Source organism: Pyrus communis, chromosome 12 (genome assembly GCF_041283825.1).
Source record: "Pyrus communis isolate YQ-2024b chromosome 12, ASM4128382v1, whole genome shotgun sequence".
Taxonomy (NCBI): Eukaryota; Viridiplantae; Streptophyta; class Magnoliopsida; order Rosales; family Rosaceae; genus Pyrus; species Pyrus communis.
The window spans coordinates 2,973,577-3,045,332 of record NC_142576.1 but is presented as its reverse complement, the minus strand read 5'-3'; the positions used below and the strand labels follow the sequence as shown (position 1 = coordinate 3,045,332).

The window sequence follows — 71,756 nt, the reverse complement described above, 5'->3', positions numbered from 1 at the left end:
TCATACCTAAATTGTAATTACTTAAAACGAATATACAGTACCATATCAAGGTCACGGAAGCAAGGACTTTAAAATGCCACAGTATTTAACAAATACTATGCATAGTTTATAAAAAATGAATATACGGCTAACCTGTACAACGCACCTATGAGTTGCTTCTAAAAAGAGATGCACAAAATTTGACAACAGCACCTATCCAAACAAAAAAAAAAAAAAAAAAAAAGAAGATAAAAATAAATAAATAAAAAAAAAACAAAACTAATTAAATAACAATTAGGCAAGAACCACAAAATGCAACCCAAAAAAATTGAACCAAATCCACAATCCAAAAGCAAATAAATCACAAACACAGTGACTAATTTATGCTAGTTATTGATTTGACATACTAATCTATGGTCATAATTCTGTCACTCAGAATGGTGAAGTCAGTCGCCTATCATAAAGGTTTGGAAAATATAAAGATTTTTGCTCTCATTTTTTTTTCGGTGTTATACCTGCTCTGCATACAAAAGTTAGTTCTGATATAGTTGTTATCATCTCTTCTATTTCTTTAGGATAAAAAGGTTATTTCATTCCAAAACCTTGAAAAACAACCTAAAAGCATCGGTATGACCTCCAGTGGAACTGGTACCTTTTGTAATTATGTAGTTGGTATATGATTTATCACCTCAGATTTTGTTTGTTGACATTATGCTCACTTAAGCTCCGAAGACATCCATCGGTCCCAAACCACATATTTCTAGGTACTTAAGGTTTTTAAACCCTGCAAATTGAAAATACAATGGAAAAATAATGAATCTTGGTAAAAACCAAACTCCAAACTGTTTTCGGAACTTCATCCTCTACACTATGACCAACAGCCTCTAAGATGAAAATTTAGAAGGCCAGGCAATATTGTTTCCACATTCTGCAAATATTATCAGTACAATTTAGCATGTTAGTTATATACTTTATCTAACATAATAATGCAACTATCATACCCAAGAAACGTAGAAATCCAAGTTATCTCTATAATTACATTCTCCAGTATTTCTCATCTAATTTTCAATCCAAAAAACACATTAAGGTCAGTTACATGACCTTTCAAATGCCACAACTATTTAACAACTACTATGCATAATTCTTGAAAGATGAGTACAAAATTAACCTCTTTTGATAAAAGAAGGAAGAAAAATGAAAGCTTAAGCCAAGGACTATAACTATGTTGAACTCAATTATATGCCCACTGAGAGGGAAACGCTTCCGTAAGTGAAAAAAACGTATTTATATAAAACAGGCCTGTAGCTTTAGCTTAAGGTCGTGCACCATCTAAAAGAGACTATTGTATCCATTCCAATTATAATCATGTGTACCATATCCCTCTACAATTCCCCGCCACCAATCAACCATAACTGGTTTCAAATTATACTCGTGTACCATATCCCTCTACAATCACCCTTGCTGAGTAATGATTCACATACTTCCTCATACTTGTTTATGGGTTCCTATCCAACAAAATTTCGGCTTAGTACCCAAAAACTGTATTAGCTCACGAACCCAGAGAGGTTTATCAAATTCAAAGCAAAACTCACATATATTCTGAAGATTCTAGAATTAAAGAGGAGCAAGGAGGTTCGGTTACGGAACCCAAAACGCCATTTTAATGAGTAAATGAATATCTAAACAGAGGTTAACAATTTTCAGCAATAAAAACCATGGCTTTCGATCAAAGTTGTATAAATTACAGAACTTTGGATAAGGACGTATAAAAAGCCCATATTCCAATCAAGAAAAATTAAAAAAATTGTATGTAAATTTAACCTTTACCTATAGATTGGCAGCAGCTAAAGCATACTGAATACAACGGGAGCCACCTGATCGATCATAACACCATCGCAAATATGAAAAACATAAACAATTAAGTCAGCAACATGATATGCCATCCCTTTCATACAAACACAGATTGCAATTCAAATATGTCACATTAATTACAAACAATTACGAATCGAGAAACAATTAAAGCATCATCATGAATCGCAGTGTAACATGAACACTCATCAATTAGAAAAGGCAGAACTACATGGCAATAAGCATACAGAGAGTAAACATACAGAGAGGAATTGCTTTAGATCCTTCCCAAAAGCAATCTTCCGCATGATAACAAAAGATCGGTTGATATCTGATCTAATTACAGACACAATCTGCAGAACCGACTTCTATGGAATTTGAACTTGTTAAATGTGGAGTGGACCTGAATGTAACAAATTGGTGTTTAGTAAATAATTCCAAACATATAAAATTTAGATCATCACACCCGAATGCAAACAGAACAATTAAATAAAGAATTGAAGGCATACACAATCTAATTAGAGAAATAAGTGAACTTTCGCATGCCAAAATCCGAAAGGCCAATAGAAATCTCCCATTACAGCACAGAAGATGTTGGAACCTAAATCTCAACCCTAGCTCAACCTTAACTATTGCACATAGAAGAGAGGGAAGGAGGAAGATAAGGAGCACAGCTCCAATATTTTTATATTGATTTCTTTTGTAAAATTCTGATCTGTTTACAAACCAAGGAGCTGGTGCTCTTATACACGAAGTGTGACTACTACCAGCTGACATTTCTAACAAATTCCCCTAATAACAAGTAAAACACTCAATTACACTCTTAATTAGAGCATAAACCTCAATTGCAAATTGGGTACATAACAATACTTCCCCCTTGAAAATTAGCCTTGTCCTCAAGGCTTAAAAAAGAAATTGTGGGGACTTGTTTGAACGCACCAGCACTCTCCTTCAGCTCTAGAAGCACCTCAGTTCCAGAAATGGCCATTACAATCCCGATATCAGCAAGCTTCAAAGTAGATGCACCATTCATTCCATCAACAGTTATAGCAGCAACCTCACCATCCTCTTTAAGCAACCTCACAATGTGCTTTGGTTCGACCCTTGAAAACAGAAGGCCATCATCTTGTCTCAGATGGGCTTTTGGATCACGTATAGTACTCATAAACTCTTTTCTTGTAAGGCTTCTTGAATGTACGTCTTCATCAGTACTAAACACGCCTATTTCACGGCATATTGCTTCTGCAATGTTCTGGTTATCTCCCGTGATTACCATAACAAGAATTCCAGCTGCTCGGCAGTCTTCCACTACTTTAAACATCCTTGAAATCTTCTGGTCAGTGATCGGAACTCCAGCATTCTCGAATTCAACAAACAATTTCTCAGGGTTTGTAGCAAATTGAGGGAAGATATATCCTTTGTCAATCTCCAATCCTTCCACCCCGACGATAGTCTCAAATGAGAAGGGTGACTCAATGGACAGGACACCAACAGGGACCACGACAAACACGTACCCAGGAACATTATTTGTAATTGCTGCAATATGGATTGATTCCAAAACTTTTTCAGCTCTTGAGCCATCAATGCCCTTGTCTCTTAAATTCACCAACACTAAATGGTTCTCTGTTCCAACAGAAACAATATCATAGCCCTTCTTGAACAAGCTCTCTGCAAGTTTTGAGAAATTACTAGGTGACTTGTGGGTTGTGGTTTTAACCATATCTGCATACTCAAAAGGAGAAATGTCCCCTGTATACAGAGTCTTGAAGTGGAAACACGCAGCAGAGTGTTCGCCATCACAATGCTTTCCTGAATTGTTGTGATTGTTGACATCCTGAAAAATGACTTCCAAGAAATTAAGGGTCTGTGCAATCAGTGACTTCCTCTGATTAAGCGGCAAGGCATCAGACAAATTGGCATTATCAACATAATATTGTTTCGTCTCTGCCAAACGCACCACCTCCTTGAAAAGCATTCCATGAATTAATAGAAATAAGATTGAAGCAGGTGGTAGTGCTATCCATCTGACCCCTACCTTCTCAATTGCCTTCGCAACATGATAGAACTCCACATTTTGAAAATGGGAAAGCTCATTCCATTTGTATTTAGAATTTGGGGTTGGCTTCTAGGGAATAGCAAAGGCAATTGGTGGTATACCTGTAGCATATTGGTGAAAAGTAGCAGACCTTCCTTGTAATTTACTTACAAAAAACTCAACAAAAAGCGTCCTCCAAATGAATCCCTTCAAAGAATGGTCTAGCCTACTCAGAAATGGACCAAGCGTCGGAGGAAGAATGGTAATTTGAAAGATACTCCCACAAGAATATATATCAGGAAAATGATGGTCAACCCAACTCAGAAACTTATCGCTGCTAGCAACTTGGATATAGTCTATAGGGGTTGATTCATCCCTAATCCGAACAATGTTCCACAAAGGCTTGAGCAGCTGCAACAAAGTGGCAGTCTGAAACTCAAAGTTTCCACGAATAATCAAGTCCAAGAACTTAGACAACATACGTTCTGCATAATCTTCTCCTAATTGCATCATATGTGGTTGCTTTTCCGAGAAGAGTTCTCTGCCCAAATTATCACATGGTTGTCCTCCATGGGTTTGCAACTCATCCATGAACTGCGAGACCATAATTGTTCCATCACCCCACCTCAACTTTGCAAGCTGGGACACATACTTCTCATGAGCATAATGGGATGACCCCAACACCGTAATAGAAGAACCTGCAGCAAGCCCACAAGGAAGATACATCAACTTATCTCTTATTGCCAATACTTCCCCACTCATTGATAACCATGAGGGACATGACTCTGGGTTTCCTCTCAAATCTCCTTCAACTTAGCCACATCTTTATCATCTTTATAGCTTGACATTGGCAAGATTTCTTTCCACGAACCCAGTATGAATGTCAAGACCTCGGTAAACCCATTCCTTGCAATCTCTAATCTGATGAGTTTAGTGTATTCATAAGCAATTGCAACATCCTCCACAATATCCCAAGCATCCAGGTTGCTACTCAAAGACATATTATCTGTATTCAGTCTCTTAGACATGTCCTCAAACAGTTCCAGTATAGCATGCAATTACACCAAACAAAAGCAATACCTCAGATCCAGTTTTTGTGGTATCGGGGAACGAGTGCTTAAGGATTGGCCACGGATCAATGGTCATCGTAGAAGCATGAATCACTGTCTTCGATGCCGGAAGAGAAAATGTGGTTGCAACAGAATCGTTCGACTGTGGCTCGACGGTCGAAGTTGCCAGTGCTCGTAACAACGGTGAAGATGAGAGCAGCGGTGGAGCTTGAATTGCCGCCGGAATAAGTTGCGCTTGGACTCCTCCAACACAAATTGGGCTCCGAGGTAGCTGGATAGGCTCAATCGCAGGAGAAACATAATGATAGGTGGCAAGAGGGGCAGAGATGCCTTCCGCGACGCTTCGAGAGTGCAGCTCGTTACGAAATTTGTCGAAATAGGCAGGAAGCTTGGTTGCAAAGGCCTTTTCGATAGCAGCGTCAATGAGAGAAGGTAACTAGGCCATCGTAGCCTCCAAGGAAGCAACACGATCTTCCAGGGAAGAGAAACGAGGGGCAGCGGATCCAAGAATCGATATGGGTGATACCATTGTTAAAACCCAAATCTCAACCCTAGCTCAACCTTAACTATTGCACATAGAAGGACGGGAAGGAGGAAGATACAAGGAGCAGAGCGCCAATACATGAAGCGTGACTACTGCCGGCTGGCATTTCTAACAAATCCCCCTAATGACAAGTAAAACACTCAATTACACTCTTAATTAGAGCATAAACCTCAATTACAAATTGGGTACATAACAGAAGACAAAACTTAAAAAATTTGAATTTCATGAAAATTTTGATAAGTAAAGAGATTGAAACTAAAACGAGAAAAAAAAAAAATTAAAATTGAACAAAACCCTAACCCAATTTAAGGCCCTTTTCGAAATCCCTCATACCTTAAAATTTAAATTTCAAAACTGAAAGAGGAAGGCAAGTTATGGGTATATTCAAGATTTCTTGGCAAATAAGCAGGAATTAAACAACCAATTTCAAATTGAGGACAAAAATCTTACCAGGCAAAGGAGCTATCTAGCTCGTTGACGTCGGAGTTGTAGAAGACGCACCAGAGGCAGTTGTGGGAACCGTGTTCACCCAGAAGTGGTTGCGGGAACGGGAACGGTCTAATATACATCGGATTAGAATAGAAGTAGAAATGTATGCAATCATTAGACAAAATTTACAGAGTCTTCTTCTAGTACGTTTACTAATTTATACCGTGTACAAAAACTAATCACATAAGATATGACTTGAACATATAATAATATTCAGATTTACGTTATAGAATTGAAAGAGAGTTAAAGTCTCCTTTTACGCAACAAACAATCCTTCTCTCTTTGTAAACCAATCCAACCAAACCTTTCTTATTTGTCTTAAACATATAAAACCAATACATTGTGTGATAGTAAAGATAAAAATGCTTTTTTTTTTTTTTTTTTTTTGTCCTTTTTTTTTTTATTTTTTTTTTTTTTTAATGAAATGATATGGGTTTGTCAATTCAAATTATATATAAGACTTTGTTGTCGGACTATATTATAGATGAATGATAATTTATCAAAGTTAATTGGTGTGGGTACTAAACACGGCGAAAGAACAGGATTTTTTTTTTAAATGAAGGTACAAAGTGTTCTTGGTGCTTGAAGATGATACGAGTGAAATCAATGCGCTAATCATTGGCAAATCAGGTGTAAAGGTTTTTGGCATGGCCTGTAAAGATTTGGTCTTCCATCAATCAGCAGATCAAAAATAGTTGCCAAGTGAGTTTCTCAAACTAAGAGGCCAGAGAAAAAAATTTCACCTCCGGTTTGGAAGAAAGAGAAATTCATTGAACTCAAACGATTTCCTCATCTACAACATTTTTGAAGACCTTAGCATCCAGCCAGCAACTCCACAGTCCATTAGTAGAGAAATTGCATTCTCTTCTATAACAGTTTCATCTTCCACTGCACCTATTGAGACAACTGGGGAATCACATAAAAGAAAAAGAGAACCAATTAGAAGAACGCTTTTTACAGATTCTGAAAAACGGTTATACTCTGTATAACATTATTTTTAGGGAGTTTTAACGAAAAGCCAGCGGTACTGTTCACTTTAATGAAAAACCACATTTTAACACTAAAAAGTCAATCCTGATATTATTTATTTTACTCTTGATTTTGTCTTTATTATTAAAACTCAAAGTTTTCAAGTCTTTTTCATTAGTTTTCCTTTATTTTTAACTACATCTCAAATTAATCTCAATCTAATCCAAATTTAATTTTCTGATCTTAACACAGTGAAACAGAAGAGATCTCTGAAGCAAATGTGCAAGATTTCGATCAAGTTCCGATTAAACTGTTGAAAAAAAAATCCTCCCCAACTAGCTCAAAAACAGACGTTGCTGCACAGAAAAAACAAAATTAGGTGACTTTGTTTTCTTACTGCTTCTTTCATACTATAAATCTATTCATGTATAAACCGTATTCCATGTGTATTAACATTTGCTTCTCTTTTTGTATTTTTTTTCCAATTATCCAAATTTTGTATCTGCAGTGACTGCTCCAAGGAAAAAAAAACTTTTGCTGCTCTACAGAGGATATTATCATCTGTTGTCCAAAACAGAACACTGTTGACTAATATTTTTTGTCTGTAAATAGTCCTTTGCTAACATGAATTCCCCATTTTTTGGTGTATAGAAACAATCTGCCGTTTTGAAACATTTTATCTTCCAATGGTGATACCAATCAGCATCTAGGGTAGTTATCAAAGGGGAATATCAGGATAACTACTTTTGTATGTGGATGACAGAATAGTTGATAATGCCTTCTATGTATGTTGTATAAATTCAGACAACTACGTAAAAATATTTGCTATATTTTCTATCCAATGTTTATTTCAATCTCTACATATTTATATGTTAATGACATAATCTATAGCTATATTTTCTTTTCGCTTCCGCAACAACGTGCGGGTAAAATTTATTAGTTATTTTTTGTACTAAAACGTGGTGGAAAAGTACTATTCATTAATAGTGTCGTTCCGGTTTCGTCCCTCATTTTCTTCATGGTTTTCCGGCTTTAGTGGGATTGTGCTGTTAAGTGGCGATTTTGCCCTTCTAAATGCGTGTTGCGCGTGCGTGCTCCCCGCGTCCTCATCGTGCGCCTTTTCGTTGGATTTTCTTCCTCCTATACTGTTATACACGTGTTGCTCATCGTGGAAGGGAAGAAATGGACCCGGCTTCTCTGCCCTTCCAATTTCCATACACTCCCATCCCCTCCTATTTTGTGCGGTCACGTTTAAGCTACGTCAACATTTTGTATTGATTTTTTTATAGAGATAATAAGACAAAAAACAATAGTGATATAAAATGTTGACATGACTTAACTGTGACCTCACAAATAGGAGGGGATGAAAGTGCATGGGAACTGGAGGGCAGAGAAGCCAGGTCCCTTACATGGAAAAGCAGGCTCTTCCAGTTGCTTCCACAAATTTGTCAAGCTCTCTCTCAAGCTCCGAATCTCTGACCTCCGCAAGAAGGTATGTCTCTCCCCCTCTCTCATTTTTTTTTTTTTTTCAATTCGAATTTTCTTTGAATCAATGTTGGATCTGTTGCCGGGAAGAAATTTTAAACCTAGAAAAGCTTGATTTTCAGGAAATTGGTAATCCGAAAGCTTAGGTTTCCTGGTGAGTTCTCCGACATATTTGTTTCGAGTTCTCTTTTTTTTGTTGAAATTTTTGTGATTTTAATTTTAAAAATTTGGGTTTTTTTATTTGAACCAGGTACAACTTCTTTCATTTTCTTTTGTTTCCGGGAAAATTTAGGGCTCCAAAGTGTGTAGAATTGTAGAAGTTAAAACGTGTCTCAATCTTGATGTTGGTCTGTATACAATGAAATTGAATTTTGATTTTGTGTTTTGGCATACCCTTACTGAAATTTTGTGATTTGGGATTTGTAGAAGTTAGTGGCGATTCAAAACTGTTAACTGGGATGAGAATTAAAGTGATTTGAAATCGGAGAGCAAGGAATTGCAGGTGGGTAGTGATAAATGATAATGGTGAAGATACTATGATGATAACACAAATTCACTATTTTGCACAGGTGGTGTTCTGGTTTTTCAATTTGATAAATGATGATAAATGTTGACGTGATTTAGCCGTGACCACAGAAATAGGAGGGGATGGGAAGAGTATGGGATGGGGAGGGCAGACAATCTAGGTCCCTAAATGTACAACTCTGCACTGTATACTGGTTGACAAAAGGTGAGCAATCATTATTTAATGATTTTAATTAATAAACCTTTAGTATTGCCCATTGAAAATTTGTTAATTGTTTTAATGCATATGATATAACGTTTCTGCTTTCTGTAATAAACACTATCTAGGATCTGATTATCATCTTTAGACATTGCTTGATTTTGTATTGTCAAATGATATATATTTTCATACCCACTGTGTCTATAGTATATGGATTTCTTTTTATAATATTCAGAGCCTTCTATTCTTTGTATTAGATTTTTGTATACATAAACAATTTTTTAAAAGTGTTAATTAAAATGGTTAATTGATAGTTACTATTTACCTATGCATATTCTTTCTTAGTATTTACTATCCACATGCATATCATGTTATACTAAATCTAAATGTAATGTTCACTGTTATTCACTTATTCACCGGATATTTAACAATATTTTTTTCCTTGCATTTTTTTCTCACGCTTAATTGTCAAGCAACAAGCAATATAAACTTATATAAATTTTGTTTTTTCATTGTTAATCTACTAATGCTAGGGATAATTTGAGTTGAGCTTTTACATTCTTTTGAACATTTTTCATATTTAACTTGCAGGGTCAGTGTCATTGTACAATTTTCCACAATTGTTTGTTCTGTCCTTCTCCCTTTTGTGTAATTTTAGTCAATTGAACTACTCTTTTTAGCTTAAGATTGAACTGAAGTGCTAAGAACTTAGTTAAATAAAAAATTAATTTGGTTTGATGACATTTTGGTGTTTGGTGTTGAATGCATGATTATTAGTTCCACAATCATTGGATACATGATCTTTCATATGTTTTTTTACCATAATATATCATAGTTCCGCATCCACATGTGGATCACACTTTCTATTTACAACTATACGATCGGGACAATGATTGTCTGTCCTCCCACTTTCGGTGCCTTACCGTGCCTTTATGTTTGTGTGGTCACAGTTGCCACATCAATATTTTATATTACCATTTATTTTTGTCTTATTATCTCTATAAAAAATAATATAAAATATTAACGTGATTTAATCATGATCACATAAAACAGAAGTAAAAAAATAGACAATCCTTGTTCATGCGATCGCAGGGACAAATTTTGGAACAGTGGACCACAAGGACTAATCAATTCGAGTCCAGCTGGCTTAGTGAGTACCAAACGAAGGATATTAATCCAATCAAGTCCCATTAAGTCGAATCAGTCCAGCGCTGCAAATCATATTCATGCCAGTCTATGGCCCACCAAACGCACCCCTCTCTCTTCTCTCTATCTCTCTCTGTGCGCAATGCCACACCTTTATTGCACATCACCTTCTCTGGTTGTTAGTTATTAATGTTTAATAATTAAGATCTTTTTAATTTTTAGATTTTAATCGTAACTCATAACATTAATGTACATATTTTTGATTTGGTTGGAGCAGAAGCAATTTGCTTAGCTTTACACCTGCCCCAAGTTTCGTTTCTGATACATTTTGCTTTCCGTACAAATTTCTCCAGCAACAAATAATTTTGCTACGTGTACGAATCAGATTTTGGCTACTTGCATGCAGGATGGGGTCTGATCATGGTCGTCAATAATTTGCGAGCTCCCCACAAGCTTTGAACAGTTAGAGATTTAGCGGCAGTCCATGCAAATATACGCGAATCACCTTAAGAGTCTGTTTGTAATTGCTTTTTTAATCTCATGTGAGCATGGGGTGTTTATAAAAAAAAATAAAAAATTGGAGAGGTTAGAGCATCTCTAGCAGGGCCTAACTAAATGAAGTTCTTTGCTATTTTAACTAAAAATTGCAGAAAAAAAAAATCTATTAAGCTACCTAATTGACTGTCTAAATATATTTAGACAATTTTATTTTTATCTTGAAAAATGGTGAGTTTTAAAATCTCTTATATAAAGCCAGACCCTCATTTTGGGGTCACGGCCTCGACAAAAATAAATAGGACCAGAATGCTCCTCAACCAAAAAAAATCAAAAGCAACAAAGAAGAATGCATAAAATAATACAAGGGTAATTTTGTAAATTTACTTTTTAATAATTTTGTCATAGGACAAGTGGGTGGGCAATCTGACAGAGGTAGGAGCAATTAAGTATGAACGGTCATTGTTGAATATATCACTGTGAACTGATCTTTGTCAGCTCATCAAAACAGTTATAAAGGATTGGATGATGTAATAGTTAGTTGAAATAGTAAAGTGAGTTCATTGAGTTTAATACAAAAACTTCATTCATTTATTTCTCACATTTCTCTTCTCTATTTAAAACTTCATTTCTTGATTTTATAATTGTTCATCTCTGATACTTCTCTAATGTAGTTAACACATATCACCAAAATATACGAACATAACATCTTAAGAGGTGTGTAATGTCGATTATAAAAAAAAGTTTTTCGCACGCAGATAATAATGTGATTAAATTAGTTATGAAATCATTGTTTGTTTTGACAAACGATATTATCTACACTATAAGGAGAGGTTGGACTTAACCTCACAATGGACTACCAATATTGTGATTCAATCAATTGTTTATTAAATATTATTTTCTCTATTCTTAATGTAAATTCTATAGAAATCGATTTTATTATGTAAATTCAATTACTTTAATTGGTTTACAAGGGGTTTATTTGATATAAGATTATTCTTTTATTATGTGAATGATTACTTTCTTCTCCGGGCTTTGGCTAACACGTGGCTAAAACAGTGGGCCTAGATACAAGCTCTCAACTCTCAAGCACTGCAACTTCAATGACTCACATGTGTGCAGTCCAAGTTCTCTGAGTGATTACGTTGGAAGTTTGGTGTGAATTTGTTGCCGGAGGTTCTCGCTCATTGTGCCCTTGTGTTAGTCCACACAAATCCAACAAGATTTTTTTTCGCATTGTTTTAGTGAGGATTCTAAAAATTCGTAAATTGTATTCGTTTATCATACATTGTACAATCAGTTTTTGTCAAATTTTAAATAAAAATTTTAAATCGTATTCTGTTTGTGTTTAATTTTAAATAAAAATATTTAAAATAATTTTTAATCGCATGATGTACGATAAACGAACATAATTCACAAATCTCTGAATCCTCACAAAAAGAATCGGACGATAATCCAGATTCCACACAAATAGTCATGATACATAATTAAAATTTTCTCTACCTTCTGAACACAAAAAAAAAAAAAAAGCCGAGCCCTGTTGCCGTGTAGCACTTGCAATAGGAAAGTCTGCTGAGAAAGTCAGTCATTGTCTTCATCAAATTGAGGTCGAAGAATTAAGGTTTTAGATCTGCAAAGATCCTAACTTAATCAGACTCTCCGAAATTAATCAGAGAAATGGAAGCTCAAGCAAAAGAAGGAGACTCTCTAGAGAAGCGGCCCGGCATCGTCTTCCTTGGTTCCCCCGGCGTCGGCAAACGCTCTCTTATTTCTCGTAATTAATAAAGCTAATGGAAATGATTGAGGCAATAATAATAATTAGACATGTAATTAATTTTTCCTATATTTTGTTTGGTATGTCTTAGCTGTATATGCTCATGATTAATTTGTTCGAGGAAAAAACAAATCTCATATTTAATTTGTGTAGTATGATTGTGGTGGGTACGTTAGTACTATAAAATATGATATTTGTCAAAACGGTGTTTTGTCTTTTTCGTCTTCCTAATAATTATTGAAATCGTTGTTAAAATTTTTTTTTTTGAAGTTTTAAAAGTATTTTCTACGAGAAGTTAATATGTTTTTTTTTAAAAAGTATTTTAAGTGTTTTTTTTTTCAGAATTTACTTGTATTTTCATCAAAAAGCTTTCAGCAATTTTAGAAATACTTCCAAACGATCTCCTATATTAAGATTCGTATTTTTTATCTTGAGTCTTGATATATATATATATATATATATATATATTTTTTTTATTTTTTTTTATTTATAAATATATATAAATTCTAAGAGAAGATGCAAGTCCTATATACGTTCAAATCACCCCAAAGGAGGATGGAAACTTTTGCACTTCGTATTTGGATAAAATATATAATGCATATCTTTTGATACGCTTATCAGTTCGGGGTGCTAGTGTAACTTTATGCTCCTGATACATTTAATCATCTCATTGATTAATTGTATTTTAATGTTTTATTTCTCTTTTTCTTCCTATTTTTATTGTATTAATTACATTTAAATTTTCATTTTCATTTTCATTTTATTCATCATAATATATTTTGATTAGATTTAGGTAAACTAATTTTTTTAATATAATATATTCCCGTGCAATTTGTATGTTCTTCATTCAGGTACATTAATTCATTTGATGGGGTAACACTGGGGAGACTAAATTTATGGATAATGCTTGGGAGACCAAATTTTTTAAACCAAATTGCAAACCAAATTTTTTAAACTAAATTTATAGACTCTGTGTCACCTCATATTTTGGCACAATATTTTATAATATTAGCATAAAAATCGATATTAAATTGTAAGATAATAGAGAGTCCATGCGTTTCACTTTTGAGAGACTCCCCCCTAGTGTTTCTCAACTATAAATTTGCATGGTTTGGTGACTCCAATTGCTACCTGTTGTCTGCGTTTGTTTTGGCATTTAATTTCTTCTAAGTGAAGCAAAGTTCAGAGAGAGAGAGAGAGAGAGAGAGAGAGAGAGAATAATGGAGATCAGACCGCACAATGAAGATGAAGTGTACAAGGCATCACGGACCGGGAGTGTAGAATCCTTAAACAGGTTGATCAAAAATGACCCAGACATTCTATGGAGAATATCCCTGCAGACCGGCAAAACCGGAACCCCCTTACATGTGTCGGCTTTGCATGGCCACACTGAGTTTACCGAAGCCCTTTGCACAAAAAATCCCAAACTTGCAGAGCGGATGGACGCCGATGGACGCACGCCCCTGCACTTGGCTTCTGCTGACGGCCACAAGGAGACTGTCGAAGCTTTGTTATCTGTGTATGCTGATGCGTGCTTGCGTTGCGATGAAAAGGGAAGAATCCCTCTTCACTATGCAGCCATGAATGGAGAAGTTAAGGTGCTGCAGAAGTTGATTGATAAAAATCCTGAGTCCATGTATGTCAAAGTTGAAAACAGATCGAAGGAAACAGTTTTGCACTTGTGTATTATACACAACCAGTTAGAGTGCTTGAAACTGTTGGTTGAAAGAGACGACAGCAATGGCGAGTTCCTCAACTCAAGAGCTGGCTGCTGTGATGGTAGTGTGACCATCATGCACTTAGCTTTGATGCTAAGGCAAATTAAGGTACGTATATATAGGTTTCTATACTGGATATTCTTAGTTTTTTACTATATTAATTAAATATGTTCATGTGTAAATTTTCTTTTGTTTGTTCCCCTTTATATATAGTTTATGGCATTAATCTCAGTTATTATTATGAAGTTTTTGGTTTTTTAGTTTTCAACATTTAATGCATTAAGCTTTTTTTGTCCCAATTTAGTACTTAAGTCATAATTAATTCTGAGATATTTTTATACATTCTTTAAATTTTTTGTTAGAATTTACGTTGATGCATCTACGTAGACAATAATTAGACACCGGCAGGGCCCACCCACGTGAATATTAAAAAAACTAAAATATTAAAAAATTAAAAACAGAGTTATCTGGAATCGCATATGAGGAGGTATTGCAGAGCTCTATCTCCCTCCCTTCGACTGCACATGGGCGGCGGTGGAATGAATCCACTCCCTTTTTGTGCTGCATATGGGTTTCCCTTCCCCAGATCTGCAACCCACTCCCTTCCCTTACCTCCCGTTCAACTGGAATAAAAGAAAGAATCCCGTCCATCTGCATCTCAAGAAATTGTAGAAGTATTAGCAGCAGCACCGCTGCCGGTCATCGGTTCGGCGTCTTCCGCCGTCACCAACTCCGAATCCGAAGACAACCCATTGTCGCTGCTGCCTAATCCGGATACTCCAGTTGGCTGGCCAGCCTACGGAAAGTTCAGTCTCGAATGGCTTAGGAACCTCGTGTTTGTTTTTTAATTGGGCATCTAGAAATCTGGACCCGACCCAGGTGCCCGTGTTTCCCGTAGTGGTTGTCGATAGCTTGGTCGTCTGCCCATCCAAAATCCCCCCCAAAGATGCCAAACGTTGATCAGTTAGGCCTGGAATCTACCGTGGTGGTCGTCGGAGACCTTCGTTAACCTCCTTTTTCTTTTAAATGATCTTCACCCTTTTAGGTTTTTAGTATTTTAGTTTTTAAAATTTTTAATTTTTTTAGTTTTTTTAAATTTTAATTTTAATTTTTTAAAACGTTTTGACACGTGACGTCCATTTATTGTCTATGCAGCTGCAATATCATTAGGAGGTTCTGATGAAAAACTTAACGAATATATAAAAGTGTTCCAAAATTAATTATGACTTTAAGTACCAAACGTAAAAATTTGATATATCAAATGTTAAAAATTAAGAATTTTCAAAGTAGGAAAGTGAGATTAATCCTAGTTTATATGTGATTTCCCTTGTTTGTTCCCCATAGTATCATAATTTCCATCATATTAATGAGAAATTTTTTAGTGTAACCGAAACACGCATAATACACCATGTGTTTTTATATAAGTGATGAGAAATTATATTTTTTAAGTTATTAACTTTTTAACACACTTATTCCACTATTTATATAGTGACATATGGTATACCACTCCGTGTTCCAGTCACATTAACAAATCTCCCCATATTAATGAAGTGTATATATTATTTACAGACTATACGTTACCTGCTTTCCGTTGATACTATAAGAGCAGAAGCAGTTGGTGTGAATGGGATGTCTCTGACCATGTCAGATATCTTAGAGTACAGCAGCGTTGCAAGAGAGGACTTTAGCAGAAGCTTAGAAATTCAACAAATTTTGATGGACGCAGGATTAATCAGAAGAGAAAATAATGAAAATGACAATCCTAACTCAGCTGTTGCCGCTGCCGCTGTTGTTGTATCACCAAATCCAAGAAGGGTAGAGAAGAAAAAGAAGCTTCACAAACGAGTAGCACCATCGGAAAAGGGATCAAAGCCAGCAAGGTGGTTCTTGACAAAATTGATGAAATGGTTAAGATATCCGGATGATTGGGTGAAGGACACACGTGGCTTGCTGATGGTTGTGGCTACGGTGATCTCGACCATGACTTTTGAAGCCGTAGTCAACCCACCTGGTGGTGTATGGGAACATAATGATACAAACACTACCTTTAATAATATAACAGTTTGCAGTGAAGAGAGTGTATGTAGAGTTGGAACTGCAGTGTTCGGCTACGGTAATGATCCCGATGATTACTTCCGCACTTTCATAGCATTCAATACCATCACGTTCCTTGCTTCTTTGAGTGTCACCCTTTTGCTCGTTAGTGGATTTCCTCTCCACAATCGGTTGTGCACGTGGCTCTTATCGATGTCCATGTGCGTCACGCTCGCATTCTTGGCACTCACCTATCTAATTGTGCTGTACGTGATGGTCCCTAATTACCGTTGTTTCGTTTCATCAAGCTTGTACCGGATATTCTTTATTCTTTGGATTACGTTGCTGGTCATAGGCAGCGTACTTCAGACTATCCGGTTTCTTATGTGGGTGATGAAGCGGTTGCGACCCATGTACTTCAGGTCAACATCAGGTCTCAAGAACATGGTCACCACTGGCTCCTTTTCACGTAAAGATCCAACGTGTTTTGAAGAGAATGATGTGCCTACAGTTGTGTGATTACTCTGCCGCGGTGTGTTTGCTTGAAACGATAATTATCTGGGTCATACACCCTTTATGCATGTAGCAATTAGGGTTTAAGGTAATGAACTAGGTCAATGACGCTTTCTGGATCCGGGTTGGTAATTCAAGAGTGTTGCTTAGCTATGATAAGTAATCCATCTGCTATGTAAATTAGAAGTGTTTGTTGTCTTTAATTTGATGCTGGACGCTAGCTACTTTTTTATTATTATTCATTTATGTCATTTGTTATCACATTAGCAAACTAACAACTGTTCTCATTCTCTCTGCTAGTAGTTTGTTATTAGTTAATACAGTATAAATGGCTTCCCCCACCCCCCCCCCCCCGGCGGCTGCCCCCAAAAAAAAAAAAACAGCATAAATAGCTAAACATTGTCTCAGGATTTGTTTGTAAGTGAGTGCTTTTAAAATGATTAAAAGTGCTTTTAGAGAAAAAATTTTGAGTTCCAAAAGTAATTGAAGTGCTTCATGTGCTTCTTCCAAAAAACACTTCATGCGTTTTTCCAAAATTCACTTGCATTTTTATTAAGGATTAATTTCTAAAACATTTTCATTAAAAACACCTTCAGTTATTTTAAAAACACTTACAAACAAACGCTTTCACAAATATTCGCTTTTAAAGGACACTACTCGACTCAACTAACAAGACATTCCTACTCACCTTCCGAAATTAGAATCTTAACATATATAAAATAACTCATTAAACTCACATAAAATAAAGGTAATACACACACGTTAAACTACATATAATTTGTCTACGAATATAAATAACTTCTTACGTGTAACAATTTCTATGTTAATTTCAATAACTTAGGTTAAAAAGTCGGTTGCAGCCTTGCAGGCTAATTGTTCACAAAAAAGTGGTACATGAAAGTAACATGGTAAGGAAAGGTCCCCCATTGCACAGTGTTAGATTCTAAGCAACCACTAAGGTTAGCCAATTGCTAACGACATGCAGGTAGTCTCTGTGTTGTCGGTTTGGAGAAATTTTTAATTGTGACGGGAATACAAATGGTACATCACGTGTTTTAATAGAAGTGGTAGAAAATTTTACTTTTCAAGTTATTAACTTTTAGCAAATATATTACACCATTTGTATAATGACATGCGGTGTACCACTCCGTGTATCAGTCACACCGAAAAATCTCTTGTCGGTTTGAGTCTCCTCTCTCTCTCTCTCTGTGGTTAGGTGAAGGGGACAACACAGAAGCTTATGACATGGTGAATTAGGTCATGAAAAACCAACATTAATCCCACCAAAATTTGGATGCAAGTCCAAAAGGTTAACAACTACTGAGCAGTGCGATTTAGCCACTAAAAGTATGAGAGAGGGACACGCAATCGCTAATCAACTTTTAAGCATCCCATAACTTCGCACGCATCAAGATCTTATGATTCTTCACTTTCTTTATGTTTTGCTTTTGGCTTCCGAATATCACATGGGAAAGTGATGGTCCCCTCTCGTTGTACATTCCTCTCTGCAATTATGTCGGTTGGAGAGCTGGTGCCATCACCCTCTACATTGGGTAAGACACTCGCATGAAATGAGGACGTTAAGATATTGATGTCCCAAATTCGTCACGTAATGGTTTATTTCATATAAGTCATTATTTAAACGATTTAGATTAAAGAATTCCACAAAGAAATGTAGCAATACATTGAAGTTATGTTCTCTAGGTCACTTGATAACTAACGGTTTATGGTCATCCATCCTTAAATTTGATATTAAGGATTGAGATTAAAACATTAAACGCACATTCATTTATTATCCACCATGAATAACCCAAGGATAACTAACCATACATTCTTTTTAATCACTTGAGGACCTATTCAACATTTCTACAATAAGTGATGCCATGGAGATCATATTCTGCAGACAATATCTAAAGTCCACAATACAAGTAAGTCTACCTCTACTCGAGAAATGATTTTGATTTGTTCTACAAAATATAGTTTTCTTAGCATTTTCCTTCTAGACTACATCAATGTTTAATAGAATCTTTACTCTATAGAGAGTTAGGTAGGGGGCAACCAAAATGGAACCCACCAAGACTTGTTGATTTGATCACTTTTATCTACTAAAAAAGCCACATTCAACTGCAAATCCCATTGACTCATTTATCGTGTAGAGTGGCATTCATAACTCATAAATCATCACTAAAACTTTGACGAAAAGAATGATGAACTTCATGATTGGCAATTGATGAGTATATAGCAGAAAACATCTTCAACTTTCCTCACATAAAAGACAGTTAAGGAGAGAAAAAAAAAAGACAAAATAAATGGTGTCAAATTAGGGTTTAGATTGAACATTGTTTGTGAGACATATGGGAAGCAAATTAAAGGTGTTTTTGCAGAGGGATTAATGGAGGTGAGGAGAGATAAGTGTGCATGAACAGAGAGGTAAAGAATGGCCAGTCCAACTTCAACTACCAGGCTCAGGGGTTCCTCGGAATGGCTTCAAAGTCTCTCTCTCTCTCTGCAATACCTTCATTGCACACCACCCATTCTGCTACGCCCACCCAAAGAACATTTTCTTTTTCCTTTTCTTTTCCAAATAAGTGAACAAAAAGAAGATGATTTATAAACAGAAAGTTAGATTGCTGCTTTGATGATTTTTGGGTTGAGAGAGAAAAATGGGATAAATTTTCTCTCAGATTCTCCTCCTCATGATTTTTTTCATCATATCTTTTCTCCTATCATTACACAATGCAGAGGAGGACTACTTGAATGTTCATGGCCTACAACACCACCTGCATTTCATGGAGGACAATGCCAAGCTCCCCAAAACCTACATAATCACAAAGGTTCCAGGGAATATGAAGTGAATGCAGCTTCAGTTATCTAAAATTTCAGAGCTTTACTTGGTTTGAACAGCTTCCACAAGTGAACGCCGTCGGTTGGTGACAGTAGAAACGTTTCTCCTTCTCCTTCTCCAATTCCCTACAGCGAGGAGGACGCTCCTAGTCCAGCTCCTGCTCCTGCTCCGGCGCCTCACATCCACGCGGGTTCGCATCATCTACATCGCTTGCGCTCGATCCCAAAGCCTCAAAACATTCACAGAGAAGATAGAGGGGGAATCACGAGGATACTTGTGGCTGTTCTTGTTTCAACAAGAGCTGCAGTAGTTATCTGTGTGTTCGAAATTATTTGGGGTTGCAAAAAGCACATAAAGCATAAGAAGAAACCCACGAGAGTGATTTCTGTAGAAAATGATTTTCCCTTATTTTATTCATTCCTAGAATTACATGATATATAGAACACATTTGATACAATAATTAATTACAATTGAAATCACCAAGTCAACCCTATGCAATCATTCTAAATTTAACGCAATCAAGAGGATTGGGGAGAGATATGTGGAGATGATGGAATCTCGCTAACACCCCCCCCCCCCCGCGGCAAACTGGACGGCCTCGGTTGTACAAGTTTGGAGCAAAGAAAGGTGTGACGCGGCTTGTGCAGCGCTTTAGTAAGAACATCAGCTGGCTGATCGATGGATGGCACAAAGAATACGCGATGACTACCAACAACAACCTTTTCACGGACGAAGTGGTAGTCAAGTTCAATGTGACGAGTGCGAGCATGGAAGACGGGGTTGGCAGCCATGTAGGTGGCGTTGAGATTGTCGCAGTAAAGATGAACGGGAAACTGTATAGAGACACCTAGCTCATAGAGAAGATAGGATAACTATGTTGTTTCTGCACAAGAGTGAGAAAGGGACCTGTACTCGGACTCGGCATTGGATCTAGCAATAGTGGGTTGTTTCTTTGAGCACCATGAGACAAGGTTCGAACCCAAGTAAATTAAGTAACCACTTGTAGAGCGGCGTGTATCAGGGCACCCCGCCCAATCGGCATCGGAATAAGCACAAAGGCGTGCGGTTCGTAATTGAGGTGTAAATACAAGACCATGATCGAGAGTCCCTTTGATGTACCGAAGAATACGCTTGGCGGCAACAAGATGAGGAGCACGAGGGGCACTCATAAACTGAGAAATTGTATTCACCGCATAAGCAATGTCGGGACGTGTCAAGGTGAGATATTGAAGGCAGCCAACAAGTTCGCGAAACTCCGTGGGAGAAGAGAGGAGAGGACCATCAGTATTGGACAAAACCACCTTTGCAGCGATGGGTGTAGTGACGGGCTTGCAATGTTCAAGATTGTGCTTTTGTAACAAATCATGAGCATATTTTAATTGATTGATGTGTAGGGAATCACCATGAGTAAGAACCTACAATCCCAAAAAATATTGAAGTGGACTAAGATCTTTGATGTCGAAACCACTGCCCAATGCATCAATAAAACGTTGTAGCAAAACATTATCACTACCAGTGAGAACAATGTCATCAACATATAGGAGCAAAAATATGGTGTGATGACCAAACCGATAAATGAAGAGGGATGGATCAGCAACACTTTGTGTGAAACCGGCAGTGATGAGGAAGGAGCTAATGCGATGGAACCATGCTCGGGGCGCTTGTTTGAGACCGTAGAGAGATTTGTATAACTTGCATACATAATGGGGACAATCAGGGTCAACGAAACCGGGAGGTTGAGTCATGTAAACATCTTCTTGGAGGAACCCGTGAAGAAATGCATTTTTGACATCGAGTTGGCGTAGTGGCCAACCATGAGAAATGGCAACACTTAGAACCGTTCGAATGGTGGTAGGTTTTACAACAGGGCTAAAGGTCTCCCCATAATCAACTCCGGGCTGTTGATGAAAACCCTTGGTGACTAAATGAGCTTTATAACCCTCAATAGATCCATCAGGCTTTCGTTTTATCCGGAACACCCACTTAGAAACAACTGTGTTATGATGAGGTGAAGGAGGAACGAGAGACCATGTATTATTTTTAAGTAGAGCATTAATCTTTTCGGACATTGCAGAACGCCACTCATGACTCTTGGAGGCTTGAGAGAAGCAGGTGGGCTCAAGGTCAGAGAGTGTTGTGATAAGGGCTTTGGGCAGAGGATAGCGTACGGTGCCATCGATGGGATGCTTGGGCTTGGTGATGCCAAGTCGGAGACGTGTTACCATTGGATGCATAGATGGGGCAGTGGTGACATGTGTTTCGTGGGCCATGGGACTAGCATGGGAAGGCACCATGGGATCTGCATGGGTTGCATGCGGTGAGACAATGGACGGTGCAGTTGGTGCATCATCACATGATGCTTGCGGTGGAAGTGGTGTTGTCGGTGAAGGGGGCAAGATATTTGAAGTCTGTGGAGCTGCAATAGAGGCAGCAGCTGGGGCCTGCGAGTTGGGTGGTGAGCTCGGCAGATCACTGGGGGGAGAAGTAACCTGCGGAGGAGAAGAAAACAATGGTATATGAGGGCTCGGCAGCGGGGGCTGCGGAGGTGCGATAGGTTGAATGTCCAACAAAACTGTTGGAGATTCATGAGTGACATGCAAATTAGTAAAAGGAAAATAATCTTCTTGAAAAATTACATGACGGGAGATATAGACACGACCGGTGGAAGGGTGGAGACACCTATAACCTTTATGACTCGGACTGTAACCAATGAAGACATATTCTAAAGAACGAGGGGAAAGTTTGTGGGATGTATAAGGACTGAGGTTAGGAAAGCATGAACAACCGAAGACACAGAGATGAGAGTAAGAGGGAGAGCGATGGAAGAGTTTGGCATATGGGGATTCCCAATTTAGGAGGGGTGTAGGAAGAAGGTTAATGAGATGAACCGCGGTGAGAACTGCTTCAGTCCAATAGGAAGATGGTAAATGAGCAGTATGAAGAAGAGTGCGAATCATGTCTGCAATATGGCGATGTTTGCATTCGGCGACGCCATTTTGTTGAGGGGTGTGAGGACATGAGAACCGTTGTTGGATACCCAAGGTGGTACAAAAATTGGCGAAGGCATTGTTCACATATTCGGTACCATTGTCACTTTGTAAGATTTTAATACTAGAGTTGAAGAGATTCTGTGCCATGGCAACAAATGTTTGAAAGTGTGTAAACACTTCCGATTTACGGCACATGGGATAAATCCAAGAGTAACGCGAAAAATCATCCGTAAAAAGAACATAATACCGAAAACCACTAATAGATGGCACAGGAGACATCCAAACATCGGAGTGAATGAGTTGAAAAGAAAATGAGACTGAAATAATACGGTTCGAAAACGGTAGTTGAGTGGATTTGCTTATAGCACAATCCGTACATAATGTCTTATTAAATTTTATTTCTTTGCCTAACAATGGTCCTAGGTGGGAAAGAACAGAAGACGACGAGTGACCGAGACGACGATGCCAAGTAGAGGAGTGAAGAGTGGAAAGAGCGTGAGGAGCAAGGGGTTGACAGATGGAGGAAAGTTTAAGAGGATACAAGCCATCTTCACATGGGCCCTGCAATAATAGTGCACCGATGAGCAAATCATAAATTTGATAGAAATCTGGGGTAAAAAGGAAAAATACAAGATTATCTTTGGTGAAATGAGCAACGGAAAGTAAATTTTTGCGAATGGCGGGAATGCGAAAAACATCACGAAGAGTGAATTTAGAAGAGCCCAAAGAAAATGGAAGAGTACCGGTGTGGGTAACATTCATGGAATCTCCATTACCCATAAATACATGTTGATTACCATGGCAGGGATACGGGTTTTGAAGAGATGTGCCGGGACTCGTCATGTGATGAGTGGCGCCGGTATCAGGATACCAAACGGGATCGGCCGTAGTAGCGGATTGGGCCATATGTGCACCAGCAAATGGAGGGAATTGGGCAGGGCCAGTGTACCTGTGCGGGCAGTGGGCCTAGTTATGTTGATTGGTGTTGCAATTGGGACACCAGGTTGGAGGAGGGCCTAACAAGCCGTGAGTTGAAGCAGACTAAGGAGGGGGGCGTGGAAGCCATGGTTGCTGACCTTGCGTCGGGGGAAGAGGAAAGCCATGATTATTGTTATATCGGCGGTTAGAGATCCGATTGTTGCGGTAATTACCACCACGTCCAGTATGATTTCGATGGAAACCCTTTGGATTATGAGGCTTATGTCCAGGGAATTGTTGAGGTGGGGCTGTGTTTTGAGGAGCCGATGGTGGGGGGTGGTTATTAAAGAGAGCATGGGAGGATGGAGATGATGCAGTGAAGTTGGGGTCTTGGGCTTCAAATGCGAGAATGCGAGAGCGAAGTTCAGTGAAGGTTGGGAGGGAAGAACTTTGAAGAATGGCGGTTCGAAGCATGAGATATTCGGGACCAAGGCCTCGAAGAGTGAGAGTGACTAAATACTCAGGATCCACGGGTTTGTTGATTGCAGCCAAGGAGTCAGCAATGTGTTTGACTTGGAGCAAGTATTCATTAAGGGATTTGGTCCCTTTTGTGATGTCGAGGAGTTGAAATTGGAGGGATGCGGAGCTAGCAATAGAAGTTTGGGAAAAGTGGTGATGAAGACATTCCCAGATGGCCTGGGCTGTCTCACAACCAATGGTAAGAGAAATAATTGGCTTGGTCAGTGTAGTAGTTATGTAACTGACCACAAGTTGGTCTTGTTGAATCCATGTGAGCAAAGCCGGATTAGGTATAGGAACAGTAGCAGCAGGAGCATCGGTGGGGGAAGGAGGGGTGGGGGGCACGGCAAGAATGGTAGCTGGAGGTTTTGGGTAAGAGCCATCAACGAACTTGTAAAGTCCTTGGCCAATAAGGAATGGTTTCATCTGGCGAAGCCATTCAGGATAATTGTCTTCATCTAATTTCAGGAAGGTAGCAATACTAGGGCCAGAAGAAGGAATAGAGGTAGCCATGGGAGAAGAGGCAGGGATCGGCTAGGATTTTTCAAGAAGAAGGAGCCTAGACCTAGGTGATACCATGTAGAAAATGATTTTCCCTTATTTTATTCATTCCCAGAATTACATGATATATAGAACACATTTGATACAATAATTAATTACAATTGAAATCACCAAGTCAACCCTATACAATCATTCTAAATTTAACGCAATCAAAAGGATTGGGGAGAGATATGTGGAGATGATGGAATGATATGTGGAGATGATGGAATCTCGCTAACAATTTCAGTTGTCGGCAAAAAGGGAGGAGCTAAATCAGCAAGCAAGGTGAGGTTAAATCGTGCCACTACTGCTACTGGTCTCATTTATCTTGAATCGTTAGCGATGGATTTAGAGCAGCAACATCAGCAGATTTCTTGTTCCAAAGAAACTTGTGAAACTGTAATTTCATCACAGAATCATACATTGCTTGAGAGGGAAGAAACAAATCAAGAAATGATAAAATCGGAATTCAATGATGCTACTAGTAGTTCTTCCACTAGGGAAATTATGTCCATTCATGAGGATATGATTGCAGAGTCAGTGAAATATGACTCTGATTGTGCTAATTCCGCAACCGGTGACAAAATTACTCTCGTTAATTCTTATTCTTCCGATGATGAATCTATCCATTCTTTCGGAGATTCGAATTCATCAAATGTCCGCCTTTCGAATGCTTCAGCTGGTAGCCTAGATGAGTCATCAGACATTCTCTCCACAAATGTGTCAAATATAGAACCAACCAACAACCCTAAACCAAAAATCAATTCCGGCTCTTGAATTGCAGTCTCCGAGAAATGGAGAGCGGCGGAGCGCGAAATTCTGAACGCACCGCGATCTTCCAATTGCGAAAGAATGTCACTTTCCCCTCCAGCACCACCTCCTCCACCCCCACCACCAATCAAACACTTTCCTCATTTCCATTCTTCTCCTAGTTCAGCTAGAATTGCGTCTAAAGCCTTCTACATTCCGAAATCTGTCACCGCCAAGAAAATCAGATTCTTCTTGTGAATCAAACCAAACCCAAGAAGGGGGATTTTCTGCTTCGCCTCAAAACTCCTCTAGGGCTTCAAAACATATATACTTACCTATATATCTTCTTGTTTAAAATAACATTTGATTCAAGGTTTATTTATATATTATATAATAAATTCAATTAATTTGATATGATATACTTAAATCCCTTTTGGTGCTAAATTCTTGCTCGCTACTAGACTAGCGCTTAGCGTTTTTAGAACCTTGTATTATCGAAGGGAGCTACAAGTCCTAACTTGGTCTTGGCCCTTAGGCAAGTAATGGTATTTCCAGTTTATCTACGTATACACTCGTAGAAGAATTGGGGCCATGTTGAACTTGACGATGCCTTGAGGAGGCCCGTAGTGAAACAATTGTTTCGAGGCGAACAATCATAAAAGTCCAAGAGCTGAGCCTTTGGTCTCATCGTGTCTTTAGGCCTCATATCTTCTTTAATTAAAGGAGAAATTAGGTTTACATCCCTTCTTTTGGTATTACATTGATTAAAATTTTATTTCTTTTTAATTTTTGATCAAGGTCTTTGGGTATTAATAATATCATTAATTATTTCAATAATAAAATATTTTACCTAAAAATATTCATTTAGTTCTAAAAGTGTTACAATTAGTATATTTATATTTATGGCTAAATTTTTCATCATATATTTTTATTTTTAGTTTGTACCCATTTTTAATTTGCAAACCATTTTTTATTTGTACCAATTTTTTTTCAGTATTAATTTGTACCCATATATTAATTTCTTTTTGTGCCCATATTTTTTAAAGTTTTATTTGTATTTGTGCCCATGTGTTTACCGTCATGTGACATCGTATAATTAAATCAATGATAGAAAAATTACATATGGTATATTTATTTTTTATGGCCAAAATTTCTATCATATATTTATATTTTTAGTTTGTACCTACTTTTAATTTGCAACCTTTTTTTTTTTTTTTTAATTTGTAGTATTTTATTTTTAGTTTTAATTTGTACCCATGTATTAATTTCTTTTTGCGCCCATATTTTTTAAAATTTCATTTGTACTCATAATTTTTTAATCTTTTATGTGTACCCTAATTTATTTATAATGTACCCATTCTTCTTTATTAATGTACCACTTTGTTATACGTGAAATGTACCAATTTTTTTAACACTATGGCTACATTCTTTTTACCATTTATTATTTCTTATTGTTACATAGTTTTTATCCATTTATTCAATTAAAATGTTTGAATTTTTTATTGTAGCCATTTCTAATAGTATTATAATGAGAGATTTTAAATTTATAGGATTATAAATCTTATAAAATATCAAACAATTAATGTCAAAACTATAAAAATATAAATATTAATAGTAATATAATGAGGTGTACAAAGTCAAGGGACTTTGATCAAACTTTGAATACCATTAAGATTTTAGTCAAAGAGTGTTAGAGACTAAGGACCGCATCCAAAGTATTCCTCAATTAAAATAGCCATTCATAAGCACCATCGCATCATAAGTTCATAACCATTAAAATTTTCATTTTTCTTGCAGCAGTTGAGATGTTTCTAATGCCTTGTCTTGCAGATTCATCTCTTCCATTGTCAAGCGATGAGTCATGACTTCAACAGCAAAGTACATTTAAGCCGCTTCAATTTCCGACCAAAACTAAACTACATTGATCAGTTTTTTCTTTTTTTTTTCTTTCTGTTTTTTACTTGATTGTTCATTGTTCCTTTCCATGTTCGCAACAAAGTGGTACATGAAGTAACATGGTAAGGTAAGGTCCACCCTTGCACAGTGTTTATTAAATTCTAAGCAACCACTAAGGTTAGCCACATCACGTAGTCTCTATGTTGTCGGTTTGAGTCCTCTCTCTCTCAGGTTAGGTGAAGGTGACAACACAGAAGCTAATGCGCATAGTGAATTAGGTCATGAAAACCAACATTAATCCCACCAAAATTTGGATGCAAGTTCAAAAAGGTTAAGAACTAGTGAGCAGTACGATTTAGCCACTAGTGCTTTTTTGTACCAGATTATCTCGAAGTGTAACAGATTTAGAGATTATCCTGAACATGTGCTACACTCACCATGAAGGTGGTACAAATGATGGACCAACACTCACTGATTTTTATTTGAAAGACCAAGCTCCAATTGTCGAATCAAGGACTATTTTTCTAATTTTCTCTTTCATACAATACAAAACAACTATTATATCATTCTCTCTCTAAAATTCATTTTCTCTACCTTTCTCTATTATTTCAATAAAATAATAGATAGCAAGTTCAATATCAATTTATTCATCTATCCTTTTAATATAATATTCATTGTGTCCAAAAATAAAAAAAATAAAAAAAATAAAAAAATAAAAAAAAAAAGTACTCAATCCCCCTAAAGGTACATTTACAAGTCAGTTCACAAGGAATTGAATCCCCTCCTGAGCAAATGGTGGGGATCCTCATGACCACACAACACGGGCCGTTAGATTTTGATCCAACCACTACAAACAGGGGGCCCCTCTAAACTTATAATAATTATAGCCGTTGGATCAAAATCCGACGGCCTGTGTTGTGTGGTCATAAGGATCCCCACCATTTTCTCAGGAGGGGATCCAATTCCAGTTCACAAAATCGAGCTGTTCCCTTAGACATTTTTGTCAACCACCTGTCAGTTCGTACATTGGATCATCGTCTTTTGCATTTGGGATGACACTTAGAGCAGTTCCACCCCTAAAAAAATGCGGCAGCACCTATCCCATTTAATCCACTCAGTGAACAGTGATAGACCCCAATGAACAGTAATAGGCCAAATGCATCTCCACCCCTAAAAAAATGCGATGGCACCCAACCCATTTAAAATATTTTAAATTTTTTATAAAAGAATAAATAAATAAAATATTTTAATTTTGGATAGGATTTTTAACCAATCTCGTCACGCCACATGTCATTATCTGAACGTACTATTTTGTGAATAGATTTTCGCTAAGATTTTCAACCAATCTCGACACGCCACGTGTCACTATCTGTTTACAATAATTTAGCCAAGATTACGATAAGATTTTCAACCAATCTTGTCACGCCATGTGTCATTATTCGAACGTACTATTTTGTGGATAGATTTCCGATAAGATTTTCAACCAATCCCGACTCGCCACATGTCACTTCCTGTTTATAATAATTTAGCCAAGATTTCGATAAGATTTTCAACCAATCACGTAATGCCACGTGGCATTGTCCAGAACCTCATCATTTCTTTTTTTGTCCATATAAACCCTACATCCCTACATCCATCCTTTCTTTTTTTATGAAAAGTCAATTAATATTTATACCTAGAATTCCCTAATTAGTAGTAATAAACATTGAAAATGTCAAGAAAACAAAAACAAAAATACAAGATATCTAATTATATTATGAGTTAACTTCAATTTACTACTCTGCACTTTTTTTATTTTCAATATTTTCTAATCAATTTTTTTTTTTTAGTACTAAAGTGAATTTTGGAACAGTTTTATACATCGGTTAAGTTTTTTTGTTAGTTGTTAACCTATAATGTGACATCCATGTGATAATGTCTGGGCTTCACGTATCAATCTGTGTCTAGTGGATATTAAAATATTGAAAATTAAAAAAAACAAAAAGAATAAAAAAACAAAAAGAAAAAGAATTGATAACCCATAATATACGAAGAGGGAGGGAGACCTGAGGTTGGGGAGTTGGAAATCCAATCAATTTCTCTTTCCTTCCGATTAATCCCTCCGTCTTTATCTTTCCTTCTGCAGCTCAATCAATTTCTTGACTTGAAAATTCAATACGAAGTCAGTATACTTAGCGCATCACCGCAACTTGAGGAGTTTGACTTAGTTCAAACTCCTTATTCTTATCCTTTCAGCCATTCCTAGTTTATAGGACTTGTTTTTGAATCTCTATTGTAATCTGAAGCTGCGCATGTAATCTGTTTGTGTTTTTGTTTTTCAAAAGCTCCTTGTATCTAGGGTTTTCAAACCCAAACTGTAATCATGAAACTACTATAAATACATGCATCCCACGATTGTTTGGGTATGCATTTGAAGTGAAACACTGAGTTAGTAAGTTTTGCAGTTCTTCCTTTCTTGTTTCTGTTTTTAGAGAGAGAGTCGTTTTCTGCTTGGTTGATGGGAAAGTTGAGGGGAGTGACAGAAAATGGGAGGAATGAAATTGAAAATGGTCTTTATTAGGTGGGTGTTTCGGGAAAAATGTGGATAAAGTCAGGTATCCGAAATTTGTGATTTTGAATTTTGGGTTTCAAGATTTGAGGCAGCTTGTTCTATCTTTTAGAGAGAGAGGAGAAAGCAAGATTTGTTTAATGTCCACGGGATGCTCTGCAGGCTTAGGTCGCCGCCGTCAAATCTGGAAATGGGTCCGCTTGGGGTAGGGTGGCGAGGGAAGAGGTGGGTCGTCGTAAATCCCTAATTGCTCGAAGATTTCAGAGAGCTTGGAATGGTCGGGGACGATCTCGCTTCTGAGGCGGTCGAGCATGGAGCAAAACTCGGGGCGGAGGGCATCGTCTCTCGGATCGACGAACGATTCTGTAGTGCTGCATGAAGACGACCTCCTCACCACCACCTCCCAACTTGAAGAGAAATTTTATTAATTTTTTAGTTTTTTAATTGACAAGTGGTGTGTAATTATTGTCCACATGAGCGTTAACGACTGTTTTATATTTTAACATAAAATTTAACAGATGTATGAAAATGTCTCAGAATTATCAATTTAGGCTGAGACAAAAAAAAAAAAAAGGTATGAAATCTTTGAAAACCAAGAAATTTCATAATAAACTGAGATTAACTCTTATATTATTGATAGAGTATAAAAATTTGGGAAAATATATGAATAGAAAACCTCCAGGTTTGCATAATCAAGTAATCAAGCAAAGAAAATTGTGACGAGAAATTTTATTAATTTTTTAGTTTTTTAATTGACACGTGACGTCTAGTTACTGTTTACATAGGTGTCACGTCAAAAGTTAACAGTCGTTTTAACAAAAAACTTAACATATGTATGAAAATGTCCAAAATTATCACTTTAAGTACATATGTATGAAAATATTCCAAAATTATCACTTTAAGTACCATACTAAGATGAAAAAACTTGAGATTTGAAATGTTGAAAACCAAAAAAAATTTAGATTAGTAAACTAAACTTAACCCTTATATCATTTAAAGAGTATAAAAATTTGGGGAAAATATGTACAGGAAACCTCCAGGTTTGCATAATCAAGCCGAAGAAAATTGTTATAATATGGGGAAAAAATGGATTAAAAAATAATCGGCCCACGCATGATTGCACTAGATTAAAAGCCATTAAAAACGACAGGAACTTCAAAGTTTGTTCTTAGAGCAGTTCCAGCGTTCAAAGGCTCCTTAGAAAATAGGCAACTCAATCCTATTTATGAACAATGACTGTCTGTAGTGAACAGTAAATATTCAAGTGTATCTCCACCCAAAATTAAATAACCCAAGCAATTCGTATTAAAATATTAGTATTTTTTTATTTTATAAAATAATAAAATGTATTTTTATTTTTATTTTTAAATAGGATTTTTTATCGATCTCGTCACACCAAGTGTTATTATTCTTAAAGTATAATTTTTGTAGATAGATTTTCGACAAAATTTTTAACTAATCACGTCACACGTCACTCTACATATCACTAACTGTTTAGAATCCTTGAGAATAGATTTTGATAAGATTTTTAACCAATCACAACGTGCCACATGACATTATCTACAACCACATTCTTTTTTTTTTTCCCTCCATATAACCCAACATCCATCGTAAGAAATCACACACCAAAATCAAAATCTCTCTGAATCCTTCTTCATAGTATATAAATCTTGAGTCCTTACAGTATCTTCTTTAAGGATATTGTGGGAAATTGATGAGCAAGGGAAATAATTATTTGAGCAAGGGGAAGAAATGTTCAATCTCCAGGAGGGATAAAATGAGGTGGAAGAAATGGAAGAGGATGAGGATGAAGAATGTAGAAAGAGAGATGAAGAAGCAAGAAGCGAATAAGCCTCACATTCCCGTTGTGTCATGCAAGTTGTGGCTGAGAACTCCAAGCGCAAGCGTTCAATAGAATGAGGCAATAACGAGGTAATGGTCTCTTGGACGATCATTTTGTCCGTAACAATGCATACCTTGAGCGTACCTTAGACATCGTTTTAGAATGCAACGACATTTATTTAACAAAATCATTATTGATGTTTGCAACCATGATTCATACTTTGTGCAAAAGAAAGATGCTTTTAGTGTTATGGGTCTCCTTGCTGAGCAAAAAATTATAACTACCTTGTAGATGATGAAGTTCTTGAGTACCTTTTATCTAATTGTTCAGTTCCTAAACGACAAGTTAGAGTGATTGTTGAGATCTTTGGGGTTTTTATTGGGGGAGGTGGCAATGGGGAGTTGGGGAGGGGTAGAAATTGGGGGTGGTTATGGTTTGGAGAGATGGGGTGGTTGGAATTTTCTCTGAAATTTTATTTTTGACTTTGTGTTCATTTTCATTTTGGATGTAGAAGGAGAATTGTTGGGGACATTCGGAATTTCAAGATAAAAAAAGATAAGTTTGCTATAGAAAGAAGATAAGTGGGTCTGAATAGAATTTCCCTAAATATACCCAGAACTCACTAATTAGTAATATTTAACAAATGTCACACACATTATAATTAATTTCAGACACAAGATCTAATTATATTATAGAAAGAGTATCAAAATCTGGAGAAAATGGGAACATAAGCTTCGACGTTTGCATAAGAGAGTGTTTGTACCCGATTTTGCGCCATCGATTCGAGCAATTGAGACCGTTGAGTGTGCAAAATTTTGAACCATTGGATTGGAATGTTATTGTTAAGAGATAATATTATGATTTTTAATTATAATAATGATATTTTAATATGAATTATCTTGACAATTTCTTATATGGGATAATAGGATGCAAATTATATCTCCAAACAAGAAATGCAGTTCAAATGGGCTAGGGATTCTTCATTCTTGTCATTGGATTGGAGCAGCATGGGGTTGATCGGAAATGTTAGGATGCATGGCCTTCATGCATGCATACGTAAACTGCAAATGGGATGAACTTCAGTGGCAAATTGGATAGGCATATGCAATGTATAGGCATGTGGGCATTGAGAAAAGCAAGGTGATTGTTTTGGAAGTGAAAAGAACCGTGTGGGACTATCCAACCAATTCAGTGATGGGATTAAAGATAAGTCAAAGTTGGAATGATATGGGATTAAGGATGCAGAGTCCCCTTTTACCATAAGAAAAGGATGCAGAGTCCCCTTTTGTTGTCCAGATACGCATGTGGTGATCATTTTTTTTCTCAGAATATTCCATTACAGAGTTCAGGTGCAATTGACATACTTTGCTTGTCATCCAGGCCGAGCCAAGCAAGTACATCAGCTCTATAAATACAAAGCGACACGTAACGTGAAAAAGTCCCTCCAAATCAACACACAAATCTGTTCTCCGCAAGTCGTAGCAGCCTTGTCTTCAGGTTCTAGAACCTGAAGGCCGATATGTGTTCCTTCCTTGACCGCAATCACAAGATTTATAAGTCATCAGTGCACCCAATGCCACAACAACATTCATTAACTCCTGGCTGAGTTTGGCTGATGAGTTGACACGCCCCACATTCAATTGAAGAACGTAGTTAGCTTATTGGCTATTCAACTTGTGTACCATGTAGAATAAGTAGTTTTTAGGGTCAGCGTCAAAGAAAATTGTCATAATACGGGGAAAAATAAAAGATTAACTGAATCTGCTCATGCATGATTGCTCAATAAAAACAACAGGTAACTTCAAAGCTTGTTTTTAGTACCATTAGCTTGGGCTATCATGAACCAAATCATGTTGGACGACTTCAGGGCAGACGGCTACCTTTATTGTTTTCCATACAAATTTCTTCGCAAAAACAATTTTGCTACGTGTACGTATCAGATCTAGCCACTTGCACGCAGGATGGGGACTGGCCTTGGTCGTCGATTATTTGCTAGCTCCAGGCAAGCTTCAACGGTTAGAATCATTCCATGCAGACATACGCGAATCACCTTAGTGTCTTTTTGTAATTGCTTTTATATTTAACCTTGTAAGAGTGTTTTTGATACACTTGCATTTTGTTCGCTATTACAAATAATCGATCGCTCTCTGGAAATTTTTCTAAGTGAAGCAAAGATCAGAAAGAGAGAAAAAAAAAACCATGGAGATCACACGGCATGAAGATGAAGTGTACGAGGCATCACGAACTGGGGATGTGGAATATTTAAACAGATTGATTGAAAAGGACCCAGAAATTCTAAGGAGAATATCCCTGCAGACGGGAAAAACCGGAACCCCCTTGCATGTTTCGGCTTTGCTAGGCCACGCTGAGTTTACCAAAGCCCTCTGCACTAAAAATCCCAAACTTGCAGAGCGGGTGGACGCCGATGGACGCACGCCTCTGCACTTGGCTTATGCTGAGGGCCACAAAGAGACTATCGAAGCTTTGTTATCTATGTATGCTGATGCGTGCTTGCGGTGCGATGAAAAGGGAAGAATCCCTCGTCACTATGCAGCCATGAATGGAGAAGTTGAGGTGCTCCAGAAGATGATTGATAAGAATCCTGAGTCCATTTATGTCAAAGTTGAAAACAGATCGAAAGAAAGAGTTTTGCACCTGTGTATTATACACAACCAGTTAGAGTGCTTGAAACTGTTAGTTGAAAGAGACGACAGCAATGGTGAGTTCCTCAACTCAAGAGCTGGCTGTGATGGTGGTATGACCATACTACACTTAGCTTTGATGCTACGGCAAATTAAGGTACGTACATATATTTCCATTTTCTATACTGGATATTCTTAGTTTTTAACTATATTAATTCATACTAGAATATGCCCACACTGTACGAACAATATCATTTTTTTTTTATTATGAAGTGTAACTAGTTTTTAAAATTTAAAAACAAAAAAATCAGTTACAGAAATTGGAATAATGATGGGCAGTTTTTTATTTTTATTTTATTTTATTTTAAAGTTTTGTTTTTGAACAAATTTTATTTTTAAGTTTTAAATACAGCATGTTATATTGAGGGGTATATTCAACTGGGAATTTGAGATATTTCAATAAATTATAAATCCAAGAATTTTTAGAGAGTTTAATTAATTTGTAGAGATTTCATGTAAAATTTTAATTCAATTCCCTCAAAATCACATGGGAAGATGTGAGATTTGTGGATACTTAAAATACACTACGAAATCTCTCTAATTCCCTCTAATTACTCAACTTTTTCAAATTCTTTAAAATCAAATTTTAATTGAATACACTTGGAATGTTATAAACTTCTTTAAAATCTTAATTGAATACATCCAAATTTCTAAGGGTTTTAATAAACTATTTTAAAATCATGATTGAATACATATTGAATTTTAAAGAATCATTTAAAATCCTAATTGAATACCTCTAGATTCATTAAACGAATTAAAATCCCTCAAAATCCCAATCGAACACACGCTGTGATGTTCCTGTAAAAAACAAGCAACATTTATGCTTAAGTAATTACTAAATTGCCCATATTTTTAATTTTTGGTTAATCTTAGTCTACTACCTTGAAGTTTCTTGATTTTTAACATTTGGTATGTCAAGTTTTTTTATCCCAAAATGCGTGGCAGAGCCACATGAAGGCGAGGATTGGCCAAGGCCCATCCTGGAATTTGGTCTTACGTTGTCCACTTAATATAACAATGGTAAGTACTAGCAACGGTGCCCGCGCGTTGCTGCGGGATTGGAAATGTATTCAAACTTATGCAAATTCGTTCACTTCATAAGCAATGTTTGAGTGAAGAACCGAGCATTACAAATAAAAAGTCGAATGAAAATTTAACTTGACAAAGAGACCTCAATGATCTGGCTCAATTCATCATTCAAGACTTGGTCAAACTATGATTCGCTCACTCTATCCCTAAACAAAAGAAAACCAAACCAAGTTCAGCAAGAATTATGCACGATCTTTGTGAAACTATATAATGAATGATACAATATTGTTAAACAAATATGGACTGGACCTGATCTTAAAATTCATTTAAAAGAGAAGTGGCAAATACAGTTCACTTGAGATGCTAACTTAATGTTTCATCATTCAAATGATATTGCTTTTGAACCAAAGTATGTGGAAAAAAGAGTGGAAACCTGATTAGCAATTACCACTTTCGGCGGTACCGCGCTGCTAAGTTTTACTCTTCAAATCTCCAACAAATAAGCTCCTCTGTAATTTCTACCTGAGCACTAAAATAAAAAAAATTGGTACATAGACGAAGAGTTAAGACTACCTACCATAAATCAATTGAGAACTACAATAATGTATCAATCCGCATGTATAACCTATGTGTCCATCGCCATAGGTTTAATAAAAATACCATTATTTTAAAATCATGGATGATTCAATTTTAACCTTAAAATCGAGACCATCTCCAGTTCTTGACAAATCAAATTTCAATAAATAGCCACACATGTGAAATAAACAAAAAGAAACAGATCTCAGAGAATAATAGCTTACCATCAACAAATATCTTGCTACTGTCTTTGGAGGTTTGGAGGCTTTTTTTTTATGTTCGTATACTATTAAAAACAAAAAACATATGTTAGTAAAAAGCATATAGCATTGACAACTGATTTGAAAAACAAACTGAAACATGAAGAAAAAAAAAAAAAATGGAGTGCGTTCTAAAGCTTTTATTTCTCCTGTCATACGAAATTGATAGTGTATCAGATCTTAGTGTTTTTCCCTGATATAAGATGTACTGTTATTCACTAAGACAAAGATCCAACCTTGACAACCATTAAATAGTGCCTGACCATTTTGTTATCATGGGTAATCTCTATCAGAAACATTCTATTCATCTTTCTATTTCAACACAATTTTAACACGTATTGGTCTATAATGTGATTTGTTTTCTTTTCAGTGGACATCTGATTAGAGTGTTCCTTCTTTTTTTATTTCACATATAATATAGGGATTGATCATGATATCTAGCAACTGATAATATATGCATGCTCTAACCCAAAAATAAAATAAGAACATAGAGTGTTGTGAGCTGCAGAGCCACCATACTACTGCGCAAGATGCTCTGGTACAGATCCATTTGAGCTGCACCAATCGTGCTCTCAGGATGACACAACAATAATTATTCAAAGATTAGAAACAAATTATATAAGGTTTATTATTTACTTTAATAATTTTATTTTCATCTTTGACTGAATTATTTTCCCTAGATTACCAGTGACAACTGCCTATTTTGTAGAGAAACGGATTTTCTACTTGTCTTGACATTGTTCCGACTTTTAATTAGAGAAAACTCAAAGACAAACAGAGACATGCTTAGTTTCGTTCACAAAACTATCCAGAGGGGTGATAAGAGAAACTTTGCAAGTTAATTCACACATGGTTTCTAGTTCACATAACTAAAAATTATTGTACACAACCAAGAACATTAAAAGAGATTAGCTTCTTAAACCGGTTGTATTTTTATATTTTCATTTTCATGTACCAGTAAGGAAACGATAATATATTCCAAAATTAGCAGGTTACAGAGAAATATAAATATTGTGTTCAAGGAATTAATATGATTGCAAATGTAATAGTTCCATATATAGTGAGGTTGGAGAAATGATGGAAGACGCACTGAGATTTGAGGTCCATAGGTTGAGAAGAGTCCATGGCACTGATCCATATATGGATATTTTGCACAGATCTACAGTTCAAGTTTTTAAACAAAGAATCAATTTATCAGCAATTGCGACATTCATTATTTGCCAAAAAGTTATTGATTCACATATAAACAAATGAGAGCAATTGAAAAATAAAGGCTTACCATAGCCTGGCTGAATCCGAGTTCGAAATGACTGCGGATTTGAAAATTGTATTAAACATTGTGTTTGAAAGATGTAAAAATGGTATCAAAAAACATTAATATTATTGAGAACATAGGGGTTAGAAAACACAATCACACAGTTGGTATTTGGCAGCGAAACTTAAAAACCAAAAATGCACTTAAAACATCCTAGAGAGAACAGAATTGTAAGCAAAACGTAGAATATTGAAAGAATATTGTGATAGTCACGAAATAAGTTTATAGGTTTGCTAATATTGATTTATTAGGTTTCAAGTTTGTCTCAATTTATCATTTTCTGTTAAACTGAAAGTGTAAACGTTTAGGTACTCACCAAGAAAAAAACAATTGATTGATGCTAAATACAAAACCGGCTGACCTTGAAATATAAACCAGAGAAACTAATTGAAATAATCAAAACCCAAATTCAATTTCAAAGGTATATAAGAGTCATGCAAAGGTGTGGCAGATGACTACAGACCATAGTGAAGCTACTTTTATAGTTATTTACTTCCTTACATGATAATCAAGGTCTAGCTAAGCTTCTATACCTTTTTAGTAGGAATTAACTCTACTTCCAAGGCATCCACCCGACAAATAATAGCATTCGGCAATTCCAAAGGGAGTCCTCCCACAAAATCCTTAAAACAACTCAATCAAAATGAATGTAGACTGAAAGTCAAAAGTAAAATCAAAATGAATGTAGAATCAAAATAAAACACTGGATTTAACATTATAGAGTCTAAAAACTGAAAGGGTTAAAATAGTCCAACTTCGAACTGGTTACCTGAGTATAGGTTGAGCAGTGAAATTTGTGAAGTGTAAGATTGTGAATTTAGGACAATAAATTGTATACCAGTATACCACTCAAATAGAAGGAGATCGAAAGTAAAAAAAAAAAAAAAAAAAAAAAAAACAGTCAGTAACAAAAACTGACCCAGCAAAATTGTTAATGTATTAAAAACTAAATATTTCAACAAATTATATACCCTCAGCAAAACCCCAAAATAAGAACACCAGCGTTTGCTGAAAGCAAAAAAAGAACGAAATCAGACAGCCACACACAGCATCCGAGCACATAAACAAAACCCCCTAAATTATAAAAAGAAAATTTAAACACAAAATCCATTTGTAAATCGAAAACAACCAAAAAAAAAAAAAATTTAAATCAGACACACTAAGAACGACGAAAAACTCATCAGGCGACTCTAGGTTATGTGGGTAAGAAATGGATTTCGATCAAATTAAGAAAAAAGGCAAAAACTTCTAGGAGCTCAACGATTTCCAAGGAAAAGTAAATTAATTTCTAACAGAAAATAGAAAAAATAAAGTACATGCATAAAATCAAACATATCAACTTCCACACTAATCGAAAGCACAATTAATTGCATGAATATTAAATTAAAAATGCAAATAATGAGATTGAATGTGCGAACCTGAACAAAACAACGAAATTGACGGCGGCGTGAGCATGGCTGAGATGGCTGAGATCACAGGCGGTAATTCCATAGAACTACATGCTGACCTTGCCGGGTTCTATCGGCCTGCCGATCTGGAGAAAGATGGCAACGCTAAACAGCAAGTAAAACGACAATGCGGGAGAGAAAAAAACCTAGATTCCAAAATACCCAAAAGGTGAGAATGGCGTGAGAAGCGAAATTGGGAAGAAGTCGAACTGAAAGGGCCATCGATGATGGACGCGTGGGCTAGAAGGGAAACGTCGTCCATTCGCTGTGACGGAATCGAACCACACAGATAAAGGATGATCAACGCGTGGCAACCAGGGGCATAGCAGATATTTAAATGTGCAAAGCAGCAGCAAAACGGCTAAGCAAACAAAAAATCAGGGGATTTCTGCTCTTTTACTATTGCTGAACAGTGCTGGAACCCAACTGGGTTTTAGTATATATAATAATAATGTGGTGTAATGGTTAAGAAGAGTTTGGTTATACATGAGGTCCCTTCTTCGAAACTTGCTGACGCTAATGATTTTTCAAACTCCCAATAATAGATGTCCATAGCCAACAACCTTTTATCCTTCTTCTGTTTTTTTAAAACTCCCAATAATATGTTCACAGCCAAAAACCTTCTGTCTTTTTATCAGTTCATATAAAATAAGGTTTATACATTCGAGAGTAAGATCCAGTTATGTTGAAAGAAATATCTTATAATATTTTTAAGCTAGTCATAACCTTAAATTTTTACGTTATGTTGAAAGAAATATCTTACAATATTTTTGAGCTAGTCATAACCTTAATTTTTACTTGAATCTAATATATGAAATCTTTTTTTACCAAATCTTGTAAACATGCTCTATTTTTATAACATAACCATCTCAATACTAAATTTTATCTAAATTTTAAGGCTCTGACTTTAACTAAAAAGCTAGAAAAATTAACTTTTAATTGTTCTCCAATTAACTATATTACTATATGTTTTTTTTTTTTAATTTCTTTCATTTAGCTTAAAGGCCCCTCCTAACATAAATTTCTAGCTTTGTCATTGTCACAATGATATCTGAAATCATAATTTTAGGACACTTTCATACATCTATTAAGGTTAGTGTTAAATCAGCCATTAATTGGTGACATAGTGCATACGTGGACAATGACTGAGCACTACGTGTCAAAATGGAGCCCCTCCCCTCATGAGAATCATAGCCACACATCCCTTAATCAACAAACCAAACCTCCAATTTCTCTGATACAAAACCTAACCATGCTGCTGATAGAGCTTCGATAAAAGCTCAAACCTTCACGCTTTGGTTTTAAGAAGACAAAACCTAGAAACTTCAAAGCCAGCCCCAGATTTGCTAAAATCGTCATTGCTCCGGTGGTTCAGGAACTTGGCGTTATCCAATAGCCTAGCAACGACTGCCATGGAAATGCAACGATGTTGTTCCGGGCATCGCGCACACTACCGACCACCGATCTCACTGCGATCCTGTTCATCTTCGCCAGTCCAAGAGGGTTATAGATCGTGCAGGTTTTAGAGAGGGAGGGTTGGGTGAGCGCAGAGGAAAGAATGGAGGGAAGGTTGGTTGGGATTGGGGGAGGTAGAAGACGATGGGATTTTTCAAAATTTTCTATTTTTAAAATTTTTAATTTTCACGTGGGCTCTATTGACACGTGGCCTAGTCATTGTCCACATGATATCACGTCACTAGTTAATAATTGATTTAACAACAACCTTAACGGATTTATGAAAGTATTCCTAAATGATAACTTCATGTACCATTTTGAGTTCAATTAATAGGTAATGGTAATTTTATACATATCTTCATGTGTATATTTTCTTTTGTTTGTTCCTCTTTTTATATACTTTATGAGAATAATTTCAGTTTACTACTTTAAAGTTTTTTTTTGTTTTCAACATTTGATACATTAAGTATTTTTCGTCTCAACTTGATACCTAAAATCATAATTCGAGAAAACTTTAACATATCCATTAAGTTTTCATAAAAATCTCCATTAACTGATAATGCAGCATTCATGTGAATAATGACTGAGCACTACATGTCAATATATCACATGTGGATATTAAATAAATTAAAAAAAAAAAAAAAAAAACTAAGTTATCTGATAAACATTGAGGAGGAATCGCAAATGAGCAAATTTGAGCATCTATCTCCCTCCGTTCGACTGCACATGGGGTAGCGGTAGAATGAATCCACTCATTTTTGTGCTGCATATGGGTTTCCGTTCCCCAGATCTGCAACCTACTCCCTTCCCTTACCTCCCCTTCAACTGGAATAAAAGAGAATTTCGTCCATCTGCATCTCAAAAAGTTGCAAGACGTATTAGCAGCAGAACTGTTGCCAGTCATCGATTCGGCATCTTCCGCCATCACCAACTTTGAATCCGAAGACAACCCATCGTAGCCAAAGCCTAATCTGAAAACCCCAGTTGGCTGGCCGGCCGATGGAAAGCTTAGTCTCGAATGGGTTAGGAACCTCAGGTTCGTTTTTTATTGGGCATCTAGAAATCTGGACCCGACCCAATTGCCCGACGTGTTTCCCGTAAAGGTTGTCGATAGCGTGGTCCTCTGCACATCCAAGATCCTTCACAAAGAGGCAAACGTCGATCAGCTAGGCTTGGAATCTACCATGGTGGTCGTCGGAGACCTTCATGGTCAGCTGCACGACCTCCTTTTTCTTTTAAATGATCTTCACCCTCTTACAATTTTCAATGGTTGGGCTAAAAGTCAAATTTTTTAACCCGAAAAATTTAGCTTTTAACCCAGAAACAGTTTTTCTGCTCTAACCATTTTAACGTAAACTTTTAGCCCAGGATTATTAAAGAATTAACTTTGGTTATTTTTTTTTTGTTAAATTAATTTTTTTTTTTAAATTAAATACGTAGATTATCGTAAATTAATTTTATGAATATTTTAATCTAAAAAAATTTAAATTCCGATAAATATTGAGTGAAGTCCACTCCGATTTTTGGGCTAAATTTTGGGGGGAATTTGACATTGGTTTAGCATTTAGCCCAAAATTTCTTCTTGGGTTGGAGTGGGTTTGGGGGAAAATTTTGATGGGTAATTTAGCTTTTAGCACACCATTGGAGTTGGTCTTAGGTTTTTAGGTTAGATAATGGAAATCAATTTTTTTTAAAATCAAAATGATAATTGAATAATTAATTAAGTATCGATTAACGTGTTTGTTTCTTATTGATGACATATTATTTGGTTTAAAAAAATTTGTCTCCTTAGCATTATTCTTTTAGGTTTGTACGATTTTAGTATTTAAATTTTTTTGTTTTTTGATAAATTTTTTAAATATCTATATGGGCCTATATGGACATGTGACATCCAATCAATTTTCACATAGAGGTCATGTCATCAGTTAACGGAACTTTTGACGAAAAACTTCACAAATCTATAAAAGTATTCCAGAATTATGACTTTAATTAAGTACCAAACTGAGACGAAAAAATATTAGATGCATCAAATATTGAAAATCAAGAAAATTCAAAGTAGTAACTTTCTCTTGTTTGTTTCCCTAGCAGCATAATTTGCACCATATTAATAAAGTGTATATATTATTTACAGACTATACGTTACCTGCTTTCCGTTGATGCTATAAGAGCAGAAGCAACTGGTGTACATGGAATGTCTCTGACCATGTTAGATATCTTAGAGTACAGCAGCGTTGCAAGAGAGGACTTTAGCAGAAGCTTAGAAATTCAACAGATTTTGATGGATGCAGGAGTAATCAGGAGAGAAAATAATGAAAATGATAATCCTAACTCAGCTGTTGCCGCTGCCGCTGGTGTTGGATCACCAAATCCAAGAAGGGTAGAGAAGAAAAAGAAGCTTCACAAACAAGTAGCACCATCGGAAAAGGGATCAAAGCCAGCAAGGTGGTTCTTGACAAAATTGATGAAATGGTTGAGATATCCGCATGATTGGGTGAAGGACACACGTGGCTTGCTGATGGTTGTGGCTACGGTGATCTCGACCATGACTTTTCAAGCCTTAGTCAACCCACCAGGTGGTGTTTGGGAAATTAATAATACAAACACTAGCGTTCATAATATAACAGTTTGCAGTGAAGGTGAAGTATGTATAGCTGGAACTGCAGTGTTAGGCTACATTTGGTGTGGGTACTTCATCAAGTTCATAAGATACAATACCATCTCGTTCATTGCTTCTTTGAGTGTGACCCTTTTACTCGTTAGTGGATTTCCTCTCCACAATCGGTTGTGCACGTGGCTCTTATCGATGTCCATGTGCGTCACTCTCACATTCATGGCACTCAGTTACCTAAATGTGCTGCTCATGATCGTCCCTGAGAACCCTATTTTCTCATCATCTAGAGGAATTTCCGAGACATCCATTTATCTTTGGATTGCGTTGCTGGCCGTAGTCGGTGTAATGCACAGTATTCGGTTTCTTATTTGGGTGATGAAATGGTTGCGGCCCATGTACTTCAGGTCAACATCAGGTCTCAAGAACATGATCACTATTGTCTCCTTTTCACGTAACGATCCAACGCGTTTTGAAGAGAAAGATGCGCCTGCAGTTGTGTGATTACTCTATCGCATTGTGTTTGCTTGATAAAATAATTAACAAGGGCATAATCCTGCATGCATGTAGCAACTAGGGGTTAGGGTAATGAACTAGGTCAATGACGCTTTCTGGATCCGGGTTGGTAACTCAAGAATGTTGCTTAGTTATGATAAATAATCCATCTCCTACGCAAATTAGAAGTGTTTGTTGTCTTTAATTTGATGTTGGACGGTAGCTACTTTTTTATTCTTATTTTATGTCATTTGTTATCACATTAGCAAACTAACAACTGTTCTCATTCTCTCTGCTAGTAGTTTGTTATTAGTTAATACAGTATAAATGGCTTCCCCACCCCCCCCCCCCCAAAAAAAAAAAAAAAAAGACGGTATAAACAACTAAACATAGACTCATGATTCGTTTGGAATTGCTTTTAAAGAAAAAATTTTGAGTTCCAAAACCAAAAGTAATTGAAGTGCTTCATGTGTTTCTTCCAATAAGCACTTCATGCGCTTTTCCAAAAGTCACTTGCGTTTTTACAAAAGATTAGTTTCTAAAACATTTTTACTAAAACGCTTTCAATCATTTTAAAAGTACTTACAAACAAGCACTTTCACAAATATTCTCTTCTCTTGTATGGTCACTGAAATTCAAGTAAGATCACCTAAAAATTTTCATAACATATCACATTGATTGCATAATAACATGTAGTATACTTACTCATCAGATTGTTTCATTAAACAACTTCCTACTACTTAATTAAGAAAATCAATAATATCATCAACGGAAACTACAAGCCCTAATTAACGTGGTCTTGCTCCTTAGCCAAGCAATAGTACTTCTAGTTCTAGTTTCTCTACCTAGTACACACTGGTAGAAGAATTTGGGGCCATGATGAACTTGAGAATGACTCCAGGCCGGCCCTTAGTGAAATAGAATTGAAACTAGAAAAAATGCCAGTGTTCCGCCGCGAGTTTTGAAATCGTAACCCACAATTTAACATACCCATTTCTAAATTATTCAGAAATCAATTAGAGAAAACTTCAAGTAGAAGAAAAATGAGTTCTCAATCAAAGAAAACTTCAATTTCATGCAAGTTTTTTTGTTCTAATTTCAGGGCTTAACAATGCAAGATTGAAATTTGCATTTGGTTCAAAGAAGTAAGATAAACTGATAAGCAAAATGAACTAAAAAAATAGAATCTATTCCAATTTGATTATCTGTTCAGGTTCAAAAAGACAACGTATAATATTTTTAAGCATCCAAACATCAATTAAAACTAAACAATTAAAAGCAATAACACTAAAGCATTTCATTGAAGCCATAGATAACATATTTGGTACTTTGTACCTAAAATGGAACCTATATGCTCTGAAGTTTGCATAAGTGCTGGAAATTTACAATATATAAAGAGACAATCTCAGAATAAAACGCATTTGAAGGAAAAGTAATAAGAAAAGAAAATAGTGTTTTTTACGTATGATCCATGTGAGGAGTAGAATTTCAGGTCACAATTGACAACCCAAGAGCTCTGTAAATCAAATGGATAGGAAAAGATAAAAAATAAAAAAAAGTGAATTACAGTTTCTCAAATCAGAAAGTAAGATTTATTTGAAAGGATTCAGACTAATTTTGGATATAGATAAACAATGGCATATTAAAAACCAAAATGATAAGGCATTCAACATTCAACATTCAACATCCACGTAAAAAAAATTATATGCATGTTATCCATCAATGTTTTGGTAACAAATTCCCAAATTACTCTATCTACCAAGTACTTGCAGATCTATAGTTACAGATGTTCGCTTTTATGATATTCAACCCAATACACATTATTGGCAAAACCATATTGTATAGATCTTTTGAGCACCCAAGCCAATGACAATAACATTGAAGGCAACTATAAAAATTGTACATTGTATAAAGAGGCAATCTCATAATCAGAATGCGTTTAAAAGCAAAGTAATAAGAAAAAAATAGTTGTTTTTGCCTAACTCCATGTGAGGATCAAATTTTCAGTCACAATTCACAACCCAGGAGCCCTATAAATCAAATTTACAAGAAAAGATAAAATAAGAAAGGTAAACTACAGTTCTCAAGTCAAAAAGTAACATTTATTTGAATAGAATATTATGGAAATGGATAAACAAACAATGACATTAAAAACCAAATTGATAAGGCATTCAACAATCAACACAACCCACGAACCCAAAAACGCCAAACCAGCAATCATGAATCTTTACAAATCATACAACCTTTTTATAAATAAATAAAAATGTCAAAATCAATATTTTATGGCAACATTTTTTCATCAGTCAATCAATACACACACAACACAGAATCACATACTCAACGAAAATTCAAACCCATAAATCTGAAATTAGCAATGTTATTTCTTACCTCCCAAAAATAATCCAAATCTTAGTGGTTACATTCATTAGTCAAGCACTTAACCACTCAGGCACATCGACTACAACTTGGGAATGCTACGCAAATCTTAGGCAGCTTGAATCATTTAATTTGAGTTGGAAGCAGCCCTGTTACCTGCTCTGCTAGTTGAGGAGTGTCACCAAATTCGGCACTATCATCAGCATCAACACATTTCACACATTCCCGCTTCCAAAACATTTCATGAAATCGAAAACCAAATGAGATTATGTAGCATAAAAGATTGACGGGAAAATAGATTAAGAAAAGCAATTAATATTAAATATAGAGGATGAATGATGTTGTCCAATAAATAAGACAGCTGTATATATTTCTCGACCATAAGAAAACATCAAATTAATAGAGGCATTAATCATAAGTATGCCATTCATTGTTGTCGGTCTAAACTTGATGACATATTGTAAAGTCCTCTTACATACAGATTAATGAAATATTAATTTATTTCCATGAGTTATTTGATTTTGCAAATTCAAAATAATTGAAGAATACAGAATATTACTAAACCCCATCACAACATCCCATTAGTGAAAAATCAAAGACAAAAGTAAATTACAATTCTAGCAAATATATATGATAGCTATACTGCAAAAAACAAAAGGAACTTCAATGAAAAACAAAAGCAGCATAACAAAATCACCTTTGACAAACACTCGATCAAATAAGGTCAAACCGAATCAAAATCTTCAAAACTAAAAAACCGTGACTGCAAAAAACAAGAACAAAATCTAAACCGAAATAAATTCAAAAACACACAACACTTCGAAAATCTATATCGGAACACATAAAATTCAGAGAGATAAACTTGAGAGAAACACTTACCTTCGAAGAGAATTTGAATGATTTGAATAAAAATTATGGCGAGAGATAATTGAGGGAGATGGCGAAATATAAATCGGAACATATAAACTTCAAAGAGAAAGAAAAACAACAGAGAAACGAAAATATATTTTGAATGATTCGAATCACCGCCAATCACTATTTAACAGAATACGTAACTCCGTTTCTAATGAAAAAACCGCACATAATGTCATCTTACGCGGATTTAAAAAATGTCATTTCTTGAAATGTTTAAAAAGTATTGTCTCAATATATAATTAAGTATTGAAAGTATACTCTAAGTGTAATTTTTCCTAGACATATGAGTACAAATTTAAATTAACAAGAAAAGTTGTAAAGATTAAAAAATAGGTGCAAATTAAAAATACAAATATATGATACAAAAATTTAACCATGTAAATATACCAAAGTGTAACGTTTTGGAAATGTTTAATAATTTTTAATTATAAAAATTAAATTTGCTAACATGTAAATCTAATGTTATTCAAATTATGACACGATAAAAACTAATGGATCTTGATCAAAAGTTGAAAAAGAATAAGGTTTCAATTACTAAATTAGACAAATGATATATTGAAACCTAATCTCTCTTTCCTTTTTTTTTTTTTGGTAGGTTCTTTATCACATATGGTCTCTAAAATTGGACATTTTAATCAAAATGTTACTTGAAACAAAAATTTCATCAATTTGGTCTTTGAAAGGAAACCAAAAGATCAGATTGATTGTTCTGTCAAATTTTTCGTTATGTATTAATGTGACACACGAATGGATCTTACATGTCCAATCATATCAAGCAACGTGGATTAATAATAAAAACCAAACTTTTATAAATATTTAAAAACTAAAATTAACAAAATTATCATTCTCTTAGTGTAGATAATATCGTTAAAAAAAAATAAAAATAAAAACTATGGTTTAGGGTACCCTCTCCTTTTAAGTGACTGACAATTAAACATTAGGGTTTTTTTTTTTTTATCTTCACTGCCGATCCAGGAAGGCTCTTGAGAGTCACCGGATCAAATTACGGTAAAGTGAAGCCGAAAAGCCATACAGGGAAGGAGATTGCCAGCAAGATTGATGTTGCAACGACGAACCGCGGCAATAGGATAGCCGGAATAGCTAACGGACGATAAGAGAAGGGAGGACACATGAGATAGAGTGCCCGCACTGCAGCATTACAGTGTCCATGGAAGCATGAAGAAGTGAAATTTACAACAAAATCAAATCTTCTAAATAGAGTTGCGCGCTGTCTCTATCTCTGTCGTTGCTCTTTCTTCAATCCGACAACAACATCGTCGATGCTTCCACTTTCAGAGATCTTTCACGAAAGAACTAAAATAATTAATGATGGACAAATTCAGTGATCTAAGATCAAAGTAAAGAGTTATATCGATTTTAAAATATTATTTTACCTAAAAAAAACTTTATCAGCGCATGTTTGGCGCGTCTTTCAAAGCTGCAGTGCAGCTTCCCATTCATTGCACGTGGTGATCTTGTTTTATATACAAATTTATCCGGCCGCACTAATAATTATGCTGCGTGTACGTATCAGATTATGGCACCTTGCATGCAGGATGGGGACTGGTCTTGGTCGTCCATAATTTGAAAGCTCCACATAAGCTTTAACGGTTAGAAATTTAGCATCAGTCATACGCGAATCACCTTAACGAGTCCTTTTGTAACTGCCTCTGAAATAGCTACACGTATTAAGTCATGTGAGCATGCACGAATCACCTTAGGCTGGGTGTTACAAAAAAATTATCTTTTGGAAGGGTTAGACAGTCTCTATCAACCCAGATGAATGAGATTTTTTGGCTACTTAAACAAAACAATGCAGAAAAAATAGCTAGTTGTAAAATTGATGGTGTGTACAATGAAATAAATAAAACAAGACACAAAATTTACGAGATTCTTCTACAGTCAGTGTGACTGGAGTACGTCCTCAAAGCATCAGTGATACTTTTATTATAATTTAAAATAATAAAAGTACAAAATAACTCTCTCTATTATCCCCTCTCCTCTTCCTCTCTTTTCTCTCTTCCTCTTCTTCTCTTTTTCTCTCTTCCTCTTCTATGAGCCTCATTCGTTTTATAAGCAAAGATAACACTATTCACTTTACAAATTTTCCACAAATGAATAGTGAAAATCCTTCATGGATTTTCTATACTTCATGACACATTTTCCTTTGGAATTTATACAGAGCAATTTGCTTCCATGTATATTTGAGGGATTTACTTATGGAGATATGATGTGGTCGACTCATAACCCTTCGTATATAATTCTCCATTCATATGAACTTGTTTATAACCTTGCATAACCTTGCGTCATATCATGTGAGTGTATTTCACGGTATTACAAATGCCCATATGTAACCTCCTTAGTTCAACATCTTTTGGTTATTTGTATTATATTCAAGTATATAGGTCCATTTTTCCATGTTCTTACAAAATTGTAATGGAATTGCCTTTCTCCATTTTGGCCAATACTTTTGTTGACAGAAAAAGAACGGGACTCAATATCAACACAACTCATTGATGAATTTAGTAACTACTTGTAAAAACCAAAATTACCATTGGTTATCATCAATCTGTGATCCCATATTCTCATGTGCATGTGCATGCATAAAAGCTTTTCATTTCTTTGGATATTCATTGCCTTTTCAAGGGCATTACACTATCTCTTTCAGGATAGTCATAATTTAGAGAATGTGGATCATAACCTCCTATGAAGCGTTATACAGCTTGGATTTTAATCTCCACTTCGGGAGTTGAGTCATTGGAACCTATACGCCTATCATGCTTCATGTATGAGACATCAACATTCCTATGTCCGCGGATTATCTTTTCTGGGACGTATATCCACTTGGCGACTGTCATGTTTCTGGCATGCAACAGTTATGCTTTGGGAATGCAATAGTTCGGTAGTGTCATATTCTTCTTCTTTTAAATGATTAAACCTTTTGAGTCTGAAGGTCTGCCACGTTTCAGGCGTGCAATAGATAAATCATTTACTGCATCATTATTTTGTCTAACAGGGACATCAATTCTTGTAGGCACATTTGCAGCAAGTATATGTTATTTCATCACTTTCGTTGCATCACCAAATTATTCTTACTTCATTTTCATATTGATTGCTTCATGAATCAAAATAAGACAAATTCTATTCGTTCTTCTAGAACGGTCTTTTCTCATCATTCTTCTGGAATGATATTTTCTCATCGTTCTTCTGGAATGAAGTTATTTTCTCCCCCTAACGAGAGGAAAATTGTCTTATCAAAATGACAATCCACAAACCACGCAGTAAACATATCCTCAGTCAAGGGTTCCAAATATTGAATGATATATGGTGTTCAACGTCAATGCCCAATCCGCAATGATGCCTCATTTTAGTACGTTGTGGCAGTGCAATAGGCACAAAGGTAATACAACCAAAAACTCGTAGATGTGTAATGTTTGGTTAGTGCCCAAACACAAGTTGTATTGAAAAATATTGATGGTTGGAAACATGTCTCAACCGAATTAGTAGTGCATCATGACATGTCACCATGTAGAAAGCTTGACAATTTTGTTTTCATGAGTAGGGCGCGAGTAATCAATTTCATCCACTTAATAAATATTTTTGCTAAACCATTTTGAGTATGAATACAAAGAACTTTTAGTCCTTATTTAATAGTCTGTAGACTGAGACTCTTATGGCTTTTATTACAATTAAGTTGAGGCACTGCGGCACTTCAAACTTACTGTACTCATCAAGGGACTTTATGTCCTGATCTTGAGGATCAAGGTACTTCATGCCCGATCTTTTTGTACGATGGAACTTCGGGTCCAATCATTTTATATGATGAGGATCAAGAAACTACATGTTCTGATCTGATCAAAGAACTTCAGGTCCTGTATATGCTCATTGTAACAAAAAGATAAGTACAATACGTAAATTAAAGCAATAGGCGGTAATTCCAACCATAGTAAATAAATTGCATTTAAGTAAATAAAACTTGTGACGAGGGCTTTAATTCAGCACTATTCACATAAATCAAAACTTAAAGCAGTAGACAGTAAAACTGTCCATGATAAATAAATTACTTGAAAATAAATAGAATTTGTGAAAGGATTTTAAGCCAACACCATTCACATTAATAAATATATATTTTTCCTTCTTTCTTTTCAGATGGTGCAACACCATCTAAAAGCTTTTACTTTTTTTTTTATTATTATTTTTTTCTTATTCATTCACATGTTGCAACAATCCAAAAAACCTTTACTTATTTTTTTCTTGGTTTCCATATGGTGTCTGACGCACCATCATTTTTCCTTTTATTTTATTATTTTGTCTTATACTTTTTCAAAATGTACTGATAACGTGTTGTAAAATCGATGGTGTGTGTAGTGAAATAAATAAAACAAGACACAAAATTTACTAGGTTCCTCTACAGTGAGTGTGACTGGAGTATGACCTCGGAGCAGCAGTGATGCTTCTATTATAATTTAGAATAATAAGAGTACAAAATAACTCTCTCTATTATTCCCTCTCCTCTTCCTCTTTTTTCTCTCTTCCTCTTCTTCTCTTTTTCTCTCTTCCTCTTCTGTGAGCCTCATTTGTTTTATAAGCAAAGAGAACACTATTCACTTTACAAATTTTCCACAAATGAATAGTGATAATACTGTGTATAAACAGTTCATGTGGGCCATCCACATATTATTCACAACACTAGCTAAATTTAGCAAGAGGAGAATATGGAATTAACTGGATTGTTAAGTTTGGGGTAATGTTAGGTGGATAAACTTTTTAAATCAAATTTGTAAAACATGTGATTTGTCACTAATAGGAAATAAACAAGTTAATTAACACATAAATAATAATTTAATAATTAACAACCACGTCATATAATTTATAAAATTTAGTCTAAATAGATGATCACCCTAGCATTACCCAAAGATTTAGAAATATTTTACCATAAGTTAAAATAGCTAATACTATTGGAAGTGATGGCTAGCCAAATTAATATTTGAGTCATTTAATTAGCTACAATAACCAAAATTTAACTAGTATTATTGGAAATACTTTTAGAAGTGCTCTTCTAGGTGTTTTGTTCGCTATTATAAATAAACGCTCTCTAAAAATTTTCTAAGTGAAGCAAAGTTCAGAGAGAGAGAGAGAGAGAGAGAGAGAAATAATGGAGATCAGACGGCATGATGAAGAAGAAGTGTACGAGGCATCACGGACTGGAAGTATAGAGTACCTAAACAGATTGATTGAAAAAGACCCAGACATTCTAAGGAGAGTATCCCTGCAGACCGGAAAAACCGGAACCCCCTTGCATGTATCGGCTTTGCTCGGACACGCTGAGTTTACCAAAGCCCTTTGCACTAACAATCCCAAACTTGCAGAGCGGGTGGACATCGATGGACGCACGCCCCTCCACTTGGCTTCTGCTGAGGGCCACAAGGAGACCGTCGAAGCTTTGTTATCTGTGTACGCTGCTGCGTGCTTGCGTTATGATGAAAAAGGAAGAATACCTCTTCACTATGCAGCCATGAATGGAGAAGTTAAGGTGCTCAAGAAGTTAATTGATAAAAGTGCTGAGTCCATTTATGTCAAAGTTGAAAATAGATCGAAAGAAACAATTTTGCACTTGTGTATTATACACAACCAGTTAGAGTGCTTGAAACTGTTTGTTGAAAGAGACGACAAAAATGGTGAGTTCCTCAACTCAAGAGCTGGCTGTGATGGTGGTGTGACCATCCTGCACTTAGCTTTGATGCTAAGGCAAATTAAGGTACGTATATATATATTTCCATTTTCTATACTGGATATTCCTTGTTTTTTACTATATTAATTAATACTAACATATGCCCATAGTGTGTGAACAATTTTATTTTGTTTGTTTTTTATTATGAATTGTAACTAGTTTTTTAAATTTAAAAAAAAAATAGTAATGAAAATTAGAATAATGATGAGCAGCTTTTATTATTATTTTATTTTATTTAAAATTTTTAAATACTTGGTTGTAATGTTGCTGTAAAAAATGTAATTTAAACAAATAAAAAAGTTTACCAAAAAAAAAAAAACCCACCATCTCCTACCCCTCTTTCCCCCACTCCCCCCCCCCCCCCCACACCCCAATCCCAATCCCAAATTTTTTTATTTTGGGTTACTCTCAATTTACTAACATGAAGTTTCTTGATTTTTAACATATGGTATATCAAGTTTTTTTTTCGTTCTAAAGTGATACCTGAAATTATAATTTTGGAACACTTTGATGCATCTGTTATGATTAGTGTTAAATCAACCGTTAATTGATAACGTGACGCATATGTGGACAATGATTAAGAACCACGTGTCAAAATTGGCCCACATAGAAATTTAAAATAAAAACCCATCATCTCCTACCTCTTTCCCCTAACCCACCCACACCACCGCCCCCCGGGCGCCCCAAAAAAAAAAAAAAACAAAGGAGTTTTAACGAAAAACCTGCGGTATTGTTCATTTTAACGAAAAATCATATTTTTACACTAAAAAATCAATATTGGTACTATTCATCTTACCTTTTATTTTGTCTTTATCGTTAAAACTCAAAGTTTTTAAACCCTTTACATTAGTTTTTCTAAAAAACAAATCCTAGCCAACCTTAATTCCCTCATTCTCCCCAACCTTGCCCCCTCCCCTTGCGAGAATCGTAGCCACACATCCCTTAATCAACAAACCAAACCTCTAATTTTCACGTTGGCTCCATTGACACGTGGTGTCTAATCATTGTTCACGTGTTTGCCACATAACTAGTTAACGGCTGATTTAACAGCAACTTTAGCGAATGTATGAAAATATCCCAAAATTATGACTTCATGTATCACTTTGAGACGAAAAAAACTTGATGTACTAAATGTTAAAGACTAATAAACTTCAGGTTAGTAAACTGAGAATAATCTTTTTTATTTTTGTTTAGTTTTATAAGTTAATTAAAATAATAATTTCATAGAGTTTTAGTTAATAACTAGAATCCTATCAATAGGAAATTTAGATACGTTCACGTGTAAATTTTCTTTTGTTTGTTCCTATTTTGTAAATAATCTTAGTTTACTATTCTGAAATTTTTTTTTATTTTCAACATTTGATACATCAAGTATTTTTCGTTTCAATTTAATACTTAAAATCATAATTCTGGGACACTTTAATATATCCATTAACCTCGATGATCCGGCACTTACATGAACACTAACTGAGCACCACATGTCAATAGAGTCCACGTGGATATTAAAAAATTTCAAAAAATAAAAAAATAAAAAAAACTAAAATATTAAAAAATAAAAAACTAAGTCACCTGATAAACATTGAGGAGGAATCGCAAATGAGCAAATTTGAGCCCCTATCTCCCTCCCTTCGACTGCACATGGGGCAGCGGTAGAATGAATCCACTCCTTTTTGTGCTGCATATGGGTTTCCGTTCCCCAGATCTGCAACCCACTCCCTTCCCTTACCTCCCTTTCAACTGGAATAAAAAAGAATTACGTTCATCTGCATCTCAAAAAGTTGCAAGAAGTTTTAGCAGCAGAACTGTTGCCAGTCATCGATTCGACATCTTCCGCCATCTCCAACTTCGAATCTGAAGACAACCCATCGTAGCCAAAGCCTAATCCAAAAACCCCAGTTTGTTGGCCGGCCGACGGAAAGCTTAGTCTCGAATGGGTTAGGAACCTCAGGTTCGTTTTTTATTGGGCATCTAGAAATCTGGACCCGACCCAATTGCCCGACATGTTTCCCGTGGAGGTTGTCGATAGCTTGGTCCTCTGCACATCCAACTTCCTTCACAAAGAGGCAAAAGTCGATCAGCTAGGCCCTTCATGGTCAGCTGCACGACCTCCTTTTTCTTTTAAATCATCTTCATCTAAATTTTGAAAATTTTGAGTTTTAACGATAAAGATAAAATAAAGGGTAAAGTGAATAGTATCAAGTTTGATTTTTTAGTGTAAAAATATAATTTCTCGTTAAAATAAACAGTAACCCAAGCATTTCGTTAAAACTCGCTTTAGGTTTTTAGTATGTTAATTTTAATTTTTTTATTAATTTTAATTTTTTAAATTTACATGGGGGCCCATATTGATACATGGCATCCAGTTATTATCCACATAAACGCCTTATCATTAGTTAACGGAACTTTTGATGGAAAACTTAACGGATATGTGGAAGTATCCTAGATTTATGACTTTAATTAAGTACCAAATAGAGACGAAAAAAATTTAGATATGTCAAATGTTGAAAATTAAGAAAATTCAAAGTAGTAAATTGAGATTATCCCAAATTTATATGTGTACTTTCTTTTGTTTGCTCCCCTTAGGAGCATAATTTCCACCAAATTAATAAAGTGTATATATTATTTACAGACTATACGTTACCTGCTTTCCATTGATGCTATAAGAGCAGAAGCAACTGGTGTGAATGGGATGTCTCTGACAATGTTAGATATCTTAGAGTACAGCAACGTTGCAATAGAGGACTTCAGCAGAAGCTTAGAAATTCAACAGATTTTGATGGACGCAGGATTAATCAGAAGAGAAAATAATGAAGATGAAAATCCTAACTCAGTGGTTGCCGCTGCTGCTGTAGTTGTATCACCAAATTCAAGTAGCACCATCGGAAAAGGGATCAAAGCCAGCAAGGAGGTGCTGGAAAAAATTGATGAAACGGTTGAGAAATCGGAAAAGGGATCAAGGCCAGCAGGGAGGTGCTGGAAAGAATTCATGAAACGGTTGAGAAATCCGAGTAATTGGGTGGTGGAGACACGTGGCATGCTGATGGTTGTGGCCACGATGATCTCGACCATGACTTTTCAAGCCGCAGTTAACCCACCTGGTGGTGTATGGCAAAATAATGAGACCAACTCTACCAATCCTATTGCAACTTGCACTGAAGAGCGTCCATGTATTGCTGGAACTGCAGTGTTAGGCTACATTTGGCAAGATGACTTCGTCACTTTCATAAAATACAATACCATCGCGTTCCTTGCTTCTTTGAGTGTCACCCTTTTGCTCGTTAGTGGATTTCCTCTCCACAATCGGTTGTGTACGTGGCTCTTATCGATGACCATGTGCGTCACTCTCACATTCATGGCACTCACCTACCTAAATGCGATGTTTATGATTGTCCCTGGTTACACTATTTCGGGTTCATCTACAGGTTCTACACGCATTTACCTGAATTCCTTTCTTACTTGGATTGCTTTGCTGGCCATAGTCGGTGTAGTGCACACTGTTCGGTTTCTTATTTGGGTGAAGTCATTGAAGTGGTTGCGGCAGTCATTGAAGTGGTTGCGGCCGCTGTACTTCAGGTTAAAATCATGTCTCAAGAACATGGTCACTAGCTCCTTTTCACGTAAAGATCCAACTCGTACTTTTCCAAAGATTGATGCGCCAGTAGTTGTCTGATTACTCCGCACCGTGTGTTTACTTGAGAAAATAATTAACTAGGTCAGACACCCTGTATGCATGTAGCAATTAGGGTTTGGGGTAATGAACTAGGTCAATGATGCTTTCTCGATCTCTACTGGGTTGGTAATTCAAGAATGTCGCTTTGCTATGATAAATAATCAATATACTATGTAAATTAGAAGTGTTTGTTGTCTTTGATGCTGGATGGTAGCTACTTTTTTAGGGTAATGAACTAGGTCAATGACACTTTCTCGATCTCTACTGGGTTGGTAATTCAAGAGTGTCGCTTTGTTATGATAAATAATCAATCTGCTATGTAAATTAGAAGTGTTTGTTGTCTTTGATGCTGGATGGTAGCTACTTTTTTATTATTATTCATTTATGTCATTTTTTATCACATTAGCAAATTAACAACTGTTCTCATCATTCTTTCCACTAATAGTTTGTTATTAGTTAATACAGTATAAATGGCTTTCTCAAAAAATAAAAAATAAATAAAAAATTTACAATATAAATAGCTAAACATAGTCTTAGGGTTCGTTTGAAAGTGTTTTTAAAATGATTAAAACTATAAGAACTGCAAAAATCTTAAAGAAAAGATATAGAACGCAGAAGAAAGAAGAGGAAATGAGAGAGAGAGAGAGAGAGAGAGAGAGAGAGAGAGTCAGGTTTAGAGAGAAAGGAATGACTTTGTTATTCTTACTACTCTCACTTCACAGTTTACAAAACTGTTATATCTTGTTACAAAACTTTCTCACTAAGCTAAGAACTAACTGTCTAACTACCTTATAACAAACTATGTAGTCTCTTGACAAATGTCATTCATTTCTGCCATAGATTTATCTGTCACTTGGATGTTGGTTTTCTTCACTTCACTACTCTTACATCCCCCCTCAATCTCATGCTTGTAGGAGCTAAGCATGAGATTGCCACAATGCAACTGAAACAATGGCGCAGGCAAACCTTTAGTCAATATGTCAGCAGACTGATCAGATGAAGAAACATGTTGAATCTGGAGATCTCCTCTTGTTACTCGTTCTCGCACAAAATGGTAATCGATTTCAATATGTTTGGACTTAGCATGAAACACTGGATTGGTGGATAGAGCGATGGCAGAAACATTGTCACAATGAATCATGGGAGGCAATTGTAATGGAATGTGAAGATCACAGAATAATTGTCATATCCAGGCAAGCTCAGCCGCAGTGATGGCAAGAGCTCTATATTCAGCTTATGTTGAGGACCTAGAAACAGTATGTTGCTTCTTTGAAGCCCACGAAATTGGATTGGAACCAAGAAAGACAATGAAACCAGATGTAGACCTTCGGTCATTGGGATCTCCAGCCCAATCTACATCACTATATAATTGGAGATAGAGTGGTCCTGATTGAAATCTAATACCATACTCTGAAGTGCCTTTGAGATACCTAATTATTCTTTTGACTGCAATGACATGGGATTCCATAGGATTGTGCATAAACTGGCAAGCTTGATTAACTGAAAATGCTATATCAGGTCGAGTAAACGTGAGATATTACAGTGCGCCAACAATACTTCGATACTGGTCAGGACTATGATAAGGTTTCCCATCATCTTTTAGCAGTCTGTGATAGGGAAGACAAGAAGTAGCACAAGGTTTGCAATCTTGAAGGTCAACTTTGTCAATTAACTCCTGTGTATATTTGGATTGAGAAACAAATAAACCATCAGAAGTATATTGAATCTATAGCCCTAAGAAATAGTTCAAAACTCCCAAATCCTTCATATCAAATTCCTTTGTGAGAGCTGTAATAACATCTGAAGCCAATTTAGGATCACTCCCTGTGAGAATCACATCATCCACATAAAGCAATAGAACAACCGTGCCCTGTATTGTGTGTTTAACAAATAAAAAAAGATCGGCTTGAGACAGTTGAAAACCCAATCCTGGCAAAAAACTTGTGAACCGCTCATTCCAGGCTTGAGGAGCTTGTTTCAGACCATATAGAGATTTTTGAAGCTTGCATACATAACTGGAGGGATGACTAGAACTTTGAAAACCTTGAGGTTGTTCCATATACACCTCTTCGTGGAGTAAACCATGTAAGAATGCATTTTTAACATCCAGTTGTCTAAGAGTCCAATGAAACTGTGCTACCAATGCTAGGATCAATCTAATGGTTGTAGGTTTAACCACCGGACTGAACATTTCACCATAATCAATGCCTTCCTCTTGACTGTACCCCTTTGCAACAAGCCGTGCTTTGTATTGGGAGATTGAACCATCTACATTCCTTTTGATTCTGTACACCCACTTACAGCCAACAAGATTTTTATGTGGTGGAAGAGGAACAAGAGACCACGTTTGTTAAGAATGTAAAGCAGCAATTTCCTCTTGCATAGCAGACTGCCACTCTTTCATTTTTGCAGCTGCTTTGAATGTTTTGGGTTCTAGTTGTGGTGAGGTGATAGCCACGGATGCAGAATAAGCCTTTCTTTTGACAATGCCACTCTTTGAACGGGTCTGCATCGGATGCAGATTCATATGGATGGGAAGATCAATTAGTTGGTCTTGTTGGAAATCAGGATCATTAGGGATAGGGAACTGTGTAACTTCATGAGGGCTAGAATCTGTGGGTGAAGAGGGTAACTGTGGAGTTGAATGATGTAGTAAGGATGGTTGAATAGACTCTGAAGCAGTACATGATTGTGTTTGCAAGAACTCTAAGGTTGTAGATGCAGGCAAGGAATCTGTGGCACTAGATGAAATTGGACTCAAGAACTCTGAGGCTCGAGATGAAGATGAATGTAGATGAGATGATGGTAATGTGACTTGATTATGCAATGAAACTAATGGTATGAATGGTGCAGATGAATGGAGTGATGACTTGGATGTTGGTTGAAGCATATGAGGTATAGCAAATGATGTGGTTGAGCATGGAAATTGTGTTTCATCAAAAAGAACATGTCTAGAAATATAGATCTTGTTTGTGATCCCATCTAGACAAAGAAAACCTTTGTAGTTGGCTGGATATCCCAAAAATGTACAAGTTGTTGTTTTGGGTTGTAGTTTGGAGTTGTTATAAGGTTTTAATAAAGGATAACAAGCACATCCAAATACTTTGAGGTGTGTAAGAGGTGGAGATTGACCAAATAACAACTTGTAAGGGGATTGCATTTTTAAAGAAATACAAGGCATTCTATTTATCAAATAAATGGCTGTGGAACAAGCAAAGAACCAGAATTTGGATGGAAGTGTAGCTGTTTGCAATAAGGTGATGGCAGTTTCCAGAATGTGCCTGTGTTTCCTTTCTGCCAATCCATTTTGCTCTGGAGTGTATGGGCAAGATTTTTGATGCAAAATGCCTTTGGTTGTTAGAAAATGTTGAAATTGATGACTTGTATATTCACCACCACCATCACTTTGGAAGGTTTTAATATGAGCAGAAAATTAGGTACTTAAGTATGCATGAAACTTAACAAAGATTTGAAAAACTTCTGCTTTATTTCTCAATGGAAAAATCTATGTGTATCGAGTACATTCATCAACAAAACTAGCATAGTACCTATACCCTTCAAAAGACATCACAAGGGCAGGTCCCCATACATCACTATGAATAACCTCTAATGGGGTTACAGACTTATTTGCAGGAAAAGAAAAAGACAATTTTGTAAATTTGCCTTTCAAACAGGGAGTACAAACGTTTTGACAAGTATCTGTGAGTGTAGAAGGTTTGATGTGTTGTAGCATTGCAGAGGTGGCTGTATTTGAGGGATGCCCTAAGTGTTGATGCCATAAGCTTGTAGTAACTGGTTTGGCTAGATAGCATGCATGTAATGTGGATGATGCAGGTGGTTTCTGCTGTGGAGATTTAAACGGAATGGGGTAATAGCCAGCTTTACACAGTCCTTTGAGTAGGATTTTCCCTGTGATTTTGTCCTAAACCCAAAAGGAAATATCATCACATATGAATCTACATTTGTTATCCTTGCAGAGTTGATATATGGATAATAAGTGTTGTGAAAGTTTAGGAACATGCAACACATTTTTCAGTGTAAATATATGGTATTTTTCAGTATAAATGGCTTCCCCACCCCCCCCCCCCAAAAAAAAAAAAATAAATAAATAAACATACGATATAAACAACTAAACATAGACTCATGATTCGTTTGGAATTGCTTTTAAAGAAAAAATTTTGAGTTCCAAAACCAAAAGTAATTGAAGTGCTTCATGTGTTTCTTCCAATAAGCACTTCATGCGCTTATCCAAAAGTCACTTGCGTTTTTACAAAAGATTAGTTTCTAAAACATTTTTACTAAAACGCTTTCAATCATTTTAAAAGTACTTACAAACAAGCACTTTCACAAATATTCTCTTCTCTTGTATGGTCACTGAAATTCAAGTAAGATCACCTAAAAATTTTCATAACATATCACATTGATTGCATAATAACATGTAGTATACTTACTCATCAGATTGTTTCATTAAACAACTTCCTATTACTTAATTAAGAAAATCAATAATATCATCAACGGAAACTACAAGCCCTAATTAACGTGGTCTTGCTCCTTAGCCAAGTAATAGTACTTCTAGTTCTAGTTTCTCTACCTAGTACACACTGGTAGAAGAATTTGGGGCCATGTTAAACTTGAGAATGACTCCAGGCCGGCCCTTAGTGAAATAGAATTGAAACTAGAAAAAATGCCCGTGCTCCGCCGTGAGTTTTGAAATCGTAACCCACAATTTAACATACCCATTTCTAAATTATTCAGAAATCAATCAGAGAAAACTTCAAGTAGAAGAAAAATGAGTTCTCAATCAAAGAAAACTTCAATTTCATGCAAGTTTTCTTGTTCTAATTTCAGAGCTAAACAATGCAAGATAGAAATTTGGATTTGGTTCAAAGAAGTAAGATAAACTGATAAGCAAAATGAACTAAAAAAATAGAATCTATTCCAATTTAAATATACGTTCAGGTTCAAAAAGACGAAACGAAGAATATTTTTAAGCATCCAAACATCAGTTAAAACTAAACAATTAAAAGCAATAACACTAAAGCATTTCATTGAAGACATAGATAACATATTTGGTTCTTTGTACCTAAAATGGAACCTATACGCTCTGAAGTTTGCATAAGTGCTGGAAATTTACAATATATAAATAGACAATCTCAGAATAAAACACATTTGAAGGAAAAGTAATAAGCAAAGAAACTGTTTTTTTACGTATGATCCATGTGAGGGGTAGAATTTCCAGTCACAATTGACAACCTAAGAGCTCTATAAATCAAATATATGGGAAAAGATTTTAAAAAAAAAGTGAATTACAGTTTCTCAAATCAGAAAGTAACATTTATCTGAAAGGATTCAGACTCATTTTGGATATTGATAGACAATGGCATATTAAAAACCTAAATGATAAGGCATTCAACATTCAACATTCACGTAAAAAAAAAAATGATATACATGTTATCCATCAATGTTTTGGTAACAAATTCCCAAATTGCTCTATCTACCAAGCATTTGCAGATCTATAGTTACTGATGTTCGTTTTTATGATATTCAACACAATACCCACATAATTGGCAAAACCATACTGTATAGATCTTTTGAGCACCTAAGCCAACGACAATAACATTGAAGGCAACTACAAAAATTGCACATTAAATAAAGAGGCAATCTCAGAATCAAAAGGCATTTAAAAGAAAAGTAATAAGAAAAAAAAAAAAGTGGTTTTTGCCTAACTCCATGTGAGGATCAAATTTTCAGTCACAATTCACAACCCAAGAGCCCTAAAAGATAAAATAAGAAAGGTAAATTACAGTTCTCACGTCAATAAGTAACATTTATTTGAAAAGATTATTATGGAAATAGATAAGCAAACAATGACATTAAAAACCACATTGATAAGGCATTCAACAATCAACATAACCCACGAACCCAAAAACACCAAACCATCAATCATGGATCTTTACAAATCATACCACCTTTTTATTAAAAAAAATAAAAATGTCAAAATCAATATTTTATGGCTACATTTTTCCATCAGTCAATCCATACACACAACACAAAATCACATACTCAACAAAAATTCAAACCCATAAATCCGAAATTAACAATGTTATTTCTTACCCCCCAAAAACAATCCAAATCTTAGTGGTTACATTCATTAGTCAAGCACTTAACCACTCAGGCACATCGACTACAACTTGGGAATGTTATGCAAATCTTAGGCAGCTTGAATCATTAAATTTGAGTTGGAAGAAGCTTTGTTACTTCTCTGCTAGTTGAGGAGTGTCACCAAATTCGGCACTATCATCAGCATCAACACATTTCACACACTCCCGCTTCCAAAACATTTCACAAAATTGAAAACCAAATGAGATTATTTAGCAGAAAAGATTGACGGAAAAATAGATTAAGAAAAGCAATTAATATTAAATATAAAGGATGAATGATGTTGTCCAATAAATAAGACAGCTGTATATATTTTTCAACCATGAGAAAACATCAAATTAATAGAGGCATTAATCCTAAGTTTGCCAATTCAAAATAATTGAAGAATACTGAAAATTACTAAACCCCATCACAACATCCCATTAGTGAAAAATCAAAGACAAAAGTAAATTACAGTTTCTTATAGAGCATATCCATATCTTTCTAAGCATCCACAGATAGCATACCCAAAATACCAAATTCAACTCCAATATAATAAAAAATTAAAAAAATAAATTAGCCAAATTGGAATAGTTAGATCAAATAAAGATTTAAGCCAACCAATTACACAAAATAATTCATGCAAAGTAGGCTCCTAAGAAAAATTACCACTATGGTGGTGGAAAAGGCCCAGGCTCAAACAGTGGAGGACAGCAGCATTTAAATATACCGCAGCAGCAAAGAATCCATAAACTGCATAATCAAAACCAAAATTTTAAATTTTAAATTTGAAAAAAAAAATGCAGTAAAATTGTATAATGAGAAATTCTCCAATGTGGATAAATTAATCTTGCAGGATGCAATAAGTTGTATTGGGCTGGCAACCAGCTTATGCTCAAATCCCACTAAATTTATCATACACCCTTCCAAGTACAATTCAAAGGAAGAAGTTCCAAGTCCATGCATAATGTTTGCTCAACTAAAATAAATTGCTTTTCATGATTAAAATAGCCAACCAACCAACACTCATTTGATAAAATTGAACATTTGGAGTTACACATCCACATATTTAAGATCGAACAAACCTTCTCATGAAGACCACCCAAAGGTCCATTACTGAGTTGTGTGACGAAAGGATTTACTGCACTTGAGTTTCCTCGTGCAGCTGCAAGAGCTATGAGCTTACGTTGACCGTTAGCCACTTCTCCACTTAAGGTTTAAGTCACTGATGATGCAGAATTAATAGCTTCCTGCAAAGAAGTGAAATAAGAAACCTTAATTTGTTAAAATGTGAGTAATTACAGTTTTCCCAATTGATTAAAACATCATCCGATGGTGTTTTCTAGGCTTTTTTTTCCTTCCTTTCGCAGGCCTTTATTTCATCAGCCATCTGCAGAATTGCAATTGATAGAATCGGTGTTCTTTGAAATAATCATAACACTTCACAACACAATGGTAGCAATTTATACAAATTCTAACAACAAATTGTCAAAAACAATGAGAACAATTACCAGAAATTTCAAATCTTTTGGGGGTTCAGAGTAATTACCAGAGAGACAAAAGCTAAAATCAACAGTAGTGCAATAAGAACAGCTCCGATAAGAGAAATACAGTGCAATTTCTGAAGGAAAAAAAAAGAGCGAGAAAACCCTAAAATCCCTAAGAACCCTAATTTATAAACCCTAAACAAACGCAAAAAGAGAGGAAAACAAATAAAGGGAAAATCGAGAAATTCAACATACCATAATTGGGGAAATGACGCTTTCCGACGGCCAAACTCATCGACACAAGAGGCGGTTGTCGACCGTCACTGTACGTCCATTTCGCCACCGCCATGTTTGAGGCTTTTGACCGTCACTACTTGGTCTGTGGGCTTCATATTGAGATATATGGGGAGCGGAGAGAGAGGAAAAGCAAAGGAAGATGAAAGATTGTGGGGTTTCCAATAGAGAAAGACAGAAACAGGAGGAGTGAGAGATGCGAGACGTCCTAAACCATACGGACAAAATTACCCTCTCAACTTTTGAGAATTACCCTCCCAACCCACCCCCATTTGGCTGGCATTGTTGTAAATAGAGTGAATAGACTAGAAAATACGCCCGGCGTTGCTGCGGAAACCAAATGTTTCAAGTATAATCGGATAAGTTGAATAAATTCAATACAATTATGAACAAATGGAGGGATACATGAATGAATGAGGTCGATAAGATAAGCATTTTTTCTTTTATATACATTCAAGTAAGCTGGCATATAAACATATTGTACAATGAGTGGGAAGAAACTAAACATCTTCGCTTAGAAAGAGATGGTTTCCAAAAAAATTTTGTTTCCTTAAGAAACAGAAGAAACATGTAGTTCACACAAATAATATGTATCATGCAGTGTAGGTAGCCATTTCAACAAGTAATTAAAAACAAAAAATGTTGAGAACTTGTTCAAGTAGCTAATTTTGTAACCAGACCGCCTCATATCATGCCCCCACCCTGCAAAGGCACCGACACCAGACCACCTCCCTAGAAACCGGCCTTAAAAGCCCATACCCATACTTTAAACATCAACTTTAGATTCAAGACTGCATAGGTCAACCTGCGTAAACTAGCTTTGAAGCGATTGATCCGTAATGTGAACACCCACATAACTTTAGATTGAGGATTCATCCTTCTTCATCATAAAAATTGCTCAGAACTGCAATTTTCAATACAATTTGAGCCAAAATCCAATTTAGTATCTGTCATCATCAAAATCTTCTTCCGAGTCAAAACTCATGATTGAGGGAGTTCAATAAGCAACAGATAATTACCTAAAGGGTTCATCCACCAACAACAATCCCTTCCTTAATAGCCGAATGAAAAGAAAAAAAAGTTTAAATTTTGATGGTGCTTTCTGTGCCAAAGATAAGATATGAAAGAAAACTTAACATGTGTACATGTTCAAGTAAAGTGAACAAAGATTTTATACAAAACAAAAAAAAAATTAGCATTTGTAAATTTATTTTGTCATGCCATACAGTTTTTTTAAGAATCGAGTAACATATATTTTTGGACATACTGGTTCTTTGCGCGAATAAACTGAAGGTGTAGCCTCGCCTTCTTCTGTGGAATGCTTCTCTAACTGCAATAGCAGACAAACTGATGATGATGCGGACTACTGAATTCCTGAAAAAAGCATGAAATTTTGAAGCTTTACAAAGTGTAACAATAAAACTGCACCCCGTGGATTCACTAACTCATAATACATTCCAATTCTAACAAATATATATGATAACTATACTGCAAAAAACAAAATGAACTTCAATGAAAAACAAAAGCAACACAACGAAAAATCACCTTCGACAAACAATCGATCAAGTAAGGTCAAACCGAATCAAAACCTTCAAAACTAAAAAACAGTGACTGCAAAAAAGAAGAACAAAGTCTAAACCAAAATAAATTCAAAAATACACAACACTTCAAAAATCTAAATTGGAACACATAAAATTCAAATAGATAAACTTGAGAGAAACACTTCGAAGAAAACTTGAATGATTCGAATAGAAATTATGGCAAGAGATAATTGAGGAAGATGGCGAAATATAAATCGGAATATATAAACTTCAAAGAGAAACAAAAACAGCAGAGAAACAAAAATATAATTTGAATGATTCGAATCACCGCCGATCGCTATTTAACAGAATACATAACTCCGTTTCTAACGAAAAAACCGGACATGACGTCATCTTTCGCGGATTTAAAAAATGTCATTTCTTGAAATGTTTAAAAAGTGTTGTCTTAATATATAATTAAGTATTGAAAGTATACTCTAAGTGTAATTTTTCCCTAAATATATGAGTACAAATTTAATTAACAAGAAAATTGGTAAAGATTGAAAAATAGGTGCAAATTAAAAATACAAATATATGATACAAAAACTTAACCATGTAAATATACCAAAGTGTAACGTTTTGGAAATGTTTAATAATTTTAAATTATAAAATTTAAATATGCTAACATGTAAATCTATTGTTATTCAAATTATGACACGATAACAACTAAGGGACCTTGATCAAAAGTTGAAAAAGAATAAGGTTTCAATTACTAAATTGGAAAAATGATATATTGAAACCTATTTCTTTTTTTCTTTTTTTTTTCTTTTTTTGGTTTTTATCACATATAGTCTCTGAAATTGGATATTTTAATCAAAATGTTACCTGAAACAAAAAATCCATCAATTTGGTATTTGAAACGAAACCAACAGATCAAATTGATCTTTTGGTCAAATTTTTTGTTATGTGTTAATGTGACATGCGAATGGATCCTACATGACCAATCATATCAAGCAACATGGATTAATAATAAAAACCAAACTTCTATAAATATTTAGAAACTAAAATTAACAAAGTGTACATGATATCATTTGTTAAAAAAAAATAACAAAACTAGGGTTTAGGGTACCCTCTCCTTTTAAGTGGCTGACAATTAAAAGCTAGGGTTTTTTTTTAGGAAGTTTTAACGAAAAGTCCGTTATACTGTTCATTTTAATGAAAAACCATATTTTTACACTAAAAAATCATACTTGGTACTATTCACTTTACCCTTTATTTTGTTCTTATCGTTAAAACTCAAAGTTTTCAAACTATTTTCATTATTTTGTTCTTGAGAGTCGTCGTATCAAACATACCATAAAGTGAAGCCAAAAAGCCATACTGGGAAGGAGATTGCCACCAAGATCGATGTTGCAACAACGAACTGTGGAAGTAGGATAGCCGGAATAGGTGATGGAGGATAAGAGAGGGAGAACACACGAGATTGAGTGCCCGCACTGCAGCATTATGGCGTCCATGGAAGCCTGAAGAAGTGAAATTTACAGCAAAATCAAATCTTCTAAATAGAGTTGCGAGCACTCTCTCTATCTCTCTCACTGCTCTTTCTTCGATCCGACAATGAAATTGCCGATGCTTACACTTTTAGAGATTTTTTACGGAAGAACTAAAATAATTAACCATGGACAAATTCAAAAATCAAATATCAAAGTAAAGAATTATATTAATTTCAATGACTATTTTACCTTAAAAAAAAAAAACACTTTATCAGCGCATGTTTGGCGCGTCTTTCAAAGCTGCAGAGTAGCTTCCTATCCATTTCACGTGGTGATCTTGTTTCCCACTCAAAAATTCGTCTGGGCTCCACTCCATTTTGAGTCACTTACCGATCCTTATCTGTGGGAATTTTTATTAGGCCACGTCCTGTCGATTTTCTGACCCATTGGAAGGCTTCGGACATTTATACGATTGCAGGGACAAAATAGAGAACACCATTAGAGATGCTCTCAGTGTCAGTGCTACCAGCATACATGTAGGATGGGGACTGGTCTTGTTCGTCCATAATTTGAAAGTGAGAAGTATCAGATTATGGCACTTTGCATGCAGGATGGGGACTGGTCTTGATCGTCCATAATTTAAAAGCTCCACACAAGCTTTAGTGGTTAGAAATTTAGCATCAATCGTACGCGAATCATCTTAAAGAGTCTTTTTGTGATTGCCTCTGAAATAGCTACACGTATTAAGTCATGTGAGAATGCACGAATCACCTTAGGCTGGGTGTTATAAAAAATTATTTTTTTGCAGGGTTAGACAATCTCTAACAATCTAGATGAATGAGATTTTTTGGCTACTTTAACAAAACAATGCAGAAAAAATAGCTACCTAAATTTAGCAAGAGGAGAATAAGGACTTAACTGGATTGTTAAGTTTAGGGGTAATGTTAGGCAGATTAATTTTTTAAATCAAATTTGTAAAATATGTGATATGTCACCAATAAGAAATAAGCAAGTTAATTAACATTAAATAATAATCTAATAATTAACAACCACGTCATATAATTTATAAAATTTGATCTAAATAGATGGTCATCCTAGCATTACTCCGAGATTTAGAAATATTTTACCATAAGTTAAAATAGCTAATATTATTGGAAGTGGTGACTAGCCAAATTAACATTTGAGTCATTTAATTAACTACAATAACAAAAATTTAACTAGCATTATTGGAAATACTTTTAGAAGTGCTCTTCTAACAACCAAAAAGGCGTTTTGTTCGCTATTATAAATAATTGCTCTCTAAAAAATTTTACAAGTGAAGCAGAGTTCAGAGAGAGAGAGAGAGGGAGAGAGATAATGGAGATCAGACGGCATGATGAAGAAGAAGTGTACGAGGCATCACGGACTGGGAGTGTAGAGTACTTAAACAGATTGATCGAAAAGGACCCAGACATTCTAAGGAGAGTATCCCTGCAGACCGGAAAAACCCCCTTGCATGTATCGGCTTTGCTCGGACACGCTGAGTTTACCAAAGCCCTTTGCACTAACAATCCCAAACTTGCAAAGCGGTTGGACGCCAATGGACGCACGCCCCTCCACTTGGCTTCTGCTGAGGGCCACAAGGAGACCGTCGAAGCTTTGTTATCCGTGTATGTTGATGCGTGCTTGCGTTATGATGAAAAGGGAAGAATCCCTCTTCACTATGCAGCCATGAATGGAGAAGTTGAGGTGCTCCAGAAGTTAATTGATAAAAATCCTGAGTCCATTTATGTCAAAGTTGAAAAGAAATCGAAAGAAACAGTTTTGCACTTGTGTATCATACACAAGAAGTTAGAGTGCTTGAAACTGTTGGTTGAAAGAGTCGACAACAATGGTGAGTTCCTCAACTCAAGAGCTGGCTGTGATGGTGGTGTGACCATCCTGCACTTAGCTTTGATGCTAAGGCAAATTAAGGTACGTATATATATTTCCATTTTCTATACTGGATATTCTTAGTTTTTCACTATATTAATTAATATATGTTCATGTGTAAATTTTTTTTTTTTGTTTCTTCCTCTTTATACATAGTTTATGGGATTAATCTCAATTTACTACGTAGTATTTTTGTTTTCAACATTTGATACATTAAGTTTTTTTCGTCCTAATTTGATAAAGTCATAATTAATTATGAGATATTTTCATACATCTTTTAAGTTTTATGTTAAAACATCCGTTAACTGGTAACGTGTCACTCAAGTAGATAATAATTGAACGTCACGTGTCAATATGAGCCCACGTTGATATTACTATCTCCCTCCCTTCGACTGCACATGGGCGGCGGTGGAATGAATCTACTCCCTTTTTGTGCTGCATACGGGTTTCCCTTCCCCAGATCTGCAACCCACTCCCTTCCCTTACCTCCCGTGTTTCCCGTGTCGATAGCTTGGTCCTCTGCACATCCAGATCCCCCACAAAAGGCCAACGTTGATCAGTTAGGCCTGGAATCTACCGTGGTGGTCGTCGGACACCTTCATGGTCAGCTGCACAGACCTCCTTTTTCTTTTAAATGATCTTTAGGTTTTTAGGATTTTATTTTTTTAATTTTTTTAATTTCTTAATTTTTAGTTTTTAATTTTTTTAATATTCATGTGCGCCCATATTGACACGTAGCGCTTAGTCATTGTCTATGCGGGTGCCACGTCATCAATTAATGGAGGTTCTGATGGAAAATTTAACAGATGTATGAAAGTCTCCGAGAATTAATTATAACTTTAAGTACCAAACTGGGACGAAAAAAACTTAATGTATCAGGTGTTAAAAACCAAGAAACTTCATAATAGTAAACTGAGATTAACCTTGGTTTATGTGTGCGCTTTCTCTTGTTTGTTCCCCTAGGAGCATAATTTCCACTATGTTAATAGAGTGTGTATATTATTTACAGACGATACGTTACCTGCTTTCCGTTGATGCTATAAGAGCAGAAGCAATTGGTGTGAATGGGATGTCTCTGACCGTGTTAGATATCTTAGAGTACAGTAGCGTTGCAAGAGAGGACTTTAGCAGAAGCTTAGAAATTCAACAGATTTTGATGGACGCAGGATTAATCAGAAGACAAAATAATGAAAATGATAATCCTAACTCAGCTGTTGCCGCTGCTGCTGTTGTTGTAACGCCAAGTCCAAGAACGGTAAAGAAGAAAAAGAAGGGATCAAAGCCACCAGGGTGGTTCTGGAGAAAATTGATGATATGGTTAGGATATCCGCATGAATGGGTGAAGGAGACACGTGGCTCTCTGATGGTTGTGGCTACGGTGATCTCGACCATGACTTTTCAAGACGTTGTCAACCCAGCTGGTCGTCTTTGGGTTGATAGTCTTACAAAAACTTCTAGAACAGTTTGGAGGGAAAATAAAGATACAGTCGCTACCTTAGGCCAAGGTAAGGATCCCATGGATTATTTCCCCAGTTTCATAGCATACAACACCGTCTCGTTCCTAGCTTCTTTGACTGTCACCCTTTTGCTCATTAGTCGATTTCCTCTCCACGATCGGTTGTCCACGTGGCTTTTATCGATGTCCGTATGCGTCACTCTCGCATTCTTGGCACTCACCTACCTAAAGGTGCTGTCCATGATCGGCCCTAATTACGGTATTCGGGAACCATGGAGCTTGTCAGCAATATTCATAGTTCTTTGGATTGTGTTGCTGGTCATAGGCGGTGTACTTCACACTCTCAGGCTTCTTATTTGGGTGATGAAGTGGTTGCAGCCCATGTACTTCAAGTCAACATCAGGTCTCAAGAACATGATCGCTACTGGCTCCTTTTCACGTAAAGATCCAACGCGTTTTGAAGAGAATGATGCGCCTGCAGTTGTGTGATTAATCTGCCGCGGTGTGTGTGCTTGAAAAAATCATTAGGTCATACACCCTATATGTATGTAGCGATTAGGGTTTAGGGTAATGAACTAGCTCAATGACACTTTCTGGATCTGGGTTGGTAATTCAAGAGTGTTGCTTAGTTATGATAAGTAATCCATCTGCGATGCAAATTAGAAGTGTTTGTTGTCTTTGATGCTGGACGGTAGCTACTTTTTTATTAGTATTCATTTATGTCATATGTTATCACATTAGCAAACTAACAACTGTTCTCATTCTCTCTGCCAGTAGTTTGTTACTAGTTAATGCAGTATAAATGGCTTTCTCAAAAAAAAAAAAAAAAAAAAAAAAAAAAACAGTATAAATAGCTAAACATATAGTCTCATGATTGTTTGGAAGTGCTTTTAAAATGATTAAAAACGCTTTTAGAGAAAAATTTGTGAGTTCAAAAGTATTTGAAGCGATTCATGTGTTTCTTCCAGGAAGCACTTCATGTGCTTTTCCAAAATTCACTTGCATTTTTACTAAGGATTAGTTCCTCAAACATTCACAAAAAACGCTTTCAGCCATTTTAAAAGCGCTTCTAAATAAGCGTTTTCACAAATATTCACTTCTCTTGTATGGTCACTAAAATTCCAAGAGATCACCTAAAATATTTCATAACATATCACATTGATTACATAATAACATGTATACTTACTCATTAGATTGTTCATCAA

At 35.8% G+C, this 71,756-nt stretch overlaps 5 protein-coding genes, 2 long non-coding RNA genes and 1 pseudogene across 23 annotated transcripts; 5 read left to right on the top strand and 3 right to left on the bottom strand.

Annotated features, from left to right (window-relative positions):
* Positions 1-1,027: 1,027 nt before the first annotated feature.
* On the bottom strand, positions 1,028-6,244 carry LOC137745963 (calcium-transporting ATPase 4, endoplasmic reticulum-type-like). Of its 2 annotated transcripts, XR_015954165.1 has the most exons (3): positions 5,927-6,244; positions 2,091-2,230; positions 1,028-1,853 (listed from the first exon to the last, which is right to left on the bottom strand). XR_015954165.1 is itself a non-coding variant. In XM_088681338.1 (2 exons), exon 2 carries the CDS (start codon positions 3,800-3,802, stop codon positions 2,669-2,671), a length of 1,134 nt encoding a protein of 377 aa, XP_088537464.1. In that variant the 5' UTR covers positions 3,803-5,597; positions 5,927-6,167; the 3' UTR covers positions 2,482-2,668. The 2 variants fall into 2 exon arrangements, 1 of the variants encoding a protein (XP_088537464.1); XM_088681338.1 differs by lacking the exons at positions 1,028-1,853; positions 2,091-2,230 and adding an exon at positions 2,482-5,597 and having other exon boundaries at positions 5,927-6,167.
* Positions 6,245-13,637: 7,393 nt separating this feature from the next.
* On the top strand, positions 13,638-17,094 carry LOC137744222 (uncharacterized). The gene is made up of 2 exons (XM_068484083.2): positions 13,638-14,384; positions 15,846-17,094. The coding sequence occupies exons 1-2, from the start codon at positions 13,779-13,781 to the stop codon at positions 16,827-16,829; spliced, it is 1,590 nt and encodes a 529-aa protein (XP_068340184.2). The 5' UTR covers positions 13,638-13,778; the 3' UTR covers positions 16,830-17,094.
* Positions 17,095-24,842: 7,748 nt separating this feature from the next.
* LOC148692164 (uncharacterized) lies at positions 24,843-25,740 on the top strand (annotated as a pseudogene).
* Positions 25,741-33,812: 8,072 nt separating this feature from the next.
* LOC137745485 (uncharacterized) lies at positions 33,813-43,849 on the top strand. Its single transcript, XM_088681337.1, has 2 exons — positions 33,813-34,471; positions 42,589-43,849. The coding sequence occupies exons 1-2, from the start codon at positions 33,872-33,874 to the stop codon at positions 43,567-43,569; spliced, it is 1,581 nt and encodes a 526-aa protein (XP_088537463.1). The 5' UTR covers positions 33,813-33,871; the 3' UTR covers positions 43,570-43,849.
* Positions 35,451-39,269, bottom strand: LOC137745900 (uncharacterized). Of its 13 annotated transcripts, none has more exons than XR_015954158.1 (7): positions 38,973-39,269; positions 38,088-38,177; positions 37,519-37,549; positions 37,330-37,398; positions 36,204-36,265; positions 35,837-35,925; positions 35,451-35,609 (listed from the first exon to the last, which is right to left on the bottom strand). It is a non-coding gene; the product is annotated as an uncharacterized LOC137745900 (long non-coding RNA). The 13 variants fall into 13 exon arrangements; XR_015954156.1 differs by lacking the exon at positions 38,973-39,269 and adding an exon at positions 38,324-38,966 and having other exon boundaries at positions 38,088-38,208; XR_015954157.1 differs by lacking the exon at positions 38,973-39,269 and adding an exon at positions 38,324-38,966.
* An 8,118-nt stretch (positions 43,850-51,967) lies between the features above and the next one.
* On the top strand, positions 51,968-56,597 carry LOC148692163 (uncharacterized). Its single transcript, XM_088681932.1, has 2 exons — positions 51,968-52,609; positions 55,212-56,597. The coding sequence occupies exons 1-2, from the start codon at positions 52,007-52,009 to the stop codon at positions 56,250-56,252; spliced, it is 1,644 nt and encodes a 547-aa protein (XP_088538058.1). The 5' UTR covers positions 51,968-52,006; the 3' UTR covers positions 56,253-56,597.
* A 4,675-nt stretch (positions 56,598-61,272) lies between these two features.
* LOC137746295 (uncharacterized) lies at positions 61,273-64,348 on the bottom strand. Of its 4 annotated transcripts, none has more exons than XR_015954014.1 (5): positions 64,133-64,348; positions 63,940-64,011; positions 63,476-63,780; positions 63,060-63,143; positions 61,273-62,581 (listed from the first exon to the last, which is right to left on the bottom strand). It is a non-coding gene; the product is annotated as an uncharacterized LOC137746295 (long non-coding RNA). The 4 variants fall into 4 exon arrangements; XR_015954013.1 differs by having other exon boundaries at positions 63,476-63,640; positions 64,133-64,345; XR_015954012.1 differs by lacking the exon at positions 63,940-64,011 and having other exon boundaries at positions 64,133-64,345.
* A 4,155-nt stretch (positions 64,349-68,503) lies between these two features.
* On the top strand, positions 68,504-71,296 carry LOC137744869 (uncharacterized). The gene is made up of 2 exons (XM_068484678.2): positions 68,504-69,137; positions 70,105-71,296. The coding sequence occupies exons 1-2, from the start codon at positions 68,541-68,543 to the stop codon at positions 71,038-71,040; spliced, it is 1,533 nt and encodes a 510-aa protein (XP_068340779.2). The 5' UTR covers positions 68,504-68,540; the 3' UTR covers positions 71,041-71,296.
* Positions 71,297-71,756: the final 460 nt, after the last annotated feature.

What these genes read in the sequence shown, in the direction of transcription:
- LOC148692163 (XM_088681932.1), top strand. Translation starts at nt 52,007, where the DNA reads ATGGAGATCAGACGGCATGATGAAGAAGAAGTGTACGAGGCATCACGG. An exon ending in TGATGCTAAGGCAAATTAAG is followed by an intron (nt 52,610 to 55,211) that starts GTACGTATATAT and finishes TATTATTTACAG; the next exon opens with ACTATACGTTACCTGCTTTC.
- LOC137745485 (XM_088681337.1), top strand. Translation starts at nt 33,872, where the DNA reads ATGGAGATCACACGGCATGAAGATGAAGTGTACGAGGCATCACGAACT. An exon ending in TGATGCTACGGCAAATTAAG is followed by an intron (nt 34,472 to 42,588) that starts GTACGTACATAT and finishes TATTATTTACAG; the next exon opens with ACTATACGTTACCTGCTTTC.
- LOC137744222 (XM_068484083.2), top strand. Translation starts at nt 13,779, where the DNA reads ATGGAGATCAGACCGCACAATGAAGATGAAGTGTACAAGGCATCACGG. An exon ending in TGATGCTAAGGCAAATTAAG is followed by an intron (nt 14,385 to 15,845) that starts GTACGTATATAT and finishes TATTATTTACAG; the next exon opens with ACTATACGTTACCTGCTTTC.
- LOC137744869 (XM_068484678.2), top strand. Translation starts at nt 68,541, where the DNA reads ATGGAGATCAGACGGCATGATGAAGAAGAAGTGTACGAGGCATCACGG. An exon ending in TGATGCTAAGGCAAATTAAG is followed by an intron (nt 69,138 to 70,104) that starts GTACGTATATAT and finishes TATTATTTACAG; the next exon opens with ACGATACGTTACCTGCTTTC.
- LOC137745963 (XM_088681338.1), bottom strand. Translation starts at nt 3,802, where the DNA reads ATGCTTTTCAAGGAGGTGGTGCGTTTGGCAGAGACGAAACAATATTAT.